Raw genomic sequence first — 72,089 nt, forward strand, 5'->3', positions numbered from 1 at the left:
TAACTTGATTGAGTCTGTGATTATGTTTCATTTATAATGTAAAAACAACCAAAACAAAGGCAGCTCTTATTTTTAATTCAAACCAAACGCAAACAGTGAGTGAAGTTAAATTGATTAAATTAAACTATTATTTGCAAAACAGGTTCTAACATTTTTGTCATTAAGATTTCTGACTCAGGAAAAGCAATTTAACTGAACTTGTTTTCTGTGTTCGGTTCGAATTAAAAATGGCTCATAGTCTCATTCAAGTTACGGGAGAAACAGTTCCACAATTAATTAAGAAACTGAGTCAGCTCAATATGACTTAAAATGGACATCACGTGACCAAAAATAAAAACTAAACAAAGAGCCATATGCTGTATTCACGCCATCATGCACATAAACACCGTCTTCCATTGAACACAAAATAAACAATTATTACTTCACCAGTACTGGCTCTCAAATCCTTCCTGTATATCTCCTTCCACACTGTTCTGTTTTTGAGTTAATGTATTTTTATGGCTTTCTGACACCACAATCCTCTGCTGCCTACTTTATCCCCTATTACTCAGTAGCAGCGTCTTTATGTATACCATTGTATATGTAGAGAACTCCTTGGTTACCAGGTAAAATCAGAGTGACAGATGCTCTGCCATACTCCAACACAATCACTATAAATACATTACTAGCTTTTAGCCACTTTAATGCTAACTAAAACCTTACTGTATGGGCCTTAGTTATTGCACTGTTAATCATATGACATGTCACATGGTTCAGTTTATTTGATTGCGTTTGTTTTAGGGGTGTCATTGATGGGATAGTGGAAATCCTTGTTGCATGATAAATCTGAGTGACAAACTGCACAATAGGTGGCATTTAAAATGCTCCTTTATTGGGTTGAACATCCCAGTTTATGAGACATGCGATATAGAAAAGAAATGTAATTTAAGAGTATTATGAAAATATGAAACAGGAGATATTATTTTAGCATCATTTTTTACTTGACTAAAATCATGCTTTAAGCATCAATACAACACAATTGGTGCCTGTAATAGTGTAAATGCACCCACACTTCATTTCTGTAATAGTGGTTATGTAACACATTTTTCCTTCAGTAGTTTCTCGTCTACCATTTAATAATTGAATCCAGAGCATGATATAGTGAAAACAGACCTGTTTGTAGAAACACACTCTGACAGCAGAACATGACATTAAAGTGTTAAAACTACCTCTGAATGTCCTTTTTATCCTTAAAGCACAGATGTTTTTTAATCTTATAGCAAAAAGGGGTCTGTATATGCAAATTGTATTGCACTAGGAGGTCTACAAAAGGTCATGAGACTGACTCCTACTTATATCACCACCCACTAAAGCTAAAAGGTCAACTTTAAAATTGGAAAAAGTATATGATTAAATAATATTTATATAAACAAATAATACATACATGTTTACTTAAACCAAATTCAGTGTCAACCATGGAAAATGTAGGCTTGTTTGTATATTATTTTGATTCAGACATGCTGAAGAGGGGATATACCTGTATCTACAATTTTCAGAATTGGTTTAGAGTTCTCTGATTTCGGAATTTATAGTCAGAGGGCTAGACTTTTTCCAGTTCTTATGCAAAAAAAAAATGTTTTTATGACAGTTTATCTACAACCACAATTAATGTATCAAGAGAAGGCAATAATGAATGCGCTGCTCTTAAGTTTGTAAGCAGCATAATAGGCTTGTTACAATTCATTATCTGCGACAATTTATCTTTGCAGATATATGAATATCTTTTTTTTTTTTTTTTTTTAACCAATATTTCCATTTTATCATATCAGGCACAAAAAAAAACTGACAATACAAGTTCAAGCAGTTTACTTTCATTTGACCTATCTGGTCTGTTTCTCTACTGAAACAAGGTATTTCTACATTTTTAGTTATCAGTTAAGGAAATATAAGGAACTATATCTAAAATGTTTTGGTAGTAAGGGGATCTAAGATTTTGCTTCTGTGGCTTTAAGTTCCCCTTTTACATTATCTTGGTTCCCTTATTTCACTTTGACTCAAGACTTTGTGATTTATTTATTTTTGACATGTAAACAATTTTCATTAATCAATTAGTAAAACAAGGAAACAGCTAAATAGTTAAATTACTCAAGATTTATACATTTACATAACATTGTAACAATTATTACTGTGTTTTATTGATTAGTCAATAACAGTCCCTGTTTTGCCCCGCCTCACAGGTTGTGTCAAAAGCGAAATGCGTCAGGAGACACATTTATAACCATTCTTATAATTGTTATGTATAATTGAGGCACACAAGCAATGGGGAAACGTAACACAAATCAAGTAGACAATAATGAAGATGTAAAGAATTAGGCCTTTGACTCTGAGGTTTTTTCTAATGCCAAAAGAATAAAAGTGTTCTGTATTGAGATGATCTAGAGCGACTCTAGGTTCTGTCCAATTTAAATATCAATCTGAAATGTTTCACAGTGCATTGTCCTCCTAGTTCAGTTTATTCACGGTGTGCCTGCAGGGCCAGCACAGGTACCTCTCAATAGTGTGAGTGTCAGAAATGACCAAATTGAGCACCGTACTTTTTTACTTTTCATTGATTGATTGATTTGTACTTTTCGTTATCATTTTGCTGTGATTATTTGGTTGTTTTATTTTATATTACTTACTATGTTCAGTTTTTGTTTCGTGTGTTTTACTATTTTGTTGTATTTATTATTAGTTCACTGGTGACCAAATGGTAGAACTGATTGACCTGAGGAACCTAATTGCATTACCTGTTACCCATTACCTCATTCAATTACTAACTGCCCTATAAAAGGTGTAATGTCAGTACAGTGCAGGCAGAGAGCAGGGCAGAATGTATTGTTGGAGGACCCAGATGAGGCAGTGGATAAATGAAATCGCTGGAGGCACAGACAGCAGGAAGAACCTGAAAAAGTCGGACAAAGAAATAAAGGGATGTTACAACCAAGTAGTAGTACTTTTGTTTGAGTGGTGAACCCTGTCTAGCTTGCAGATAAGTGAACAGGGCTAGAATAATGTTGTTCAGTGTGTGATTGGAAGCCATTTTATTTGACAGTACAAAACATATATTGACTTCACTACTATATAAGAGTTATGAAGTGTGTCAGATAGCATTATACTGATTGTCCATAATTATTGTGGTGGTCTGTATAAAAACCTGCTGGAGTATTGTTATAAACTTAAAATTGGGATACAATATGTTGCAATGGAACTGCACTGGTGGTGGCTTTGTTTTGTTCTTTTTGCTTGTTACAGCAGGTCCCCGGGCCCAGGGTTTTGGGATGATCCCCTGTTGGATGGTGACCAGCGGGACAGCATTTGGGATAAGGAGAAGCTGGCACTGGGTTGACGGGGCCTGACTGTAGGGCTAATTTTATAGCTAAGAGGACGAGGGCAATTTTTGAAATGGAGTGATAATACATGCTGGGATACAAGGTTGTATCTTTCTGTGCTACGGCCTCTGCTCACGTTCGAGAAGCACCGGGACCCTCCCTGCCTATTTACACAATTAACTTGTTTTTAGATAGTGTTAACCTTGTCCAATTGTTTTAGTAAGAATTGTTATTTTATATGTCATATTTATAGTTTTAATTGGGGTTGTATTTTATTGAGAATTATTATTTTCATGAAGATTGTGTCCATTCATTGCAATAAAAAAGTGCCTCTTGTGGTCCTTGGATGTTCATATGGTAGTGTCAGGGTTAGTGTCACAGAAACCTGTAGTGAGACCGTGGAAGACGGGAGGGTTAGCTTTTGTACACTGTTAAGTGTTTGGTTTATTGTCCCCTGGTCTGCTCTCTACCAGTTTTGTGTGTTAAAGCATGTGACATGAGCACTATACAAAGAGGCCTAAATAGTCCACATTCAATGAGGTATAATTGCAATACAACAGTCATTTCATAGTTACTTGCTATGCCTCAAGACTTTTTTTTTGTTGCAGCTTTCCTTCCCCTCTTTTAAAACATTACAAATTGTAGTATAGGGTTTTTTATTTTTTTTAAATTTTTTTATCAAAGTAGATTTACACATTGAACCATTTGATTGGGATAATCTTAATTTTTCCCCAAGGAATAAAATGTAACTTCTTGTAACATTACGGATGTATTGGTTAAATGCTTTATTTATCTTTTTCAAATACCTAATTATTTAATAAATAGTCTGATAGGAGATACTTCTATTTAATGAAAATGCTCAACAGAAACTGTCTCCACGTCTTTCAGGTTTGCACACGCTTCAAATCCAGTTACGTGGAAAGGGCAGCAACATTTTCTGAAGGAATCGGATTAAACAAATGAAATGTGTTTGTTTCATTAAGGTCAAATTAGCAAGTGTCTTATCAAGATGGTAAAGGCCATGTCACCCTAATGGGGTACATACTTAAGATAAGCTGGATCTGAATTTTGTATTATGTGAAACATTAAAGGTGTGCAAGGTGTTTCAATGGTACACAGGAAATCCTGTTCTGCAGACACCTCTCTTTGGAACTTTTAGGTTGCAGTCCAACAGGCAGAGGGTAATTATTGTAACTCATTCTGATTACAGTCATAAACTCCAATGTGGAGAAATACAAGCATTTTTTTTTTTTTACTGTGCATTTCTCTGTTTAAAGTATTATGTATTTTTTTGTTACTGCATCTTGTGAAGCACTTTGATGGTGGTCCACTATGAAAGGTGCTATATAAAACTGATTTATACAGGTATTGAACTGTAATATTTCATTTGGACTAGACCATTTTTTAAATGTGTAAAATGAATGGCAATTAAGACTACTACTTCTGTGTCAAGCACTGTATCTATCATAAAATACATTATTTCTGAGTCACTCTGGAATTGTACTTATTTTTAAAACCATGCCCTTGTGGTTGGCATTTATCTAACTTCACTACCAGCTCTGAAATCAAGGGACACATTTTAGTAAGTCTTTAAAAACATTGCATTGCAAGGAGGTTTGGCTAAATCCTGATATTGTAATTAACCAGGCATGGTAAACAGTATTTGTTCTTGCACATACAGCCCTTTTTAGCAACAAGTGCAAGGGCAAAGGGACATTTTCTGAAAGAGAATGGAATTTTAGTGGTAAAAAAAATAACAGGAAACAACTAAGTTGGAGCTAAGAGCAGGTATGTTGTTCAGAGATTGTATTGCTACTGTAGTTTTATTCCTTTCATGTAACATGTTATTCTTTTCAGAGATTTTGCTATTGCCCTTGCACTTGTTGCTAAGGCCCATAACTTGTTTTAAATGTTATTGAAGGGAGTACAGTTAATTGCTTATTTAAATATGATGTATGCTAGTTAAGGTAGACTAATTAAATGTACCACTAGATTATTCTGATTATCTATTAGTTACATGTTTGGTATTATAGAGTTGCTTGATCAACTGTCATTTTTTTTTTTTTCATTGTAATTTCTAGGTAAATATTCTAATAGGTATCTAGTCCCATTCTGTAATTTAGCAAAGCCAGGCTCTTTTCTATGGCATTACTGTATAATTACATAAATGCTTGTATTTTTGGAATATGTTAAATAAAACTGAATTGAATAGGTTGGCTGGATATTCAAGAATAAAAAAGAAACATTTACTGTCAGAACAGAAGCATTGTAAACCAGCAAAAGAAACAGTAACTTGTGGAAAAACCAAAAAATTTAGTTCCAGCTCTTCAGGTAGATGTTCCATTGTGGTCTACCCTTTAATGCTATCTTCAGTGAGCAATGGCAACTCGGTATGCAGCAGTGGTTTCAAAAATATTTAACATTTCAATGATCCCTATATTACATACTGAAAAAGATTAGCGTTAGCTGTTATATATAAATATACAAATCATAATACACAAAATAAAATGTTAAAATGTTAAAATGAAACCCCTCAAAACTCTGAAAACATTGAACTTCCTTTACGATTAGTTACAGTCTGTGGTTAATTTAATACCTATGAAGTGGAAACTTTTTGAGGCTGCGAGTTTTGCAAATCCTAACAGTGTGCATTGTGATGGTGCATCAGGGGCTTCATTACTTCAAAGAAACAGAGAAGGGGGGGTGTTGTTTCTGACACCATTTCTAGCTTCTATTTTTCTTCTATTTTGAAGGTACATTTGTTTTAAACGTAAAACCTTACTACACTGATTGGCGTGCATTATATATATTATATATATATATATATAGATATATATATATATATATATATATATATATATATATATATATATATATATATAAATTACAACTTTGTATGAAGTTACAATACCTCCCTGTTATTGGACTGTATTTTGTGTACAAACGTGTTTTGTGAAAAGTCCCGTCATTAACACATGTTTGCACTTAAAACATTTTCAGCAGTTTTAGAGAGGGTTGGAAACATTCGCATTCTTCAAAACACTTTCACAGAAAGTAATGTATATTACAGAGATTTGGCCACATTGAGGTGTGGTGTCTGGTATAGAAGATTTGTGGTGATCTCTACTGTTATATGCAGATGCACGGCAGTTCTTTCTCTCATGTTTAAAAAAGTCCAATATTATAAAACAAAAATACAAAAAAAGGATAATAAATAGCATTATGTAATATTCACCTACAAAAAAACTGAAACATATAATAGAAAAACATTTTTTTTTTGGTTATTTAACTGTTTAAATTAAAATAGCTTTACCCAGAACACACTATACTTAAGTCATTAGCCCTAGGTCACTGCTGAGTATAAATGCTACTGTCCTAGCAAGGAAAATGTTAACTCTTTCAATAAGTAGTTGTATTGCGATACCTTTTGAAAATACCTCATTATTTTGATAAATGTAACAGGAGTCAATTACTTTCTCTAAAAACACTGTATGGAACAGCAGCAGTTGGTTAATAAGTTCTTCTTTATTTGACACAGAAAAGAAAACAGCGGCATAACAGGGAGTCAATCCCACGGGACCTAGTGACTACTGCAAGCCTACAAGTATACATAGTTCCACTCCCTCTCTACAAGCTGGTTAAGAACGTCCTTGCCAATATTAGGAGTTGCTTTGTTCGGCTGCACCCCCATCTGCACCCCATTATTTATAGTTATTAAATGGGTATTTTAAATACTCTATCCTGATTGGTCAAAACAGGTCACATGGGGGGGGGGGGGTCAATTCAACATCTGAAATTATTTTTTAATTAATGCATTTTTGGTTTTATTTTTTCTTTTTTTATAAGTTCAGGCAGAGGTGGAAGGATATTTAATCAAAATTACTTTTTTTGTTAATTAAAACATGTTTTTACTTTTTTTTTGTTGTTTTTTTGAGATTTTTTTCGTAATGTTGGTTGATCCATTTTATAATAGCAATTGCTTACATTTTAAATACACTCAGATAACTTTTTTGACAGTGTGATTTTGATGCTGCCGTTAGTTTAGACTCCACCACACCCAGCGTTCAATAACTCCAAGTTGTGGACAGCATTTTGCTGTCGTTCACTCTTACGAATAGCAGCTTGACGCTCAGGACTGATGAAAACTTTATGCTAATAGGGTAATCGTTAAGATTTATCTCAATTCGTTGGGGCTTAATGATGCATCTCAATTATCTCTTATGAATAGCAACTGCCGTTAAATAAGTGCCTATGGACGAAATCCGATCAGCTGCTCCTGTTTTCTCATTTTGACAGGCGTTAACCCTTTATGAATAGACCCCGTCATGTCTAGCTGCTTGACTACATGTACTCACTCAGTAGTTTCCCACAAAGCAGACAATGCAATTAGACAATGTAATTATTAACTCTTTCAATACTAGGGGCTAAATAAGAAATGCATAAGGAGCTGTGTGGTCCAGTGGTTAAGGAAAAGGGCTCCTAACCAATAGGTCTCTGGTTCAAATCCCAGCTCACTAATTGTGTGACCTGGAGCAAGTCTTGAGCTTGTGCTCCATCTTTTGGGTGAGATGTTGTAAGTGACTCTACAGGTGATGCATAGATTACACAACCTAGTCTCCATAAGTCACCTTGGATAAAGGTGTCTGCTAAATAAATAAATAATAATTCAGAAACGGATATCCATATAAATGATTAAACAATGTTTTACAGATTTTTTAATTTTTTTTTTACTGTTTTTGCCATTTTTTTTTTGCCCTACTTCCATCTGCCACTTGAAAACCACATCTCATACAACAGTATGTACAGTGCATACACCCCTCCACCATTTCCCTCAGCAGGTTTAATAATATATGCTTTTTCACAAGAGGTGGAGTTTCTCATACCAAATGAGCAATGTGTATAACGTTGTGCAGGAAATTGAATCAGAGAGAAAAATTGGGTGTCTGTAACAGTAGAAATCATGTTTTAAATTATAATAATAGAGAGTGTGGATATGTAAAAGTATGTTTTTTTGTATTTTTTCCCTTTGGTATCAGAAGGAAACATGTCTGATACAGTATAAATAGTTTTTCAGGTTAGTGAAGTGGAGGAGAATATAACTCAGACTCTTACGGTCTTCAACCAGTAAAACGACAAGACAATGGGAGACAGATACATTCTGGATAGAACCTTATCAGTTGCCGTAGCCACCCTAAGGAAGGAAATCAATCTGAAATCAGAGTAGAACTTTATTATTTGCATGACAAATGTTGTGAGCTTCAAAAAAGCAAGCAGATTGATATATCATTTGTTGTTATGTGACATATAAGGCTAACCTTTGATTTTTTTTTCCCAAAAAACATCTCTAGAAGGGGGGTAGATATGTTGTTAAGATTAATTTTCGAAAGGCATTGTTTAGTTTAGAATGTAGGCCAATAAGTATTTAACTCAACATAACCTCTTTTGGCTGCCTAGCATTTCCTGTTTTTCTCCCACATTAAACAGTTCAAATTTGTTCAACTCAAAGGTCAACATGCACTTCCAAATACAAAAATAAACATTACCCCCCCCTTTAATATAGACACAGACCAGTAAGGTTGCATAATAAATAATGATAATAACAAAGACAAAATAATAAATAAACAAATAAATAAATACATAAATAATATGAATAAAATGCAAATAATCAAAAAATTGTAACAGTACATACCAATATATATATTGCCAGAAATGTTAACACAAATGACCATACTGAGAAGACATCACAATTTGTGGGTTAAATTACTGATGAGACAAATGCGTTACATTTCAAAGAGATATGAAATTACTAGCACTTCCACTAAAGTGATCAAATTAATCAGAAAACACATGTAATGTTGTTTAATTGTGTGGTGCTACAGCACTTGTGTGAGAGAGTCTAAGAAAGAATATTCTCATATCATGTTATGGAATATTTTCTGTACACTGTAAAAAAAAAATAGAGACATTCTTCTCCATTTTGTGGTGTTTCCTGTATGTTTTTAGACAAAGAGAAGGAGATGTGATACCTTTGATTGGATTAACTAAACAATAATTAAATCACAATCTTTCAAGACCTCAAAGGTCTCTTCTTCAGTAGGAAAGTAGGAAAGTTTAGTTTATGATGTCACAGAAACCCTAGATGGAATATATCTATATCTATATATATATAGTGCCTTGCAAAAGTATTCAGACCCCTGACCAATTTTCTCATATTACTGAATTACAAATGGTTCATTGAAATTTCGTTCTGTTCGATATTTTATTTTAAAACACTTAAACTCAAAATCAATTATTGTAAGGTGACATTGGTTTTATGTTGGGAAATATTTTTAAGAAAAATAAAAAACTGAAATATCTTGCTTGCATAAGTATTCAACCCCCACACATTAATATTTGGTGGAGGCACCTTTCTCTGCACTAACAGCTTTAAGTCTTTTGGGGTATGTACCAGCTTTGCACACAGTGTTGGAATGATTTTGACCCATTCTTCTTGGCAGATTTGCTCCAGGTTGTTCAGGTTGGTTGGACAACACTTGTGGACCGCAATTTTCAAATAGTGCCACAGATTCTCAATGGGATTGAGATCAAGACTTTGACTGGGCCACTGTAGGACATTCACCTTTTTGTTCTTGAGCCACTCCAATGTTGCTTTGGCCTTGTGCTTGGGATCATTATCCTGCTGAAAGGTGAATTTCCTCCCAAGCTTCAGTTTTTTAGCAGACTGAAGCAGATTCTCTTGCAGTATTTTCCTGTATTTTGCTCCATCCATTCTTCCTTCAATTGTAACAAGATGCCCAGTCTTTGCTGATGAGAAGCATCCCCACAGCATGATGCTGTCACCACCATACTTCACTGTATGGATGGTGTGTCCTGAGGCATGGGCAGTGTTAGGTTTGAGCCACACATAGCGCTTTGAGTTTTGGCCAAAAAACTCTATCTTGGTCTCACCTGACCACAAAAACTTTTCCCCCATCGCAGCTGGGTCACTCTCATGCTTTCTGGCAAATTCCAGACGTGCTTTCAGATGGTACTTTTTGAGTAACGGCTTCTTTCTTGCCACCCTCCCATACAGGCCAATGTTATGCAGAGCTCTTGATATGGTTGACTGGTGCACCATTACTCCACTCCCAGCCACTGAACTCTGTAGCTCCTTCAGAGTGATTGTTGGCCTCTCTGTGGCTTCTCTTACAAGTTTCCTTTTTGTTTTAGCGCTGAGTTTTGAGGGACTGCCTTTTCTTGGCAGTGCCTGGGTGGTGTGATGCAGCTTCCACTTCCTGATTATTGATCCAACTGTGCTCACTGGGATATCCAAACACTTGGATATTATTTTGTACCCTTTCCCTAATCTATGCATTTGTATTACTTTATCTCTAACTTCTGTAGAATGCTATTTGGTCTTCATTTTCCTTCAGATTCACAGCATTACCAGTGATCCTTCAACAGTGGGGTTTCTATCCAGAAAATGTGACAGCAACTTTAATGGTTCACAGGTGGAGGCCAATGGTAAGGTAATTGTGTCCTCGTTAGGGCAATTTCTTTCATTGGTGCAAACTGGGAGCTTCCACAGCACAAGGGTTGAATACTAATGCAAGCAAGATATTTCAGTTTTTTATTTTTCTTAAAAATATTTCCCAACATAAAACTAATGTCACCTTACAATAATTGATTCTGAGTTTCAGTGTTTAAAAATAAAATATCAAACAAAATGAAATTTCATTGTAATTCGGTCATATGAGAGGATTGGTCAGGGGTCTGAATACTTTTGCAAGGCACTGTATACACACACACACACACACACACACACACACACTGATTGTACAAAACATTAGGAACACCTGTTCTTTCCATGCAATAATACTGATGCTCTGCAACACTTGACTGAAATGATGGGGCAAATTGGTTGGCAAATTGGTGACTCAATTGCTTCCAGAATACTTTCCAACAGAAACGTTGAGACTGGACTGGTTGACCAGATAGATAGCCCATGTTAAATAGTAAGTCTTCACAAACTACTGGGAATGACCTGCAACAAGTAAATGTACATGGTAAATCTAACAGAGATCCACCCATTTTCAGAGGTGACAGTACTGGTAAATGCAATGTACAGGAGTGGGTAGAATTGACGAAAGCTTACATGAGAAAGCAGAAATGCTGCCTTTTTGAACAATCAGAGGAAATAATGAGTAGGCTAATGAGGAAAGCTTGGGGTGATAGGCCTGAGAAGTGACCCTTCATTAGATACGACACAAAACTGACGTAATACATAATATGCTTTTACAGTATTTTAGTGACACATCTACCTGCTTGCCACTTGCAGATTTATATTCCACATTGCCAAAACATAAGGAAAATCCTGTTGAATACTGGATTAGAGCTAATAAAGCTGCTGATTTAAGGTAGGGTAAAAGGATGGACAATATTGGAGAGATGGTGGCTAAAATGTTTCTTAAATACTGCCCAGATTCTGAACTTGGACCACAAAAGAAATTCTGGAAAGGGTTTATGAATACCAAAGAGAGCAAAGGTCTTCTGGAAAGGTTGCAATGTTACCACAGCATAAGAGCCACAATTCTCTGTTGCTTCATGATGACTTACACCTGGCCGTGAACTGCCAATTTACAGCTGAAACGCGCAATATCCAGCCCTTTTCCACAGTGCCCGTCCTGGCTCATACACCTCAGCTGTCAAATGAGATAATCATAGATTGCAATGTGGGCAAGTTTGAGCAAGTTTTAGACAGAGCCCAGAGTAGGAATAATTTCCCCCGAGCGCCTTATAGCAGTAGACCACGCCGAGGACTCATGGCTAAGCAAACTTTTAGGGTCTGTAAAGATAAAAGCCATACTACAAAATCTCACTGTATGACTGAGAAAAGGTATTTTGGATGTTTCGCCCCTGGACATTTAAAGCACAACTGCCAAAGTAAAATGCCCTTGTTCCCTGAGCCCAACCAGGAAAACTAGCTGGCCTGTGCTTTGAGGGAGGCTGTACAGGTGAAATAAAAAAAAAATCCCACATTGAGTCTTTTACTGCTGAACTTTTATTTCACAAAGCCAAAGTCACATCTACAGAACCTGAGAATATTGTGTTTCAAAATACACATGTGATAAGAGGGAGCGATAATCTGTTTTATACCCCAGTTTTAGTGGGAAATTTAGTATTTAATACACTTTGGATCCATGGCTTGTACACTGAATGAATTAGCTGAAGAAAAGCTTCTTGAAGGTGGGGTCATTAATGAGACAGACCGCTTGGACACAGATGTATACTGGTAAGCTGTGGTGGAAACCGTGTACGACCTAAGGGAACTTTCATTGTTGCAATGGTAGTTTATGGTTACAAGCTGATTGTACCAACTCTAGTTGTACAGAGACAACAAGATGAGTTAATACTGGGCACAAATGTCATCAATTCAAACATCACAAGAACTATTGGACAGCAATGTCTACACCAAACCTTGGCAATTGCTCAGAATCAGATCAGTTTTTATCCATATTGGCAGGAATAAATCACTGGAAAGGTGAAAGACTTCCTGACACTTTTGGGCACAGTCAGATGTACCAAAACTGTTACTCTACAGCCAGGGAGTGAGTATCTAGCATAGGGAAAATTGCCACAAGGATCTGCTGTGTCTGATGGTAGCACTGTAATTACTGAACCCACTACAACACGATCAGCCCCTAGAAATATATTAGTGCCCAGGGTAGCTACACCATTGTGGGGTGACAGATGGGTACCATTGAAACTTCTTAACATCTCAAACAATGCTGTTATTCTAAAACGCAATGCCAAGATTGTTGACATTTTCACTTGTCTAGCTCTTGAAGACATGAAGCTTTTGAAACTGTGGACCTCCATGACCCAAGGTTAGAAAAGAACATTGCCAGCTGTCACCAGGAAGCAAAAGTTGATCCATCAGTAGAAGCGGGTTTGACATCTAGTACCACCAAAATTGAAACTGGAGATAATTGGCTTGAGTGATCTGGACATTGATTCATGTCCAGTGTCAGAGTATTGGAAACAACGGATGGCTAATCTCATTGTGAAGTACAAAGATATTTTCTCAAGACACCAACTTGATTGCAGGGAGCCAAAGGGATTTGTACATCAGATTCACATTACTGATGAGAAGCCTTTCTGGTTGCCCTACCGCCGGGTGCAACCCATCTGCTCATCAGCTGAAACTTTGTCAAGTACTCAACGAGATGTAGGAAAAGGAGATTATTAGGAAATCAACCAGTGATTACGTATCACCACTCATTCTTATCTGGAAAAAGAATGGGGATCTCCGTATTTGTAAAGATTTCAGGTGGCTGAATGCCAGAACATTGAAGGATGCTTACCCTTTGCCACACCAGGCTGATTGCTTAGCTGCATTAGGTGGTGACACATTTTGTTAATACAATGGACCTCACGTCAGGATTTTATAATATGCCTTTGCATGAAGATGACAAAAGAAACTCAGCCTTTACTGCATCAATGGGGCTGGATGAGTACAATCACCTACCTCAGGGGCTTTGCAACAGTCCAGCCAGCTTTATGAGAATGATGACTAGCATCTTTGGGGATCAAAATTTTCTTAACCTGTTGTGCTCTCTGGATGATCTGCTAGTTTTTGCTCATACTGAAGAAGTAGCCTTAGACCATTTAGAGATTGTTTTCAGCAGATTAAGACTACACAATTTGAAACTGGCCCCCAGTGCTGGTTCATGATGAGGTCTGAAATTTCTTGGCCACATAGACAACCAGAATGGAATTGCTACTGACCCAGGCAAAGTCAGCAGCATCTCTCAGAGCAGAAATAGTGGTTTGCTGTGGCTGGAGTTTCTCACAGAGAGTATGCGCGGTAGAAGTTAATGATAATATAAGTTGATGATAGTATTTTGACAGACGTGCGAAATAAAGAACAGAAGTGAACGTCAACTGTGTGCGGTGCATCATGGGGTACTGACCAGAGCGCATATATATATATATATATATATATATATATATATATATATATATATATATATATATATATATATATATGTGTGTGTGTGTGTGTGTGTATATATATATATATATATATATATATATATATATATATATATATATAAAATTAATTTTGAAAATACTGCTATAAAGCTTATTTGCATTTTATTCATATCATTTTTTAAATTTATTTTGTCTTTGTTGTTGTTATTGTTTATTATATGGCCACACATTTTTTTCTCAACAGCTTTTATTCTTACATTCGAATTGCAGTGATTCAAAATGGGTTCTTTTTGTTAAAGTTCTGATGCCACCTTTGAATGTAAACATCAATCTCTCTTTTCTACTTTCACCTGAAGGAGAGACCTTTGAGGTCTTGAAAGATTGTGATTTAATTATTGTTTAGTTAGTCCAAGCAAAGGTATCACATCTCTTTCTCTTTGTCTAAAAACATACAGGAAACACCACAAAATGGAGAAGAATGTCTTTATTTTTTTTTTTACAGCGTACAGAAAATATTCCATAACATGATATGAGAATATTCTTTCTTAGACTCTCTCACACAAGTGCTGTAGCACCACACAATTAAACAACATTACATGTGTTTTCTATTTAATTTGATCACTTTAGTGGAAGTGCTAGTAATTTCATATTTCTTTAACAATATAAGCTCTTCTGTAATGAATATTATTAGTTTTCATCACTATTTACCATTACATATTCCCTTGTCTGCCCTATTAGCTTGTTAAATGCAATTTCAATCTTTTAAGAGCAGTCAGTCGTTCCAGGAACTCCCAATGCAGTTCTCTGAAGACTAGAAAATAATTTATTATTTTAGGCTCCTCTTTCAAATATAAAAACCATTTGTGTGTGATAATGTGAAAAAAAAGTTATCTTATTTCCAACTTTTCATCTTTGATTTGCGAGACCTGTTTTTTTAATTATGTTTATAGGAGCCAATGCACTATTTGAATTGTAACAGAACACAGAGGGAAAATATGTTATTGCTTCTGTCATGCAATATTACAGTCCAAAAAACATAGTTCCCACAAAGTGGTGGGAAAGTTGACATATTCTTATTGTCAATTATTGACTATTATTAACTGTTTAGTGTCCTTTTAGAGGACATGTGAGGCAATATAATCATTTCCCCAAAAATACACATAATATTTCATTTGTAAATGTTTATTATTACATGTATTATTGTTTCAGCCCACAAGCACATATTAAATTTTCTATTGAGACCCATCCATGCACCAAACAGTGAGTTTTTAAAAACTTAAAATGAATAAATGAAAAACATGTACTGTTTTAGGGCAGAATAAACTGTCAGTGCACACCCGTTGATGTCATTTTTGTTTGTTTGTTTGTTTGTTGCCAGTCTCATTTATTAGATGTGTCTTGAAACTGAACGATATACAGAATACAGCATATAAATCTTTTAAATCAGTTGCCAGTGATTGAAGGGCCAAGGCCACTGACAAGAGTAATTAAATAGTTATTTTGTGGTCTCCATCCAGACAGCTGTAAAGACTGTTATAATTATGGTTAGACGAGTTTCGTTTCTTGATTTTTTACAGCTTCTGTTTGGATTGGGAAACAATATATGGAAAAGAATGTGGGATTTTTAAAACACTGTTTTTCATGGATGTGGTCACTCAACCCATATCCACATGTTTATCACAGACTAGATTAACTGCTTCATGTTTTTTATGATGGTGGGAGTTGTTCAAACTATGATGCCAGCAATACATTTTTGTTAATATTTCCTGTACATTTTTAGTGTATGACTACAGCATGCTGTATTTCATGATTAATTACATTGTAAGAATATCTGATAAGTGTACAGAATAATTCTCTACAGATGTTTGGTTGAGGTGCACTGGAGGGCAAAGGGAATATTCTATTTATATTCCAAAGAACTCTTTAGTATAAACTTTTTTTTTTTATTATTATTATTATTTTTTACTAATTTTGACTTTTAACATTATGAACATATGAATAATACAAATATCTAATTATTCCATTTGAATCTGTTTAAATTAAAAGGAACTTATTCTTAAGCTGTTTTTTTTTTTTTGTTTTTTGCTTTATTTAATTAAGTTCAATGTTGTTGTGCAAAACAATACACAGCCAACACTGTTCCTTGTCAGAACAAACAGTGGATCATTTATAAATTGCTCCCTATGCCTAAAAATACCTTTCTTGGAAATTTTCTGAGCTGCCTGGAAGAGAATGAATTGGTAAAAACTTACTTGTATCAAAACCATTGCCAGTAAAAATTCAATATCGCTTTGCAAACATTTAATTATAATGATATATTCAGAAAGCCAGAATTCCCAGTTTCTTTTGATCTGATTCTTAAAATAAATCCAGATTTGTTTGAGAGATGTGCAGGTTATGTGTGATGGAATTCTTTCATAGGCATCTCAGTGTAATATCAATTGTAGTTCTCTAAAGCAGGTCCAGATTATTTCCAGAAAGGATTTGAATCTAATATGTCTGTATTGAGCAGTGCAGGTTTAGATTCCAGTCTATTATATTCAAGGATTTTGGCCTGATAATTTCATTGTCCTTATGTTCTGGTTCCCACATTTGGTCTTACATTTTTTATTTCTTGAGCACACTTCCTTCAGTTGCAAAGCCACTGGTTGTATCATTCAAATAAGGCCAAGGATATAACAATCAAACATCTAATCTGTCTATGAAAATGTGTAAAATGCCAGGAAGGGCCTTTTTTAATGATTTGAACAACAGCCCCCGGGGGTGTGTGTGTGTGTGTGTGTGTGTGTGTGTGTGTGTGTGTGTGTGTGTGTGTGTGTGTGACTTCGGGTGAAGGATACCATAACTGTGACTGCTGTTTGAAACTTGGGTCTTGATTTGTTTTCTTTCATATTGGGAAACGCTGAGGAAACCAAAAACATTTTTCTGTGTTTAATTATTATTATTTTTTTTGTTTTAAGTTAAACTTCTGTGGAACTCTACCCTTTACTGCCTCCAAACCATTGTTTGTTTGTTTTGACTTGCACTGTAAATAACAACAAGCACATTCCATCAAAAAAGCTTTTGTCTTGGACAGTCTTTGATTTGTTCCATGACTGTGCCTAGACTGTCACTGGACACATCCACAAAGTTGAGAGTGTTACATTGATTTTAAAATCTAAATCATTTTGATCAGATCTGGAGACAGCAACAGAACAAACCCAATGACCCCAATCAGTAATTTTAAGCCATTCTGGGAGCCATTCTTAATTTTGTATTTAATTCTTTTGGAGCTATTATTCTGTTGGTTTAGCCTCCAAATGGATTGTTCCATCCAGTTTTTGAATGCAGAACCCATCCTTTTCACACTTACAAATTAACATGCTTGGTACTGTGTTAGTAGTTTTAACATGAGAGGCATTGCCCACAATCACCACAGCCTTATTTGTAATAAGTCGCATCACTATATACATAACGTGCTGTTTGCGTTCCTCCAACTCTGTTATAACTAAGCTTGTTACTATTTAATTTTTATTTTTTTGCCAAATTGACGATTAATATCAACATTTATTTTAGAAAGAATTTACCAAGTTTTTTTTAATCTTTATTTTTCAATTCAAGCAGAGAATAGGTGAAATCAACCTTTATGCTTTAAAAATAAAAACAGGCTTTTTATGCCATGGAAAAATGTCTAATTTAGTGAAACCCCTTTATCATATTCCATGTGGTTACCAATATTCTAATTGAAATAATGTTTGGTCACAACAGACTATACTTTATAAAGATAAAGATCCTACACAAATTAAAAAAAATGTCTCCAATAAACCAAAGAAATATAAAAGTTTACTGCACAGACTTTTATACCATAAATTTATGAGTAAAAATAATATGCACAGAACAAAACATTAGATAGTTGAACAGAACTAAATTGTACTTAATATTCAGAGTCTGAGCTCCACCCCTCCCCTGCTTCAGCACAGCTAGATTCAAGAGTCACTGGAAGGCAAGGCAGATGGGCCCGCTTTGTCCTACCATGTAGACTTCAGCTGTCAGCCAGTGTATTGTGTACAATATTCATTAAGTGTTTTTCTCTTGCGCCCCATTTTCAAATCAAACTAGTAACTGTCACCGTATACCTAAAGCAAAAGCTTATGTACACTTTAACCCGCTAATTTCAAAGTTTGAATGACAGGCATTGCAGATGGCAAATGAAAGTGTAGTCAGTGCAAGTCTTGATGATTGATAGTCATTTAAACAAATGAGAGCATTCTAGCACTGCTTCAGTCAACAAGATCCGTCAGAATAGGGTGAAACTACAATATTAACAGACAGATGAGATGACTGACAGCAACCCCCAGCCATTCAGAGCGGAACGGAGACAGGACAGACAGCAAAAATAAAAACTACAGAAACTAGAGAGGATTTTGAAATGATTATTTTTGGTATGAAAATAAAAAATAGTGAGTGGTTTTACCAACGTTTATAGCACATATATTTATTTCAGTTGCATTTTTGGGGAATTCGACGTTTAACGAGCTTTATTGATTAATATCGAAAAGTAGCAAGCCTAGTTATAACCAAAGTAAACCCCTTGAAATTATGTCCCGTTGTCATTTTCTCAAGAAAAAAGCAGTTTCATTCAGGAATTAGATTTAAAGGTATTTTAATTAATAATTAATAATGGTATTGATAATAATACATCCCTAATATGTAGTTTTAATTTTACAAAAGCTGAAATTGCATCCACCCTTACTCTTTCTGAACTTGCTAAATATTTATTGTTTAGGGCCATTATTTTATTTTAACGGATCTGTTTTTTCAAGTATAGTCTTACTATACTATGCTATAAAAACTGCCTGATAATCTGGATACATATTAGTTTGACCAAGTTCACATTCATAAACCTGTTGGTAATGATCGACCTTCTCTGATACAACAGTATTCCAGTTTCTTTTGCACTTCTTCATTCTTGTCAGTGATTTTCCATGACTAAGACATTTCCATTTACGGGATTGTAAATACTCACCATCATAAAATTCTTAGCTGAGAATAATATTTTGTTTTTCTGTTTGTTTAATTTGATACTCTGGGCTAACACACAAGTTTTCTGTGAAAACCAAGCGCTGTCCATGAACATGATATGTACAACACTACATTCAAATTGATGTGCCAAGCTTCTGTTACCTACCTGTGAACTTCCATTTTCCAGTAAAACTTTACTGCTACCCGTACATAAAATTGGCTCAGGATAAAATAAATAAATAAATAAATAAATAATGGCCTGTGTGTGTGCTTTATGTAGTTAAAACCAAACCTAATTAAGAAACCTTTTAGATGCAAGTCCAATGTCCTAAGTTCCTGTGGTGTAAGTTAAAAAATAAAAATAAAAAATCAGAGAAATAAGCCACTAAAGGGAAGCTGTCAAAACCTGTATTACGTGAACATTCCCACTGGAAACAATACGAGAACCGAAACTTGTAGAACAGATCTGATTGAGGCTGCAAAGAAACAGCAAAAAGGTTATTGTAAATCCCAATTGGTGGCCTTCAATTACATTATATATATGAGATACTTTATGTCCTGTCAACTGGCTCTTCCATCCTTTGAAATGTCTAACAGCATACTGTGTGGGGGAGGATCAAGTTTGTCCAAACAGTTTTTTAAATTTTTTTATTGAAATTACAGCTTTGTACAGCTGGCCTTTTTACAGTTGGCTTTTATACAGTTTGCCTTTTTATAGAATCATGTTTCAATAGGGTTCTGATCCCCTTTTCCGACTTGGCTGTTTTTGTACATGTAAAATGTTTTGTTCAGAATGCATGTAGTATAGTGTAGTTAGCTTTAGTGTTTTGGTCACATGTACTGTTTTTTTTTTTTTAAGTAAGCCTATTGAAAGCGTATAGACTTTTTTTATGCATGGGAACAGAGTTGAGAATGGGTTTTATAAAAATGAAGGGAAAAAAAAAAAAAAAGATTCTTGGGCCAAAATCCTGATTGATGACCCATAAACTGGATTCATATATTTCAGATATTTGATTTATTATTATTCTAAATTCTGTTATATCGTCTCACTAAGATTCATCAGTTTGTTCTTTGGGGGGAGTGGACACCTACTGTTAAGTTGCACATAAGAAGTTTGGAAAGTAATGCCCTTGTATTTTAGTTTAAATATTATCTTACCAGTTGTTGGTATTGTCTTTGTTTCCATGGTCTAGTTCAGGCTGGTGTTTGCAAACATTGTAACGAAATCAAGTCAGCAGTGTCTGCCAGCAGCTTGTTGATCTACCAAAGATAACAGATATGATACAACTGTCTGATTTTCCATGGATACTGTACTTGCACACTCATAATTCTTCATAAAAACCACCAATGGCTTGTGATTTTTCTCTCTGAATTACATTTCAAGTTCCTGTCTATTCTGTCTCTTACTTTGGTTTTCCACTATCTTTGAATTATTATTTTTTTGTCTATACAATATTTTTTTGATATATTTTACATAGTTTTAATTTACAGTACTCATACCAGAGGTTCTTTTATTAATAATAGAGAAGACACAAAATGTCAAATATTGTAGGCGTATACTGTGCAAAACCAGACAGACAAAGACAAAATTCATTTGATTTTTTCCTTGGGAAAATAAAATCATCAATGTTAATCTCAGATTACTTTGCTATTCCTTTTGGAAAATGGACTGAGTTGGGCTCTTAGAAAAAAAAAAAAAAAAGGTTTTAATGCTTAGTTTTAGGGGCAGCAATTAAACTTGAGGCGCTGTGTAAATACATAGTTACTACTGTCCTACTAACAAGCACGTCCTTTGTACTATTATGTACTGTTTTTAAGAACAACATCTGTAAAATGTGTAGGTTTTAAAAAGTATTACAAAAAATAGAAATAGCACATTTATGAATACACAGCAGTGTAGGTGTTACAGGGCAGTACAGGGCTACAATGCAAGATTAATATTTAAATACAGTATAGTTTACCTTAAGTGCAAATAATACTACTAAAATACAATATGAACTAGGATGCAACAAGTTATCATTGTACAAGTTTTCTCTCCAGTTACATATTAGTAGTGCAATAGTGCAAGTCCAGTGCAAAGAGGAGGGGTAGATCAAGAGATCTACAAGTGGTCTAAGCAAGTGAGTCTTGAGATTTAATATATAAAATACTCTGGTAATGTAATTATTTCAGTTAAAACACAAATTTCAAATGTCTGTGTTTATTAACTGAACAAGACAACAAACCTCAAAAAATGAAAAAAAAAAAAAAAAAAACTTGACCTACTAACTTCAGATATAATATACTATTTACCGTATTGCTGTAAAAGATAATTATACATTATTTAACTTGTTTGTTTTCTTGCATAATGTTGATAACATGTTACCATGGGTTTATTACAATGGATTCCAAGAACCCGTGAATAAAAGACAAACACCAAGCCAGAAGAACTAAGATTGCGTAAGATCCCTTGTTGGGACTCCCAGTACTGTTATTGAGAAACTAAAGAAACCTTCCTTAATGTTACTTTTGTGAAAGATCTAGAATATATACTTGTGGTCTTAGAACAATCAGTAACTGGAACTGGAAATGTATGCAGCGAACATATGAATTACCAGTAGTTTAGAAAGGTTAACCTTAAACTGGTTGGGGCAGTTCCAAAATGCTTGAATGTTATACTTTTTGATACTGCAATTTCTAACCCTAAAATCACACACTGAATGAACTGAATATGACCAACTGTAATTATCTGGAAATATGTGACATATGGGTGACATCATTTTTTCATTCTATACAGTGTGCCAGCAGTAGTGTATTTCCTACTGGAGCTGTCTTGAGTAATCATCCATCAGTCTGCAAAAAAAACAAAAACATTTGAATTGAATTAATCACTGTAACAACACCTTCTCTTTTCCTTCTCTAGAATGTTACTGTTATGCTGGTTAAAAATAATATCAGCATCTGACAACATTGAGCTAATGTAACAACATGACATTCAATCCGTGGCATAAAACTATTTTATACTATGCGGAAATACAATAAATAACGACTGATACATACCATAGAAAAAAATGAAATGCTATCAAAAAACTTTTATTTTTATTTTGAACACGGAACAAATCAGCAGCACAGTCTGAAAATAATTCCCATTGGACAACACATGGCTTAGGTATACCACAGAGTAGCATGCAACAGCAATAGTAGTACATCATAATCCATTAAAAAAACAGAATTAAATGTGGTAGAAATAGGTTACTGCCTGGAATATTATACTGTACATGATGCGGAATGACCTAATATAAGTTACAGTATTTGGTGAGCTTCATCATTCCTGGCAAACACAATATTCCAGGCAGTAGCCTCTATGTCAGGGGTGGCCACAATCCAGCAGGTTTTATAGGTCACACTTAATCATCCATTTCTAAAGACTTTACAATTTAATTTTGATTGGTTAAGCAGTATTTTTTAAATCTAAGTAGTCATTTGTTCAATTAAGTAATTTAGAGATAGCTTGGAACAAATACCTGAATGCCCCCCAGCTCTCATGGAGCAGAGCTGACCACTCCTGATTTAAGTGAACACTTTAACTTGCTAAATAGATCAACATCTTGCATTCTTCATAAATTGATGATTTAAGTGTTATCTATAAAAACTGCTGGATTGTGGCTCTCCAGCACCAGGGTTGGCCACCCCTGCACTATGTATTATATAAGGAAGTATAAAAAGCGAATTCTACAGCACAAAACCTCTCAGAATAGACAGCAATTTTACTGTTGAAATAAACATCAACACATTGGATTGATATGGTAGCAACAAGAACAACACAAGCCATAAATAGTAAACAAGTCTGATACAAACAGTTTGTATTAATGGAAACCACCTCCACTTGAACCAGTTGCGAAATGACAGTGTGTCTATGAGACTAACTCCGGTCTTTATATGTGTTTATACCAATTGTAACTAAGTGGGACAGTACTTAGATCACTGACATAATGTGGACCTCAATAGGTCCAAAAGCTTAGCGGCAATACCGAGAATATTATAGCTAAAAAAAAAAAAATCCTGAATAAATTGTACTTTTTTTAACTGGGTAATTTTGTTATTGATTTGTGTAAGAATGTGAAAATACTGAATGTAAAATGTTGATATCCAAGATCCGCAAGTGCAGTGAGTAATCTAATTGGCTTGATGTGTACAGTATCAAAATAACAAGATTAATAGTAGATTCATTGGCTTTTTAGGGTCATCAGTATGCATCATTATATGATACAATCAAAAATAGGGAAGTCTGACAGAGATATTCTGGCAACAATAATCTCCAAAATAAGGCTTTACCTCTTTGAACAATTACCAGTAATTCTATGAGAAATACTGTCACTGCTTTTCTTGGCATGTTGTCTGTCAGACTAGTTCTTGCCTGAAAATTCCTCTGTCAGCCTTTTTTCGTAATTTAATTCTCTGGTTGAAATACAAAACACACTGGTTAACTAGCAGACTAACTATAAAAACATTAAACCTTAAGCAATAAGTGTCTGCCACTACAGTGTTAAGAAATACCGGCTGTATATACAGTATATTAATGTTTAGAGATTCGCAATATGATCCCTTTACTCATATTAAATCAAAGCATTTCTAATGGCGTTTTTATTACCTTATTTCAATAGGTAGAATACTTTCTAGTTGAAATGCCCAGATTTATTGCAGATGTAGCCTGATTGTATTGTGGTATTTGCTGTGTGTATAGTGGAAGTGCTTTAATTTTACTGTAAGTTCATCCCAGACCCAATATAGAGACTGTAAGTAATGAAGAAGAGCATGCTGCAGTGAAGTTCAAGAATGCAGCTGGTTTATAAGTCTTCTCACACACATGTGCCGCTCCTAAACTAAAAGTGTTTTCGACTAAATATAATGATAACCATATGTCTTCTTGAATAAAATAACATTGCATTGAGCAGAAATATATTATACATTTTCACACAGCAATATACTTTACTGACTGCTATAAAAACATGAAAACAAACTTACTGATTAACTATGATATCCTATACCGCACTCTACTGGGGAAACACCACTGGTCTTTCCTTGCAAGGTTTTTATTTTATTTCTCTTTGGGAAAAATCACCCTTGTGCTAATTTCTCTTTAAATGTAGATAATAATGTGCAGGACAGGCCAGTTTATCTGGGCAAAGATGATTTATTGGCAAAGTCACAATCCCATGGCTACTAATCAACTGTGATGTAGTCATGGGAAACTGAATTTACTTTCAGCTGGGATTGTGCAGTGGAGTCATTATTTATAAATCTGGCATTTAACATTACATGCTTTTAGAAAATGGCTGTGTTATATTTAAAATGTTTCTTTTTTTTATTATATTTTATGCAGCACTAGTTTTAGGTGCTACTGTAATAAATACAAACATTTCCTCAATACTCTACAGGACATAAAGTATCTCATATATATGAGATATTATATATTATATATATATAATGCGGTTTAATTACAATTCCATATGTGGTCTTGTAGCCTTCAGGTTATCCAATTTGGAAATTATTCATTAATATTAAAATTAAGTTCCTCTGCATTTTTTCTACTTTTTTTTTCACCAGGAAAAAAAAAAATCTTGGATCTGTGTATTGCATCTGCCTTTGTATTAAGAGTAATATTCTGTTCTGAAGAATTTTTGTGGGGCAAGAAATTCATGTGCCTGTCACTTCTATTGAGAAGCTGCAAAAGGAAATGGTTACTCCCAACATTTCCTGTTAGCCCTTTTGAACCTTGAGTACATATTTCCATATCTTCACGGTGCCATACCAGTTAGAAACTACAAACACACACAAAAAAAAAGAATAATAAAAAAAAATTGGCGAACTGTTGGAAGAACATTTTGATACAGCTTTACAATACACTTAATCCTAGAAAACAAACAGTCCAGGTTTTTTTGGTTCTTAATTCGAGACAAGCAGACAAGCACCAGTCTAAAGATAAATTAATTAAATTTCATTGTTACTGTCACTTTATGTTTTTAATCATGTTGACTGCTTCTTATTACAATTATGCAAATATGGTATTTCCTAGAAAGCGAGCTGTTACTCAAGAAAAAATAAACACAAGAAATAATCACATCGACAGCACTGTTTCCATGGCTGCTCTGTAGTACAGCCCTGCCTAACAAATATACCCCATTATTATCCACAATTGCAAAGACACAACTAATTGTGCTTTAAAAAATCTTTTAACTGCAAAGAGAAAAAAATAAATATTCCAAGGTGATGTTTCAAAAATTCAAAAATTGCATATCAATAAAATAATAGCCTGACCTTAACGCTGACAATAGGAAGTATGTATGAACTTCAGGTGGTTTCTCAAAAGGTGTGTTCAGATGTATTCAACAATATTCTGATACTCGCTCCAGTACAATACTGTTGTACAAAGCACATGTTTTTTTTGTTTTTTTTAATCACTACCCAAATGTAAAAATACATTATAAATAGGACATCCTGGTTATCAAATATCAAGTATCCAATATTTTTTCTTACTGTATTGGAATGAGGTATTTTGTGAGATTGTAGTGTTACATACACATTATATTGGACCAATGCCACCTACATTTTCCCAGGGATTTTTTTCTGTCATTCCAGGTCAGCAAATAAATGTGCAACAGATGTCCCCCAACATTATCGTGCTTTGAAGCTGCTAACTATATGACCAATAGCAACATTAAGGTCACATTAAACTAAACAAACTTCTGACAGCCTTAATCAATTATGTTACAAAAATGTGTTTTCGATGAAAGTGTTGTGTAGAGAGAAAATGTTTTGGCCAGGAACACATTGTATCTTGTTAGTTTACATCTGTGATGGTTTTAACAAAAATGGTTGCAGCCTAATACACAGTATTAAGCAAATGTTGGTGTGCCCTAACAAACCTTAAACATATGTCTCCTATAAGTGAATCACTATTATTATTTCAGCCGTGCATGCGTGTTTCATTCAATTATTATTATTATTATTATTTATTATTATTATTATTATTATTATTAGTTTAACAATAACTACATTGCTTGTACAGTTTGCTTGTAATGCTCGTTATCTCTACTCAGATTCTGTGCTTTGAGCCCAGAAGCTGCTCTTCAGTTCTACTGTATAGTTACAATACCAGCCAGGTAACACAGTATATTTATGTTAGTAAACAGCATTTTATTTGGCCTCATCCTCATTTCCCCTCTTCAGAGACAGACAACTCCAAAGTAACAAGTCATTTATTTACAATAGGAGGAGGGTACTACTCTTCTTCCTGATTCTGGTAGTTTTTGCTACTGTGTTCTGTTATCCAGGGAATTAGATTCCCTTTTCCTGGTGAGATGGAAGTCGGTACTTTAGTGCTGAGCTGTTTCCCATAAGGTGTTCCTCACAGTGTAGTTATTTTTAACTATACTTATATTCCAATTCTATGCAATGACTTGTGTTGTGCTATATTTGAGTAGTTAAAAAAAAAAGGTGGCCAGTGCTTATCATTTGTTTGTCTTTTGTATCTGGAGTTATTTCTCACCCCTTCTTCTCTGCCACCTCAGCGGCAGCTGTATCTCCATTCAGGTCTGGGAGTGACTTTAAAACAGAGATGTTGGTTTGTTCTTGGATTAACAAGGCAGAGGTTGGGTGCAATCTGGCCACCACACACTACTCAAGAAAACATCTTAACCACTGCAGAAAGCTGTTTAACTTGCTCTCACCAGCAAGGATCAGAATGTGTCATTACAGTGCTTTACACAACACTGGCAAAGACATTGCTTAGTGCATAAGGAAGAAGATGGACCAGGTTGGAAGGTGGTTACCAATAATGGAAAAAAAACATTAGTAACATCAGTAATATTTTTGCTTGTAAATTAACTAATCAGGGTTTCCTACTAATATCTTGACTTTAAATTATACTAAAGTTAGAATCAAGAAAGTAGAGGTCTAAATGCAATACCTTTTGATCCTCAGTCTGTTCATGATTTTAGGCTATTATACACAGCTATAGCCAAAAGTTTTGCATAAATCTACAGAATGAACTAATTTTGCTTCATAAAGTCAAATGAAGCCTGCTGAATAATGTTACATTAACATATTGAATGACATATCACTTTGTAATTTTCCATATACTTAACCTAAAACTGACAAAAATGGTCAAATGTGACATTTTGAAATCTAACATTAAATACTGTACTGGTATATATATATATATATATATATATATATATATATATATATATATATATATATATATATATAATATATATATATATATATTATAATATTGTCTCAATCCTAAAATTATAGGTGATGCAAAACTTTTGGCCAGAGCTGTATACAGTACATGGACCATATAATTGCTTCACACAAATCTAAATGTAATAACACTGAGAAAAAAATGCAACATACAAAAAACACCTAAGTAAACATTGTAGTATGGATATTTTCTCTATTACATTCATTAATAAGCCATGAAAAACAAAGAAAACGTCAGCCCTGTTGTATGTAAAATGTGTTGTGCGACCATCAAACAATATTTAGTCTCTCAATTTGTGATGAGGTCACTGAACAGGGGAAATAGGCTTAGTTGTGCAGATATGTGGCACATTTTACAATCCAATATGGTATTATTCTGTTTCATAGTAGTAGTATTAGGTGACACTAAAAAAAGAAAATGTAGCTGTATGGTATGTTATAATTCAAACTGAAGCCAATTGCCTTTTCTCAGACATTGTGCTTTACCCTGAGTCCAGAAGGTGCTGTTCAGTTCTGCTGTAGTTACAGTATCAGTCCCATACTGTAACACTGATCACACACAGTGTCTTTCTGTTAGTAAACACCATTTTATTATAAATCAGTTTAAAGTTATGATTATTTAGTATTATCAGAAGTTAAAATGGGACTTACCACCAGTCCTTATGTACCAGACATCTCCACAATCATACACATAAACAGAAGACTAGTAATGCTGTGCAAACCATGAGGATATTCCTGCCACTTGCTCCTGTAACCAAAACAAAAGCATGTTTTTTCTGACACTGCTCTTTCTGAAAGTACACTTATTATACAGTAGTCTTTTCAGTAATAGTTTTTATTTGAATATACATTTAGTAAATGTCTGGAATTATCAAGAAATACATTGCTTTTCGGACATCTACCGAATGGTAAAAGCACTTGGTTATTCCTGAGATTAACTGGTAAATGTCCAAAGTAAACCGTTTATGTTTAATACCAGTAAATCTTAAGAGACAATATTTAAACTTTTACACACACACACACACACACACACACACACACACACACACACACACACACACACACACACACACACACAATGTATGCATAAGGTTTAAATGATTAAAACAGCTGAGTAGAAAGCAGTTACACCTCCTTTCAACCCTATATATACTGTACATGTTTTGTTTACATGTGTGCTGAACACTATATGTGGTTTACTATAGTTTCCCAGAGGAACATATTATTAAGGGACTAAAATAACTTTGGCCAACAGTCATAAAAACACCAGGCACTAGTATTCTTAGATACAGTCAAGCACTGAAAAAACATACTTGGCTCATTACAGAGTAGTGGTGGCTTTGCATGGTTACAAAATACGAGACAGAATAGCAAAATGTATTTGGTGGTTCATCTGCAGGCCATTTGGAGATTTATATAATTGTAAGAAAACATGGCCTACAGATGGTTTCCTTAATATTTCTTGAGACATTGAATCCTATGAATTCCTTCATAATCAATCTGCAAAAGTGGTAAAGATTTAAAGAGTGGTGTTTAAATGCATTCACCACTGTACATTTCAATTTTTTTTTTTTTTTTTGTGGTGTCTGTTTTCTACATTCATTTACATTATCAGACTTTAAATTATAAAGAAACGGGCTCTGATTGATTGAGCTATACGGGGAGTTCGGCTTAGTGCTGAGATTTCAGAAGTCTGGAGGTCTGTACTGTATATCTAAACTATATCATGTAGTTGTCATTTGTATTTCTAAATACATGTATAAACAGATTTAATTTTGACAAACTTGGGTAAGCAATGATGTAGCTCTGTGCCCTTTCCCTGGTGTGTGTGTGTTTTTTTTTTTTTCCCAATTGTTGGTAAAGTAAGCAATGGAATGACACGGTTTCCATATGTGCATTACAATACCTCTAACATCTATTCATTCAACACCCTCCTGGAATGTTGCCTCTTACTTTTATATAATGCATTTTAAGCAGATACAGATGGAACATAAAGTACAAGTAAGATAATGCTATGAATTGGTGAGTAGAGGTTATTCCAGTTATCTCTCTGTAGGAGAAATCACTGTGTTTAATTGCAGTCTGTGTTTCTCATAAATTATACAGATTAACTTGTTGCAAATACACATGATACAGGTGGAAATCTAGTTTGTGTAAAGAGGGCAGTTTACAAAAAGGGAGAGTGTTGGAAACATGGATCGAGAATTGATTAGCAGTTTGCTACGCATGTCAGGGCTATACTGGTGTTCTTTTCTGAAAGGAGACTAATATTGCAGATAGCAGACTGTTTGGTTCAAATTGCGTGTACTGCTAACCATTGATAGAGACGTTGTGTCTACAAGCTTCTTGCCCAACATTGACTGCAAGCTAACAAGATAACAATGCTGTGGACTACAATTAGCACAGGCTCTAAAGACTTCAGAGCGATTAAAAGAAATAATGCCACTGGGATCAAAGGGGTCTCAAGAAGATAACAATAGGCAGATTTATGGACCTTTTGTCTCCAGGAGTGTGAAGAATGCACTGAGTTCAGAGGTTGTCACACTAGACTACACACACACACACACACACACACACACACACACAAAATAAATTAAAGTACCTTTGATATTGGTTAAGTGTCACAGAAATAGAAGGTGGACCATCTACACAGAAGGGTATTTAATGTCATGCAAACATTGTAATGATGAGTATTCTGTTTGTCCTGTACCTGGGACCAGACTCCCTGCGTATTTCAATAAACCTAACAACTGATTGAAGAAAAGGACTCTGTGCATTTTCTTGAATCTACTTAATCACCATCATTTTTTTAAGTTACTTCAGAGAGTATAAAGGATGTTCTATTCTCAGCTATTGTAACATACAGAAAGCAAACATCCAGTTCACATACCGTTCAAATGGGTGCTCGCTGCATGCTTAACAGTGTTTCTCAACAGCAATTATATCTGAGGTGTGTCTTACAGGAATTACAGAAACGTGACTTTGTTTTGTGAAACTAAAATCTGGGAGTTTTATTAAAACTGTTCTTTGATTGGTGACTTAAACCATGAACTTTTATGATCATAAATGCATGCCTGAATCTGGTTTTAAGTACAAAAAACAGTACTTCAGCGCACTGACCCTCATACACACAGCTGGATATTGAGTATCAGCTTAAGGGTTTGATCGCTTTCAAGTGTCTAGTTTTAAACCTAAAATTATAAATCAAACCCAGTACTAATTTCTAGTACTGGAATCCACAGACTGTGAACGTGACACATTGAAATATATAACAGCGCTCACCTTGATCACTCATAGATACTGTGATTGGACTCTCCAGACCAGGATGCTGGACCACGCAAATGATATCATCTTCAGAAACACTGGTCTGTAGAAACAAGCTGCTAACCACCAATGTGATCCCAGCTGGATGCATTTCACTAGTAGTGGTGACGTTTTCAGTGTTATTTCCTCCTGCAATATTCCATGTAATCTCTGGTGCTGGTTTAGCAGAGGCTGTGCAGTTGGCTTGGATTCCATCTTGTAAACGTTTAAGGTGTAGTTCAGGTTTAGGCAAAACTAAAAAATGAAATAAGAACATTTAACAACATGAATGAAAGTTGAATAATAAAATAAAAGCTTGGTAAACACTGGTACTAAAACAAACAGTTAAATAGTTACATTATAACTGTATAATGTAAATTATAGTAATACTTAAATACTAAATACTGTACTTTATACATAGTACCCTCAAGAGGAGCATTTTTAAAAATAGGTTTGTTTTTATTTGGTCTTTTAGGCTATAACGTAGTACAGTTGTTTTTAGTTATTATTCTAAGCACAGCAGATGTGGATCATATGTTTACAATAACTGTTCTTCGGGGCATGGGGCCTGTGATAAGGGTTGTGTAAATCCTGTAACATTATCACAGGCTATGTTTATAATGAATTTTGACACCCAGAATGGAACTTTCTTTTCTATAATTAATGTCATCATACTGTCATTATTCTGTGCTTTTCTAGATTTTGGAAATACACTATATGTTCCAAGCATGAAATGCCTGGTGGTGCTAGGCCAGTGTCAGCTTTGTACCATTAATACCATTCCATGGGTCAGAATTCATCAAATTCCAGGAACGTATTGAATCTTACTAAGACATAAATACACTTCCTTATCTCCTGTAATCCTGTTTAAAATCTTGAGTTAAGAAATACTGATTGCACAACTTCAGAGCAAATAATGCAAGGGCTAATGAAACTCCATATAAAAAAAAAAATATGTGCTGGCCAGGGAAAGGGCACTGATTATTCGTCAAAAGTACAGTCTCAGGTTGATCTGTTTATACTGTACATATATCAATTACAGATACAACAAAGTATATAGTGGGATATATTCAAGTGGTTTATAGATATACACTTGATGCAAATACTTTGTATACAAAACATCCTAGTACAGTACCTTCATACTATCGCTGATAAACCATTGGTCTCAGCAGCAAGCAAAACTCTGTGTTCCGCTCAATCAGTAAAGCCATAGATTCTGATCCTTAAGATTGTAACATTGAATCCTGCTGTTGAAAATTATTGCAATACAAAGGCACGTCTCTGACTATCATTCACAGGTACTTGTCTTATTATAAGTATAGCAATTAAAACCTCTCTTTGAAAATTTAAGATTTGGAGTTAAATTTGCTCCCTCAATTTTTGTTGTAAATATAGTTATTTCTTCCCCTTTAAAATCATTAAATAGTAGTCTTTCATAGCAATTGTCCTATGATCTAAAAGTGAATGTTGTCTATCGGTATGGTTTAATTTAATTTTGGGAGTGGAAGAAGCTTTTGTAAATTTGCATGATACAAAAAAAATATTAAACACTCAACTTACCATATACAATCAAGCACGTACTCCCATTCTTTGCTCCATGAGGAAAGATATCAAATTCACAGAGGTAACATGCTTCATCACTTATTGTTACTGTTTTTATAGAAATAGCAGTGTTGCTTAGTCCAGGATAAATACTGAATCGATCTTTAAATTTATGTTTGACATTATCTCCAAATCTTATATTGTATGAAGCCAGGTCCTCAAGTTTGTTGTTTTGCAACATTTTCCACCTGACCTGGTGAACACTCTTGGGTATCCCATAATAACACTTCAAGGTAACAGGCTGGCCCACATCTGCTGTCACAATTCCTTCAGTCTTAACCCGATCTGCAAAATAAACAATGAAGTTAATTTGTGTTGGAAAAAGCTACCAAGACAGTGGGGTCTATTCAAGTGATCTCAATAATACTGCCACTCAAATCAGTAAAAAACTCATCATACAACCAGAAGTTTCATGTGTTGTTACTGAAAGAAATGAGTTGAAGAAACTGGCTTGCACTGTAAGAGATGTTAGTGCTTTTTTAAAATAACTTTACTATCGTCAGGAATTACCCTTAATAAAGTTGCCCACAGCAAAATGTAATACAGCACAGTGAAAGCATGGTATAGCAATGTAAGCATTGTGAAGCTGTATGGGAAAGCACATTTAAAAGCATGGCAAACCAGGGTAAACTGTGGTAAAGGCATAGTACAACCATGGGAAAAGCATAGTAAAAGTGCAAAAAAACCTGTGCAAAAATACAGTGGTAAACTTTTCAACGGTAGGTTCTAAAACTGTGTAATTCATGTTGTCTCATGTTGTTTTGTAAACTATTTACCAATCAAGAGTTTTTTTTCACCAGCTATGCCTAAGCAACAGATATTACCAAGCTACTGAAACTCGAAGACAAGCGGTATTTCAAACCATGCTCAAACTGCACTCTAAGCAGCAGTGGTTTCACTAGATAATTATAAACGTTCTGCAAAGGATGTAGAACAGTCAGTGTGCACTTGATAATTCTGAGTTTGAATCTGATAGACATGAAATGAAAACAAACACAATGCACGAATAGCTGAGGAGTTGCTTGGAAGAGAAGAACACTATGGAAGTTTATTGTAGTGAATGTTCTCATTTTGAGAACATGCCCTCCCACTGACTTAGCAAATGCTGTTCAGTACCATATCTGCTTCTTTGACGAGAACGAGTGAAACAAAGTTTTGCAAAGCCAAAATTAAAAAAAAAAAAAAAAAAATAATACTAAACACATACAGAGATTGTTTAAAAAGTGCACACAAATCATTTAGTTTGGCTAAGATCCCTATCCACCCTGCCAATCTGTGTCCTGTCAATTCCCACATTGCTAACATTGTGCCACATTGGAGGGTTCCAGATAGGTGAGGGTAAGGGCAGGATGGATTAACATTTTTACTGTGTGATCAGGAAATAATATTTGATGTTGTCTGCTAATATTTGAAGTTGTCTTTGAAGTTCACTGCAAATATAAAAAATCATAAGATGGAACAATCGTGCTCCTTGCCGTGTCCTCTAACTCGGTCTGGAAATAGTTCAATTGTGAGTAAGCAGCCATCCATAAAAGCAAATTCATCTTGAAATCATGAAAAACACAAAAAAGTGCAATTCTCCCCGCTGAAGCTGCATATCCCCACGGAGACATATTGCAAAGAGGGGTCGTACTGTACGCATGTTTTGTATACAAACTATTTGCATCAATTGTATATCAATAAACCACTTGTCTAATTGCCATGGCATTTGCAGTGGCCCATTTTTTATCACAATTTATATACTGCATCATAATCTTGTACATCATTTTAGAGTTTAGCATATATATAGCAAACCTCTTGTCCAGATTTGATTAAATGCTAAGGATATTTTTAGCTAATGAATATTAATGAAAGGTAATGAATACATCAATACCTCAGGATTTTTCACAATCAGGCATTATATGACACAAAAAATAAATAAATAGATAAGGACAACCAGTAGAGCAATTAACGCCACAAGACTTGGCCTTGATTCAGTACTTCAGCTGTAGCAGAGCTTGTAGCTGAGACAATGTACAGTATCCAATCTCCTGTCATAACCCACTCCAACTCTAGTTATACAATCCCTTCAGGGCTAATGAACCAAAAATGTAGTTTCAACACAGGAAATGTACAGGAGGACAGATTGTGGAGACAGTGGTCTTTACCCCACTCACAAGTTTTCTCTGATGGGGATTTACCAAAAGCATCCTTTACCTTTACAGTAGGAGACAGGGCTCCCATTTCCAGGTTGCTGGAATCATGTGACTCATGGGACACAAGAATTGCTTGTTGCTTGTAAAAGATGCTAAGTTTAGGACTCCCTTCCTTCCTTCCACTTGTCACCATTAGTAATCAACTGTGCATAATTTGTCACTGTTGTTGAATAACACTTTAATTGTCTCACTACAACCTTAAATAATTCCTTCATTACAGAAGCTATTTATCTGGCAATGCTGTAATGTGTTTTGTACTGTGGAATAGAACCCTAATGCACTGGCCTATAGAATTCTCGAATGATCGAAATGAAACCGAAACTGTAGTGTACCTGATTTGTGTATTAAAGGGAAGACTCTCAAAAACACAATTAATCATCAAAACAAAACTTACCAGTTATACTGATGCATGTCTTCTCATGATGCTCCCCTTCAGGGTAGGTATCAAATAAGCACGTGTAGCATCCCTCATCGGTAACTGTGATAAGGCTGAAAGTAATGGAACTCGTCTGTGGTTTGTAGAGGGATATATTTACTCGGCCACGATATTCTTCACTGACCACTGCATTGTCATTCTGGTTGTTTGAAGCAATGCTCTTGTCTGGGTTCTTCTGCCACCTGACCTGTTTTACTATCGTTCCAGCCTCTATGGTCACATTACATCTGATGGTAAGAGGTTGGTCCAGGGTTGCAGTTATGTTGCCCTGTGTTATCACTTTAGCTGAAACAGAATTTGTAAAAACATTTCGAAAATAACCACCAATCATGACGATTGTTAAGCAATTTCAATCACAACAAAGCTTGATAAAAATGTGTAAACAACCATATCTATATATATATATATATATATATATATATATATATATATATATATATATATATATATATATATATATATATATATAGAGAGAGAGAGAGAGAGAGAGAGAGAGAGAGAGAGAGAGAGAGAGAGAGAGAGAGAGAGAGAGCAGTATTAACCACTTCAGGCCGTGCAGTTCTAATGATATATACCACTTCTGGGGTGGTTAAAGACCCTGGGCTGATGCCTCGGGCCTTATCACCACCCCAGGCGTAGTATATATCATGGGAACCGCATGGCCAGTCGTGGTTTATACCTTATATATTCCTTAGGTTTGTTCTTTTTCTGCAGCCTTCCAAGAATTATACTGCACTGTACTCCAGGGCCTATAAAAATTAATATAGTTGACATCGTGGGTTACAGTTTGGTAAGCAAATTGGGGAACTGTGGGGAGGAGAAGTTGTAGGTACAAGTAGGGTTATATAGATGTCTGTTTGTTTTAGAAAATAGCAACTTAAAAGAAAATATTGTTTGGTTTTGCAACGGAATGTTGTTAAAATCTTTGTGTTGCAAAACAATAAATACATTGTGATTTACCTGATTAAAAGCGGTCATATTCAAAGCTATGTTATTTGTAAAGGAATAGTGATTTGCCACATTTGAAATACCTAAAAGTCAGGACTAGACAAGAAACTTACTTGTAGGATGGAGCACTTTAATTTTTGTATACTGTAGTACTTTTTTGTAACTCAGTTACCTTCCCTCAGGACTAAGATGCACTATTCTGTATATGAATAAATTGCATGACAATTCTAGGAGAGTCTATACACCTAAAGAGTAACAAATATTAAGCATTACATTTCAATACCATAACTATGGTTATAGTAGAACAAATGGTTCTAATATATATATATATATATATATATATATATATATATAATATATATATATAATATATACAGCACTCCTCTCCTGTTCGTTATCCAGTATAAGAACGGTTCTAGATTGAACCTTAGCAAAATACAAGCTTCCTAGAAAGATCAGAAAAATATGAGGGTTTAGCTATTCATGTTTTGCTCTGCAATGCAGTCTGCTAGAACATATGCACTGGCATTGCATATACTCATCACAGCTTGTTATAACAAACAGCAACTGTGCGTGTTCTCCCAGACATACTGTATGAAGGTGTCTAGATATTTTCAAACTGTAAAAAAGTCCAAACATCCATGTATACAAGAAAATGGTTTCATATGGGATGTGCTCTGTAAGCTTGCACTTTAACTTACCTTGTAACTGCGTTGCCAGAATCAGTGACACAATCAAGCACTGATACAGTGAAACTCCAAGCTCTCCTTTATGCTAGAAAGAAAAGAGTGGCAATCAAGTAACATTAACTCATAACAGAAAAGGCACAATTTTTAAAAACATATTTTATGGTGACTCTTAGCTGACTGTGGTTAAATTACTTTTTTGACAGTGTTTTTCAAGTATTTATAGATTGTATAATATGTTGCTCATAATAACCACATGCTCAATATTCTGAGGACCAATGTAACAATTTCAAAACTTATAGAATTTACAAAATAAGTACCGGTAAACATATTTATATAGAAGCTGTGATTTTCTGAAAGTAAGGACTTGCTGAGATGTTTTCTTTTTTTGTCTCCCACAAACATGGTAGAACTAAAATAGGAACCATGTGTCAACCTGCATAACTAATGTAAAATACAGGAATTATGAGCATTTTCCTAGGATCACACCTGCATATAGTTAACATAGATACACAATTTTTTCAAGGTTGCAATGAACTAGTATCTCAGTCTATTGAGATGAATGGGAACAGCAAACCATACGACTTAAAGACAAACTGCTTTCAACTAAAGAGCAAGCTGCGAAGTCAAGAGGTAAGTAAATGTCTTATTTTGATGTTGTTATTATTAACTCAACAGCCACCAGGAGGTGAGTCATTGCAAGCTGCTGCTGTGCTGGGGTAACACCAGGCAGTTGTTTGTTTCCCACAATTTTTCATTGATTAACAAGGATTTCCATATTGATTGGTTTATTATGCCAATGGTATCCCTGACATGTATTTTGTATAATATAAAAACAGGATCTCCCTGTTGTAAGTCGTCTTTAGTAACAATGTGCAAGACAGTGAATCATTGTCAAAAGACTGACTGTAGGTGCTCAGCTGGCAGATGTTTCACAAGGAACAGTCTGAAAACTCTAAGAATGTTCGAGAGCAGTTCATGATGCATGTTTCTACATCAACGTCTCCAACTATCCTGAAGCATTTTGTTTCCCCAATTAGCAAATAATGTTATTTTGTTCAATGTTTTTAAACCAAGCCAAAAGTATTTAAAACTCTAATACACCAATAATTTACACCCATGAACACCAATTACCAGGAATGAGCTACCTTCCACTGGAACACCAACAAGTACAGGCAGCAGTTATGGTTTGTTTATCTGCACACCTGTCTAGACAGAGTGGTTTATAGGTTTAAACATCTGCTGATGTTTTTAAAATAACACTATTCATGACTTGTGGTATGATTATTATTTTAGAATTGAATCCAAATAACAACATTGTCAATAATAAATTGTACCCTTCCACAAAAGAATGTGTAAACTCATATTTTACTCTTTTTAATACAAGAAATAACATGTTTAATATGTATGATACACGGCAATTAGAAGATAAAAGAGTAAGAAACTGCCTAATAAATGACTCAGTTAACATACCAATAGCTGAAGGGCTTTTATTATCCCTGTGATATACTTTTTGTTGGTCCTTTACAGGACAAAGCAGCTGGGTCTTGCCAGTGATCTTACCCAGTAGAATAATTTTACAAGAGAACAATGGCAATTCCTTTTTTTGTGCCTTTCTGTAATAAAACATTTATTTATAATACAATTTGCCTGTTTATGTACTGAAGCGGTTCTGAAGCTGTCACATATTAATACCAAAGTTTGGCAGTCCCATTCTTGGTCTTTACTGTTCTAAAGTAAAATGCATGTCGTCTACACTCCTAAATTAATCTATATTCTGTACATCTTGTATGTGATTTTACATACATGCTTTGAGCCCAATAAGAAGTCAGTAAATATTTGTTACAATTAAGTCCATTCCCACACTTCACTTATCACCAGCTCACCAGCAGTAGCTGGAGTTTTCAGCAGGGGTGTCAGCTGCAAAAGTGAATCTTACTCGCAGCTGGTGAAATGATCAGGGGGTGCTGCTGTGGAAGGAGGATCTAACGACTGCAGCTACCAGGACAGTGTCCGATATCCAACACTTTCTTTACTCTCTACTTGCAAGTATAAAGGCTTTCATGCTTCTGCAGTTTGGGTCATGCTAGAAAATTAAACTTTATACATACAAACATATCAATAATATAGACCAGTAATTCTGAATGTGTAGAACATACAGTACAGTATGAACTTGGACAAGTATATGTCCCAGTATTAAAAAAAAAAAAAAAAAAAAAAAAAAAAAAAAAAAAAAAAAACTTTTAGCATGGGAAATGACACATCACTGTAGGATTGTTTATAATCGATCCCCAGCAGGTAGGATGATCTGATCCCTCACAATACAGCAACAACAACACAATGAGAAATCAGTGGACTGATAAGAAAGTTAACCACAACAGTCCAAAGTTTAACTATAATATACAACATTGTATATGTTCTCTTTTGAGAATATTACTTGAGTTTGCATTGTGAAATAATACAAAACAATACTTTAAATATATTTGTATTTTTGGGCACTATGAACCAGCCTTCTTAAAGGCAGCTAACAACACAACAAGTAAATGTGGCATTTACGCCCTGCAATAGATACCATGATCCTTCTTGATCCCTGCACATAGACCAAAGTTTCCTGAGTTATTCCTGAGTTTCCTGATTTAGGTCAGTTAATGGTATTAAAAGTATGTGTTCAGTCCTAACACCGGCTTAATTCTAGTGATGCTGTACATTTTGTTAGTTGTTCACGGGCATTATGTTTCAAATACAGCTGCATTCCTGTCTTTTCTCAGAATGTGAAACACCAGTTTTGTTTCAGATGGCACTGGACTGAAAAACAACAGAACAACAATGCTGACGTGTCAAAGCAAAGGGCCAGTATTGCACCGCTGACATTAGGTTGAATCGACAATCTGAGAGGAGTGATTACTGACTGCCAGTCATTGGATCACTACAGCTGTATCTTTCAGTAAGCCTTTGTTCTCTTGATACCATTGCGGAGGTAGATACCTGAGATACTACTCGGTTCAGAACTCTGAACCTGGGTTACAAAAGAGAAAAGACATGAAACTAACTGAAACTCTCTCTTCTAATTTGACTATCAGGAAAGCTGGGCAGATTCTTCACTGGCTATGCAATCTTTTCTTAAGGGAACCACACTCTACAGAGATGAAAGAGACAGGATTAGTAGGTTCAGCTAAGGTAACAGTAAAATACATTATGTGGATCAAAAAAACAACTACACATATTTAAAAAGGGTAACATGCATTGTTTCTATTTACATAACAGGCTATTTGTATTCACTTTCCTTGACCCTCTGTCCCCTGTGGAGAGTAAGGCAATGTGTCTCTTTGTTATGAAAGTCAACGTGTCAAAAACATCAAGTTCTGCTTCCTCTTAATGTTCTAGTTTCCAGTTGGAGGAAAATGGGAGTTAACTGATTTATTTTTTTCCTTAGCAGTATTAAATTACACTATGTGGCTCTAAGTTACAAATACAAGTAAATGTACAGTACAGAGTGCTTCTAGACATGATTCTCTGAAAAATAGAAAAACTGCATTTGAATATGTTAGATTACGACACCACACAGTACATTGTTCTCATTCTTCTCCAGACAAGTCAGCATGTAGAAATAAAACAGGCATTTAAAACATTTACACGTGGCATTCTGGTGAGAGTGGATTAGAATACCACTTCTTGCTTTTTATGACTGATTGTATACCTGACCACTATATAAAAGCATCGGTCAATGGGATATATGCTTTGCCATTGCTGCCAAGTTATAAAGAGGCAGACTTGTAACGAAGCACCATCTGATTGCATCCAACTCAACCGAGGCAATCACCCACTGTCCGCATTGGTTGAAACCTGACATCTCAAATTGTCATAAATTAAAACTTTGTGTGGGGAGAGCTGTCCTGCATTACACATCAACTAATAACAGCATCGAGTGGCTAAATATTCAATGGTCTTTGGATTAAAAGAAAAATCTGTCCAATGGCGCCACTGACCATTATCACATTTCAGCACTGGATGTGCCATAGTCCAAATCTGGTATATATTCAGTCATTGCAAGCATAACGGTACCATGTTATACTTTGTATCTATGTTATTCTTTATAATGCATTAGGTATACATTATTTGCAGGGTAACCGCTATTACCCCAATGGAGTTTTAAAAAATGTCTATTAAAAATGTGACAGAAAGGTATGTATTTCCAACCGTATTCCGGGAAATTAGCATTGCCCTAGCCGACACTACCACTCAGCAGCAGTACTGCGGCTGGGATATATATTTTCTTTTCTTTGAAGAGCATAAAGTGACTCTGATGCGGGCTAAAGATGAAAGCAAAGCTACACAGAGACATTGATTTTCCGAGAAGGTGCATTACTAAATCATGAATATATATATATAAATATCAAACAGTAAGCTATAGTGAAGACATAAGCAACATAGTAATCAAAACGCTCATTTGGAGCCTAATGCTGAATCCACTGCCTAAGACATCAGCCTCCGAAAGGTCTTACGCTGTAAACTGGACTTTCAATCAATGTCATTGTTTTTTAAAGCAACATTTTATTTTTGAAAACATTAATCTCCTGAGGAACATATGCATGTGTATAGTATGTAAAACCCAACTGTTAAATGAACGTTTCCGCACTGTCTCAAATATTAAATAGTCGCAGTAACCGCAAACATTCTCCAGCCTCTCTAATCGAGCAGGTCTCGTTGTTATCCTCAACTAAACATTACATAATAATAAAAAGAGCTTACCTTTGTGAACATGATCAACTTTCTGTAAACGTGATGATTGCTAAGAAAGCAAGCCCCTTACAGCAGGACAGAGCCATGGTTTGGAATTGATGTATAAATGTCCCGCCCCTAGACTGCAGTGAGTAGGTAAAAAAGTGCGCAAAGGCATCGTGATGAGTGTGTCATTTCAGTGTATTATTATTATTATTATTATTATTATTATTATTATTATTATTATTATTGCACTAATCAATGTTTCAAATATATCTGCAGACAACTAACGCTATATGTTTTTCTTATTAAATTCAAAACAAGTAACTCGCCTTTTTTGTTGAATTTTTTAATACTATTAAGTGGTATTATTATTATTATTGTTATTATTATTAGTGATTTACTGTATGTCAACTCAGCACTGGAGTGCATTAATTACAATTAGCGTATACAAAAAGTGTAGCAGTTAAGCCCCAATCTTTTTACCTTGCTGCTGTAGAAGGCCACCACGAGCAGGCAGAAAGGTGTTTACATGTCTGCAGGATCTTTAAATGTTCTGGAGGAGACCTTACCCTTCTTAAATGATTAACACTATATATAATTCATCCGTTTTGTGGCTATTTATCGTGAAATATAATTGTATTCCTTATAATGGGCTATCACATCTACAGACTTGACCGTTGTGATTGCAACTAGCCAGTAACAGGGAGAAGCTGCTTTTAGGTATTACTGATTTTAGTGAAATAGGTAGAAGAAGGTTAAGATAAAACTTAAACCATCTTAAACATAATTATTTCAAATATTTTAAACATAGTTTATGTAATATTTTTCCCCCCCAGTTTAAAAGCTAAACCTGACATCTAGTGGTGCATCAGTTTATGATTTATTTCTGTCAGTCAATAAACATCCCTAGAAAAAAAAAAACACATGTGTGTGCTATCTCTGATCAATTTTTTTGCAAACATGAAGTAAAATGGATGTAAAAAAGGTATGCATTATTGACATGGCCAGTGGTTAAAACAACCAGCAAAGGAACGTGCCTGAACGAATCATAGAAAATAGCTGTCTACTTGTAACAGATTTGACTTTAGGACTCAGGGGCTTATTTTTATATTTTTTTTTTATAGATATTTTAAGTTTTTATCTTCTTTGCTCTCTGTAATTGTGTAAAATTACTGCACCTTTATACCCTACCATAGTAGTTTAATACCTTGCTACTTAACTTTGCCTCATAAAGTCGAATAAAAAATGTTGAATTTTGTTATATTAACATATTGAATTACACACAGCTTTGTAGTTTGTCTCAATCTAAAATTCTAGGTTGATGCTAAACTTTTGGCCATAGCTGTATATCTATGTTTTTTTTTTTTTGAAGGGAATCTGTGCTGTGGGTTAAAGTTTAATGACTGTGACATAGTCAGTTACCGGTACATTATATTAAACTCACTGAGCTGTACAGGAGTGTCACATACTGCAAAGACAGTGGACTCTGTTTTAAAGATATTAATAGCAAGTATCTAATACTATCCTAAAATGTATAAACATGATATTTTGTGGACCTCTTGGCGTTGTGTATAATTCGATGGCTAATAAAGAACTGTGCAGAATTAAAAGGCAGTGTTAGGATATGCCTGATGATTATAGTATCATTTTGAACTTACTGTCATTACAGCACAGCGGATAATGGAACCACTGTCCCACAGTAAGAAAAACATCAGAACTGCTAAATTACACTGCATTTGGGTTCCAGACATTGCTTTTCCCAAACATAGTTTTTAGCTGCAGGGATATAATTTTCCTTTACTTACCGTCTACGTCATTCTTTGATGCAAATAGCCATGGCTCTAGCTGCTGATCTCATAAGTATACAGTTTAGAATTACAGCATCAAGATCTGTTAAAACTCAGGATTTTTGTGATTTGTGGACATTTTTTAGTGCCAGGTGTTACAACTTACTGTATAAAAACAGGGTTCTGCTCTACGTTTCAGGAAGCAATTAGTTTAGGAACCCTTGCTGGGCTCACCACCATGATTGATTCTTAAAAAGTGGAAAAATGCAGATTTTCAAAATGCATAAAGGAGAAAAAAAATCAAAACAGGGAGACAGACAAACGTTTTACAGAAATTCAATTATACAAAATGACAAACAATACATAAGAAATATGTACAACATTCTGAATATTTGAAAGTGAAAATATAGCATATTTCAGTGCTCACATGTGTACAGTACAGTAGGTGTTGGAAACAGGAGATCAGATGCAACAATAAAGATATTCAATGGAGTATTGTATGAAGTATGAACAATTGAAATCTATAGCAACTCATGATATATAGTAGATATTGTTTACTTGGCCATAAATCTTCATCTTTTACAGTCCCCCGTTGTGTATCTTGGAAAATGTAGATTTTAATCAATAGTCCAATACGTCTTGATTTTATTATTATAGTTAATAGCGTATTGCCCTGAAAAATGTAAAAACGATTTTATTAAAGAGAAAACAACATTTGGCATAGTATTTGTATGGTACAGTAAGATACATTATGCAAAGAATTCCATGTATATGTGTGTGTGTGTGTGTGTGTGTGTGTGTGTGTTACTGCAGAATGGCCAATAGGGGGCGCTGGTTTCTGTATTTTAGAGGTTTCAATGTCACATGCTGTTTAATGTAATTTCCAGTGGCTTCCATAGCATCATCTTCTAGCAGGATGTTCTAAGTAGGTGATTGAAACATCATTACTGCACGAGCCTAATGGAATTATTGATTCCCAGTGATAACCTCTTCTTGGCATAATAGACACATTTACAGTACCTATGGTTTCACAGACCCCAATTAGCACTACTCTTGGACTACGTTAGCTCAGGTAACATTAGGCAGTCCAAGATTAGTGATGATTGGGGTCTGTGAAACCAGCCAATAAGGCTTATTTAGAATTCAAAGGTCAGCTTGTTGTCTGTTATGGGCACGAAAAGCTGACTATACACCACAAGTGCAGGTGAATGTAACTTTTACATGAGGGGAGCACTGTTGGAAACTTGGAACAAATAATTATACATCTGTCCAACAACACATAATACATTGTATAATAAAATGCTCACTTATAAGTTTGGCTACAGTACATTGTACATGTCTGTTATACACATTATTAACAAAGCAAATATGTGCATAATTGCTTAATTAGTTAAATTAAATACAATAACTAATTCGGACTCCAGCAATCTATACTGACCTTCTAAATGAACCACGCTATTGTGGCAAAATGCATGGTGATAGCAGCTGTACAAACAAAACCTCAATATCCAAATTCTATGAGAATTGTATAAAACATTTACAGCTCTTTCTGTATTATATTCAAACTGTTTGACTTTTAATTTAATATGAGTTAAAAGAGTTCACAGAGCCTCAGATAAAGATTAGACAAGGAATTTGAAGTACAGTACAGATTGTGATCAATACTCCAAACAAAACAATATTTTGAACAGAATGCTGTCATAGCAAGTTAAGATTAGCTTACTGTACAGAACAATATGTAGGGCATGTCTGGAACAAATACCAGCACTGGAATCACCTTTGCTGGTGTTTGTATTTATTAGTAATTCATGGCATTTCTGTCCATTTCAAATACATCTAAACTTACCTTTTACTTTTGGCTTCCTTTTTTTCCGGAGTAGTGTTCTTCAAAGCAGGGGATTGGTCACTTAGCAAACTTTTAGAAAGGCTAAGATGGAAATCACTGGATTAGTAATGAAAGCTGATTCATTGCACATTTGTTTTTAAAGCCAAAAAAATAAGGTTTATCTTTAGCATGAATAAAAAAAAAAATTACTTTTTATTTTTGGATGGAGTCATGTGCCTGAAAGGAGCATGGTTTGTATTTTGTGATCCTTCCAATGGCGAAAATCCATTACAACTAAAATGGGAATGATTGTATTAGGGACTTTGTAATAATTACATGAAAACAGGCACATTATTAAAATGTATCTATGTAGAGGTAGTCACCGAACACAAACATATCATAAGTCAATAAACCTAAATAAAGTCTTAATTTTAGCACAAATCTTAGATCAGTTTCACAGGTTGAGGAAAGATAATTGTTTTGATGAGGTCATAGATGGAAGGTCTGTTATGGTAGCATCATTTTGTCTAAACATTACAATTAAGTGACCAATGACTTTGACCTTGAACCTTATATGGCTGCTATTTGGAGGTAGCTTTGACATATTGGCTTTGGATCTGGCACACAACTCAAGGATTATCTCTGTCAACTTAAAAAAAATAATAATTGTTTGAATTGACAATCTAGATAGAAAGACTACAATGTGAATCAAAAGATTTGTATAAAATATGAATTCAGGCATGATGCAAAGTTTCAATATTCTTACAATTACACAAGTTATGTTTTTCAATATGTTATTGCAATGGAATTTCTAAACTGCATGTAAATCAAGCCACTGTATATTTTGTTCTTAACCCCTCATCCCCTGCTCCCTGCTCTCATGTATTTGAGAACTTACTTTTTATTTTTTAATGGTGTCCTGTTCCTCAATGGGCTTGCAAGAGGTTGATCTGTATTCAAACTAAAAATAGAAGAAGTTCTTTATAGTCTGTTCAATATTTGCACAACCAAAAAAAGTGTAATGTTAAAATATACCATCAACAGAAAAAATAACATGAAAAGGTGTAATATTTGAAAAGGGGCACAGAGATGTCAGAAACATGCATGTTCCTTTTTATGTTTGCTGTGATGTAAAACATTTATTTAACAGAGTCCTCAAAGGATCATGGTTTTCACTAACTGATCTTGATTCATTGTCCTTTAGAAACCTTTTCTGAGCACTAAAATAATAATCACACTGTTATTCTGAATTTGACCTGTGTGAACTATTCTTCGCAGACATACATACAAGATTCAAGCTAATACAATATTTTACAAGGACACAATTAAAAGCATTATTATATTAAAGAAAAATCTGAATGTATTTAAAATATGTTAATGTATCTTAGAGAGAAATAAACCGTGCAGGATGTAGGTGAATGTGTGCAGATGGACCAGAAAATTGAAGGCACATGAATGGATGATAAAAAGCAAATGCTTACTAATACTCAATTGTATACTGGAATTATAACAAATTCCTCAATAGATGCTTAATCCACCCTGGGCATTTTAGTAACTTTCTGGAACTTCATTTTTTAAGAGTTGCAGCAAACTGATATTAAGCACCACATTTGTCTCTTTGAAGAAATTTATGGAACCAACATTTTTTTTTTTTTAATTTTCAGATTTTTTTTTTTTTTACTTGACAAGTGACAGCTCTTGCCCTATGAATCAGATTTAAAAGATTTAACTTCTACTTTATACAGGGTCGATTATCTAGCCTGGTCTGAGGTTGGCATCCTGCAGAAATAGACCACTGGCACAAATTCCTCGCTAAGCTAATTTAATACATTCATGTTGGGCCCTGTTTTTGTTCTTGGTGCAGATGATAGGTGTGTAAGGCTAGTGTAACATGCTTTACATCTTTTCTTAATGTTAGGGCACTGAAAAATCTAGAGCTTAAAGCAATCAGCTATCCAATCACCAAACTGGAAAATAACTTTGTAGTAGCAGCAGTAGTTTTTGAAAAACATCTTTATAAAAACAAGGCATCATTATTTTAGGAGTCACCTGCAGACGGCAATAATTTGAAACATTATATATATGCTATCACATGAATATTAAAAATGAAGAGCTCTCTAAACCTCAAGTCTTGTTTATTCTTGTTTGTATGCTTATTTATTCTTGTTTGTCCGAATGTGCTTCCCAGAGCTACTTTCTACAGAACTCAGTTGTTAATAAAGAATTTCTTGGTACGGCATTTTAGTGCAAAGTTGTGTGAGGTCACGTTACAAACGAGATCTTCACTGTTGAAATCTTCTGCATTTCCGTTAGTGTGAGAAATGTGTGTGGAGATATAGTCTGTTCAATATGTGTACATCCAAAACATTTTCAATGTAAAAAAAAAAAAAAAAAAAAAAAAAAAAAAAAAACATCAATAGAATAACGGGATAAGCTGAAAAGGTGTAAGATCTGAAAAAAGGGCACATTTACAAGAGATGGCAGACAGTCATTTTTAAGTTTGCTGTGATGTAAAACATGGAGGAGGGGGGATGGGTAAAAAAAACAAAAGAAGCAAAGTGCATTGATTATATTTCATACCCTTTATAATTGTTTAACAACTGGATAGCTAGAGTTGGTGTTGATCAATACATCCTAAATACAGTTGTTGCTGTAAGACATGTTACTGTAGATTTTACTTTGAATATAAAACCTTACCTTATATTTTTTAACGGAGTCCTCAAGGGATCATTGATTTCAATGACTGATCCTGATTCATTGTCCTTTGGAAACCTTTTCTGAGGGCTAAAATAAGAATCACACTGTTATTTTGAATTTAACCTGTGGGAATTATTTTTCACAGGCATACATACAAGATTCAAACTAATACAGTATTTTATGGTAGTGGTTTTATTTAAGGATACAATTAAAAATCTGAATGGAATTAAAATATTTCTTAGTTAGAAATAATCAGTGGAGGATGTATGTGAATGTGTGCAGAAGGATCACAAAATTAAAAGGCCTCTGAAAGTAAAAGAAAATGCTTATCAATACTAACAACCAAACTAGCAAGATGGGCTGAATGGCCTCCTCTCGTTTGTAAACTTTTTTATGTTATTATGTTCAATCGTACCTTTCAGCGTTTTTTCCATTTTTTTTCCTGCCGAACTTAAATATTTCCACAACTCCAAGTACACTTAATAATAATAATAATAATAATAATAATAATAATCCAATGGGAAGTCCAATTGTTACTGCATCTGTAAATAAAATCAGATTTAGATGTATTCTTCAATTTACAGTTTCTTCGGTAGTGCCTCCTGTTCTTTAAAGTATGCCAATGCAATGCTGTTTTAAGAATCAATTTACAGAATCACAACAGTAGTGATAGGCAATAATTCTAAATGTCATGCCCTGTGATATAATAGAGGCAGTCATATTTTTCCATATACCACTATCTGGAAAACTGTTTTTCCAGTTATCATGAAACTTGCTATTAACATTATTTCGCTTAAGTTGGATATATGCTACTAACAGCATTATTTTATTACTAATATCTTACTTACATAGTTATTGTGTATAAATCTAATGATTTACATTAGCTGCAATGACTTTCAGTTTCTGACTGCTCAATTGAAATATATTTAATTCACCTTTGTTCATGCTTTTAGAGAGTTTGTGTTGCCTTTTACAATGTTATAATAATACTCAGAATTAGATCAAATTTAATAGAGGTACCATAGCTGTGCTTTGTAATAGTAACTTTATGTAGAGCAGTTTCACATCAGTGTTTGTCAATCAATTATTTTTTAAACCATTAAGTTGATTGACAGAATGCTATGATACCCTGGGGTCAAGTGATCTAAACAGAGGTAGATCTAAATAACTGTCATTTAAATAACATTTTTCACATTTCAATTTACATAAATAACGATTTTCATAATCTTGGGCTACAGAGGTGGTACTATGAAAATCAAACCTCTCGTTTCTGGGAGTGTCAGATTCAAATGTGTCTGGTTCTACTGGAGTAGACATGGACTGCAATCTCTGAAACACACTACCTGTATACATCCTATAATAGTTAATGAACTGGAAGTCCATGACTTACCTAATACAATAGATGATTTCAGAAACAAACATAAATCAATAACAGTAAATCAAAGGTTCGTTGATACTTAACTATTTCAATTTCATAAGATACCTACTTTTTAGTGGTTTAGATTTTTTTTTTTCCAAGTAAGACTCAATGGTTGGTGCTTCTGGGGAAAAAAGAAAAAGTAACCATTTTATTCTTTTACAAAAGTGAGTTGTCTTGAACATATATATATATAATATATATATATATATATAGATAATATAGTCTATATATCTATATATATATATATATCTATATATATGTATGTATGTCTAGAAAAAAAAATTATCAGTTTCTCTGGTTTTACTATTTATAGGTATGTGTTTGGGTAAAATGAACATTTTTGTTTTATTCTATAAACTACTGACAACATTTCTCCCAAATTCCAAATAAAAATATTGTCATTTAGAGCATTTATTTGCAGAAAATGACAACTGGTCAAAATAACAAAAAAGATGCAGTGTTGTCAGACCTCGAATAATGCAAAGAAAATAAGTTCAGATTCATTTTTAAACAACACAATACTAATGTTTTAACTTAGGAAGAGTTCAGAAATCAATATTTGGTGGAATAACCCTGATTTTCAAGCACAGCTTTCATGCGTCTTGGCATGCTCTCCACCAGTCTTTCACATTGATGTTGGGTGACTTTATGCCACTCCTGGCGCAAAAATTCAAGCAGCTCGGCTTTGTTTGATGGCTTGTGACCATCCATCTTCCTCTTGATCACATTCCAGAGGTTTTCAATGGGGTTCAGGTCTGGAGATTGGGCTGGCCATGACAGGGTCTTGATCTGGTGGTCCTCCATCCACACCTTGATTGACCTGGCTGTGTGGCATGGAGCATTGTCCTGCTGGAAAAAACAATCCTCAGAGTTGGGGAACATTGTCAGAGCAGAAGGAAGCAAGTTTTCTTCCAGGACAACCTTGTACTTGGCTTGATTCATGCGTCATTCACAAAGACAAATCTGCCCGATTCCAGCCTTGCTGAAGCACCCTCAGATGAGTCCAATTTTCAGCTTTGCCCAACACCTGGTCGTCTAATGGTTAGACGGAGACCTGGAGAGGCCTACAAGCCACAGTGTCTCGCACCCACTGTGAAATGTAGTGGAGGATCGGTGATGATCTGGGGGTGCTTCAGCAAGGCTGGAATCAGGCAGCTTTGGTATGAATCAAGCCATGTACAAGGTTGTCCTTGAAGAAAACGTGCTTCCTTCTGCTCTGACAATGTTCCCCAACTCTGAGGATTGTTTTTTCCAGCAGGACAATGCTCCATGCCACACAGCCAGGTCAATCAAGGTGTGGATGGAGGACCACCAGATCAAGACCCTGTCATGGCCAGCCCAATCTCCAGACCTGAACCCCATTGAAAACCTCTGGAATGCGATCAAGAGGAAGATGGATGGTCACAAGCCATCAAACAAAGCCAAGCTGCTTGAATTTTTGCACCAGGAGTGGCATAAAGTAATCCAAAATCTACGTGAAAGACTGGTGGAGAGCATGCCAAGACGCATGAAAGCTGTGCTTGAAAATCAGGGTTATTCCACCAAATATTGATTTTTGAACTCTTCCTAAGTTAAAACATTAGTATTGTGTTGTTTAAAAATGAATCTGAACTTATTTTCCTTGCATTATTCGAGGTCTGACAACACTGCATCTTTTTTGTTATTTTGACCAGTTGTAATTTTCTGCAAATAAATGCTCTAAATGACAATATTTTTATTTGGAATTTGGGAAAAATGTTGTCAGTAGTTTATAGAATAAAACAAAAATGTTCATTTAACCCAAACACATACCTATAAATAGTAAAACCAGAGAAACTGATAATTTTGCAGTGGTCTCTTAATTTTTTCCAGAGCTGTATATATTATACAATACAAATAAGATAAGTACAAAAAAGCAACAGGAAAATATACAAATAACACATTGTGTGTAAATTACCGAACTTCTAAGGCCTGTACTCCCCAGTCCCTGTTAGAACACACTTTATTTACCTTGTTAATTTAATACAATAAACATTGTTTGATATACAGTAAAATGCAAAATCAGAATTCAATGAATCAAAATAAATGAGTTGTAATGCTATGATTTACAACTGTTAGCACGAGTACATAGAATTAGTACTTACCACTAATAACTCTGGATATTTTTTTTTCACTTGTTATTGCCGGGTGGGTAACTATACAGTTTACCACTACCTCTTTGTTAGAAATCCTCGATGGCAGTACAGTGGCCTTGCATATCAGAGTAGTTGTTCCATTAGGATTCACAACAGAGTATTGTTCTTGATTTACAAACACATCTTCAGTGGCATTCCATGAAATGCTTGGCGCTGGTTTTCCAGTAACTGAACAGGTTATTGATTTGACTTCTTCATGACCACTCTCTGGCTTCGAAATACTCTCTACTTCGAAATGTGGCTCATGTATTTCTAAAATAGAAAAGTATGGTTTAGCTGCAAAAAGGAATTCAGAAAAATAATGTCTGAACTATCAACAGGCATCTCCAAACTACGTGTTAAAAGCCTGATGCCACCTCAGCTGCAGTTTATAAATGCAACATTTTAACTAAAGCATTCTAGATAGAAGTCTTCATTTAATTAAATAAATGAAACTGCACACAGATTCTTGCTGGGGCTAATGAAATAGTTCTATAATTCTTGCCCTTGTACTTGTTATGTAGGGCTCATGTGCAATGTTTCAAAGAGGCACATGTTTTTCAATTAGGGAAATACTAGTATAGTACCACATATTAATTTATAGTACATATCAAGGTTTAAAAAGCTCTGTTTGCATGCCTAATTTACAGGTTCTGCAAAGCATGACTTTCTTTCAGTTAAACACCTTGTTTCGTTTGATTAATCAAAAATGTATAAAAGATTACCTACCTGAATTCAAGGCATGCAGACTTTTACTACCCACATATTAAAATAAAATTATGTTTCTTAAAACACATTTTTTATTTTATAACTTTTTTTTTTTTTTGAGTCTTACACAGAGAATCAAAGTGCATGATGGGTAGGTTTATGGAATTATTTAATGAGCTATAATTCTAAAAGCACACATAACATTGTTTTACTTCAATTAACCACAAAAAACATGCAGTATGTGGGCTTTGCATCCAAAACAACAGTGCTTAAAATACTACTCTTTGTTACAATTTTTGGGAAGAATTGAGGAATGTATATATACAGTAGTCTATGGCTAGAGAACTCCCTCTGGAAAGCAAGCGAAGCGTTCTCTGAGGTGTTCCTATACGCAGAGACTACTGTATATATATATATATATATATATATATACACACACACACACACACACACACACACACACACACACACACATATATATATATATATATATATATATATATATATATATATATATATATATATATATATATATATATATATATATATATATAAATACTGTAATATACTTACATTGTGTTACAAGTGCGGTGAACGTCACTTTTTGTCACCAATAGACGACAGTGGACATGTCATTAGTTTTATACATGACCTTATTTTCTCCCGTAAAATTTTTAAGTATGTCATTTAAAAATGATATGTTTTACCATAGACAGATAGACAGGTCGTTCCAATGATTGCTCCGTCAGGATATGCATTGAATAAACAGTTATAACAGGTTTCATCTGCCTCCTTAACTCCTTGAATGGTTATACAAGAAACATCTTTTCTCACTTGGATGACAGTCATGCGGTCTCTGAAAGCATCTGTAATTGTTGCTCCAAAGCGCTTGTTGTATGTGGCAATATTTTCAAACGATTGTCCTTTTGTCTTCTGCCAAGTAACTTGTAACACATCTTTGGATTTTGATAGCTCACACCTGAGGGTGACATTTTCTCCCAGTGTGGCTGTAACAACACGTTGTGTTCTTACAAGTTCTGCTGAAACTGCAAGATGTTTTTTGTTATTATTGTTATTATGTAACTATCAATAATGCACATACACTGCAGCATTTTGCAAAGCCCCCCGCCTCTACCTTCAAGTGACATCATTCATGTTTAAAATTATGATTTTATGCATTATGAGCAGAAAGCAGAAACTTTATATTTTATAAAATGAAAAACTATTTAACAGCTACATTCTGTAGTACAAAATGCAATAAAGAATATATATATATATATATATATATATATATATATATATATATATATATATATATATATATATATATATATATATATATATATATATATATATATATACACTTATACACTTACCAGTACCATACACTGTGCCCATAACTAACATTCCAAGTATATGCAGGCACATCTTCCGGAGCTGCATCATGTCTGGGTGAAGTAAAGTTACACAACGGTTTGAATCTCCCACTGTTTTTTTGTACGGTAGTACCTCTCAGTATTTTTTCAAATTTGACCCCACCCACCTCCCTCCCTAAACTCCAATAAGAACTGTCTGTGTAAAACTGAAAGTGAAACTCAGTTTGGCTAAAACTATTTTTTTTTGACTCCCTTCAGTGCAATTATTATGTGTTTTGACATTTTTATTCAACATTGTCAAGCCTTGAAAACTCTTAACATGTTTAAATTATGTTGTTCTTGCCATGGAAGAAATTCTGTTCTCTTGCTGAGGAACAGAGGCCTCTCCAAGTATATGACTTGTATTACTGAACAAATCAATAATTTGCAACTGGCTATTGTAGTGAAAAAAAGCTATTCCCAATGCAATGCACTCAAGTCTCTTACATACAATAGTTATTAATTTTGATGTTTGTGTTTCTCACTGCCAGTATGCACTTAAATGTGCTTTCCATTTCTGTGCACTATATTAATATTTAATTGCACAACAGCTTTTCATGTGGTTTTTAGCCTAAATCCCAGGGAGCCGGTACATTGCATGTCATTTGGTAGTAAACAGTATGATTTTTCATTGACAAGAATATTTTGTTGCTGTAAGGTAAATGTTTTGTAACACAGGGGTGCACATGTACACTGTATAGTAATACTGTGCAATCTATTTGCTTTACTATGCAGTGTGTACAAGGAGCAAACTGTCTAACAAATGCAAAGTATCCCAAATAACTGTGTATGATTGGATAATTCTCTTCCTTGCTCTGTAGCATTGTTCAAAATTGAACTGGACCAAATCAGCAGGCAGCACGCTTTTTAAAACTGTCCCTCAATCCAGAAAGGGGGCAGGGCCATCTTTGAAAAAGCAAGATTTAAAAGTAAACAGGAAGAAGCATTGCACTGTATTTAAACGGTTTGCTGATATTGAAACTAAACATTAACCTCTTGTGCGTCGCTTTGCACTCTATTAGCTCAAGTAAACTTTGTTGTAGTGTTTCAATCCAAGTTTTGTTGTTTTTCAACATGTTCTGACTGTTTTGCAGAATTACATTCACCATCAGAAGATTATGCTGTGTTCCTACCTTGCTCATATTATTGTATTAAAAATGACACTACAGAGGTTCCTTGGTAGATTCATTCATATGACATGTGCTGCATATTGTTTTGTGAAGGTTGTTTTTTTTTTTTTAAGGAGAAATGTATGTTTGTTAGAACTTCCCATTTAAATCTGTACCCTTACGAACAAACTAGAAATTACACAAACTTGATTGCTAACCCATATTTATATTTATTTTATTTAATTTTGGTTCTTTGCTTAGAACTTAAAGTCAATTAAGGAATTAATTCCTAAGATATATATATATATATATATATATATATATATATATATATATATTTATATATAATATATCTATATATATATATATCATACATATCACACGGTTGAATAACTGTGTGATTTGAACCAGAAGCTTTTCCGTTCCGGTTCGGCTCCAAACCTAACCAGAAATTTCGAAAGTTCTGAATGGCTGATTCCGGTTCGAACTACATTAAATACTGGTTAATACCAGTGTGGTGTTAGAAAGTGGCACATCCTCCAAATGTGGTATGTATACCAAAATGTGATCCATGTAATGTCAGAAAGTGGTATACTGTTGCATTAAAAGTGGTACACTGTCAGACTGGTACAGGTGCAATCATTTGCAATCTGATTTATTTTTTTTGCAAACTTAAACTGGAATCAGACAATCAATTTCTCTAAATAGAAAAAAAAACATTCATGTCGAACAAGACAAGTCCACAAAGTTACACAAGTAAAAAAGAAGAGCCAATGTATTGCATATGATGAATATTCACATACCATTTTCTTAATGGTGGAAAATGATGATGAACTGCATTAAAAACGGTGTAAAAGACTTACCCCAGCATAACATACCAAATTTGAATGTCTGCTTCCCTGCTTTCTTAACAGAAGGTACCACTTTTTAAGGCATACCTGAAAATAACACGACACCGGTAGCACAAGCCTCTCATTCTGGAACTGATTTTATCGTATTCTAGCATGGTCAGCAGTCATGGTTCTACCAGCAATCAAGTTAGTTTTAATGCATTGGCTAGAATTACCTTTTATGAGTGAAAATAGAATATAATATCATATGTTATTGGTGTTGAAATATTTATTACATTTAAAAACTGCTCAATGGTGAAAAATTGCCACTGTTGTTTTTAATCATTGCATATCGTATTTTAAGTAATTTGTGTTTTGTTTTTGTTTTTTCTACAATGATGTAGGATACATGAATTACATTTAAAAGAAACTAAACTTGTTTATTTTGTCCCTGTTTTTAAATTTAGGTTGGAATGAATTACATTTAACAGTGCTAAGTTTTTTTGTGAATATTATATAAATATAATGAAGTTTAATAAAACAAGTTCGGGAGGAGGGACAGCCCCTACGTCATCTAACTGTACCCTATCAAAACACAAAAATACCCATGTAATCCCCTCTCTCGTTTTGTGATTCATTCACATTCGTCATGGAAGGAATTCTAGATTACTCTTTGGACGATGATCTGTTTGCTCTTTTACCAGAATAGTGGCAACCTTCTGCTCCTCAGACTCTGGCTTCTCTTAAGATTCTAACTTCTCCTCAGACTCTGGATTCTCTTCAGATTCTAACTTCTCCTCAGACTCTGGCTTCTCTTCAGATTCTAACTTCTCCTCAGACTCTGGCTTCTCTTCAGACATCAGTCATCCTCCCAACTTCGTCTTTTTTGGCATTTCACCATGCAGCTACAATTAGAAATAAAAACCGGAATCCTGGCTCTACACAAATCCATTCTTCAGCCCAGCCGTCTACTTCATTTCAACACAGCTCTTGTCTCCCCCTTCGCAAAACAGCAGTTCTTCACATTAAGAAATGGAATAAAACTTAAAAACTGCCTCAATGAAAAGGACATTCCATTCACTTCATCTGCCTGCAAAGAAAAGTTATTTTCTCACTACCTGTCTTTAATCAACATACATCTTGATTCCAGTCGCTCTTGCAATGACATCATCACAAATCGGCGCTCTTCAGTAATTAGATGCAGTACAGCTACCTCAGCTGACGAAGGCCACTGTCATGGCCATTTTGGAGTACGTAATCCAGCAGTTCATTTTCCAGCCGCAATAAGACACATGAGTGACTCTAGTATCATTATATCCAATGCTACTGCTGCTGCTCCTGTACCCGGTCCTCTTCATCAGACAATTGGTTCCAGTTCCATTAACATCCCAACAGCCTGTCCAGTATAAAAAAGCTACTATTATCAATACAACAAGCCAGAATAATTCAACCAGTGACTCTGGTAAGTCCAACAGGCCCCTGCAGATCTCCTCCCGGCCCCTGGGAATCCCAGTGTCTCAGGCGTCTATTCATCCAATATGGGCATCCAAATGGCCCCCCACTGTCAACAGTCCAACCTCGTTAATGGCCCCGGGCTTGGTCGAAATCCCGCTTCACAAGTCATGGGTCTCAACAGCCATTTCTCTCAACTCTGCAGTGGGCATCCAGCAGACCCCTGCTGTTGACTTTCCTGTAAACACGCTCTCCTCTACCAATATCTTCCTGTGGGCGTCCAGCAGGCCCCCTACAGGTGTTCCTGCTTCTATTTCAAACTTCCCTTCTTGCATGTCTTCTGTGGGTGTCCATCTCACCCCCATAGTTTGTCAGTCTCTCTATAGCCACCCTGTTCTTCCTCCCACAGTTCTACTGCCTCCCCCTGATAATCTTCAATCCAGTGTCTGTCCCTCTCTCTTTGCCAGCAAATACTTTCAGGTACAGATATAAATTTAGTCTCTTTGCTCATCAATTCATTAGAAACAGAACAGCTGATTGCGGAGAACTCTCCATCACTCTCAAATCCTCAGATCCACACACCTTCAAAATGCTTACTATTTCCAAGTTCATCACCACATTTAGTCATTACAGAGACATCATTCATGAGTTAGAGAATTACATCTCAATTATCCTTGACCTGTCTGTTCGTTTGGTGGGACTACTATTTACAATTATCACAAAGATTTTTCAGAAAAAGCCACAGTCCGTCTTCAACAGTGGAATTAGAGTTTGTATTGGGGTGCTGCAGATCACGATTTATTTTTCTGTTTCTTCACAGGTTTACATGCTCTTTCCTGTTCCATATGTGGCTCATCTGCTCACTCTACCATAACATGCACCCAGACCGCTTCTTCTTCATCTACCCTTCCAGTTATGTCCATACTTAACCGTAAAATGAATACTTCATCAATTCTCTTTGCTCCCTCCTCTTCCAAAGATAGCTATGGCCACCCCGTCATTTTTTCAGGGGGTTAGCAAGTCTGTAATAATAACCCTAATCTTGTATCTTGTAAAGCGCTTTGTTGTCCACTATGAAATGTGCTAAAAAAAAATTAACACTTTTTTTCAGTAAGTTTAACGTTCGAATGCAGAAGTAGTCCCAACATATTCAACACCAATTTAATTTTCTTTTCTTTTCTCTCCAGAGAAACATGCTCTAAATGCAATCTTCTGTCTCTTCTAGACAACCTTAGTTATGCAATGAGAATTATTCCACAGGGTCATGCATTTATTTCATATCTTCTTCAACTTGCCTCATCCATCAATTCTCTCTTTCATTCTATTACCATTGATTCTTTTTGTTGTGAAGAATTACACCTATGGAAACTCCTCCTAACTCAGTGGACTGGAATAACCTTTTTCTATAGCAAATGACTTTACTGACGTTTCGCCTTCTTATGGTTTCGAGGATACTTTAATGAAAATTGTTTGCTGCTTCTTGGCCCGAAGAGTTTAAATCTATTTCTAATTCCGATCAGTCATCTGTGTTGTACGAAATGTAGCCAGTTACAGTATCTGTATTTCTTTGGGGGTCTTCCTGGGCTAAAAAATCTATCATCATCCACTCAGACAATTAAGTTATTGTTCAAATTAAGAACAAAGTCCGTTTGTCCTCTCAGTCTATCATGAACATTTTCAGAAGAATCACTTGGTTAGCAGTTTGCCTTCAATTCATATTAAGAGCAAGTCACATTCCAGGCTATATGAACCAGATTGCTGACACACTTTCTCGTATTCAATTTCAGAAATTCAGACGTTTGGCTCCAGAAGTGGACCTATTTCCATCCCCGATTCCTCCTTTTTTAGACCGAACATTTCTGTAATTCATGCTATCTATACCCTTATCTTGCAGAATTCCAGATCACCTTGGAATTCCAAACAACTCGGTCGGTGGTCATCAGAAGCATATCAATTGTATATAAGAACTGACATCAACGTCCTTAAAAAGGCTTTCACTCAACTCAATACTTAAATCTATCCTGTGGTATTGCGACCTGCTCATAGTTTTTGGGGTCTCCTGCCTCATTCAAATGGCCAGTCAATGCTGCCTCAAACCAAGCAGGTTTGATGCCAAATTGTTTTTCCAGTCAACCTTCACATACCTTGCATTCTTTGTATTTGCATGATCATAAACGCAATCTTTAAACTCATATTCTGTGTCTGGGGGTTTGTGCTGAACTACTGAATAATATCTGGTTAGCATTTTTTTTCAATGGGCTCACCAGTTGAAACATGTGCTCATTTATACCAGCAACATTTATACCTGTCAAACCGCAACAAATCGCTATTCTCCAGTGTGCACCTGATAAAGAAAACCCTCCAGAGCCTGCCACGTCCAACGGTAATCAGGTAAATCCAAGAGAAACGCTTGTTTCCAACATCGGAACTACCTCGGCAACAGGCTCTGCATCAAATCTTCGGGCCAATGCCAAACTGCATTTTCCACGAGGGAGTCACCATAAACATTTATAAGTCGGCCACCTGACAAATTTCCCATCCACAGACAAAGATGCTTTGTAATGCACTCTGATTCTGACTAAAGATAAACCACTTCTCACAAAAAGGTACACTGAAATGTTTGCAAACACAAACACCCTTGTAACAAACTAGTGAAAATAAAAATGGCAAAATAGTTGTTTATTTTTTTTTTTAAAGCACAAAATTTTGACACACTCCACAACACCTTGAAAACCACAGGAAACTTGCTGTTTTAAAGTTACAAGTTTAAACTGTTCACTTTGGTTACAGTTGTGTTACAACTCCTTTGTACAGACCGAACTTTTGAACTTTTCGAAGGAAAAAAATTGCTCACCAGAGATTATAAAAAATACAGCATGGGGTATTGTGTGAGAATAAAATGCCCACCCTCGGGATATGTAGTATACTACAGAATCCGGGAGGGGACATGAAAGAAAATATATGTATCTAGTGCACATGTCTTACTATCTTGAGGCCACAAGATAGTAAGATGTGTGCACAAGACATATACAGTGCCATGCAAAAGTATTTAGACCCCTGAGCAATTTTCTCATATTACTGAATTATAAGTGGTACATTGAAATTTCGTACTGTTTGATATTTTATTTTAAAACACTTAAACTCAAAATCAATTATTGTAAGGTGACATTAGTTTTATGTTGGGAGATATTTTTAAGAAAAATAAAAAACTGAAATATCTTGCTTGCATAAGTATTCAACCCCCACACATTAATATTTGGTAGAGCTACCTTTCGCTGCAATAACAGCTTTAAGTCTTTTGGGGTAAGTATGTCCCAGCTTTGCACACAGTGTTGGAGTGATTTTGGCCCATTCTTCTTGGCAGATTTGCTCCAGGTTGTTCAGGTTGGTTGGTCGACGCTTGTGGACCGCAATTTTCAAATAGTGCCACAGATTCTCAATGGGATTGAGATCAGGACTTTGACTGGGCCACTGTAGGACATTCACCTTTTTGTTCTTGAGCCACTCCAGTGTTGCTTTGGCCTTGTGCTTGGGATCGTTGTCCTGCTAAAAGGTGAATTTCCTCCCAAGCTTCAGTTTTTTAGCGGACTGAAGCAGATTCTCTTGCATTATTTTCTTGTATTTTGCTCCATCCATTCTTCCTTCAATTGTAACAAGATGCCCAGTCCCTGCTGATGAGAAGCATCCCCACAGCATGATGCTGCCACCACCATACTTCACTGTAGGGATGGTGTGTCTTGAGGCATGGGCAGTGTTAGGTTTGCCCCACACATAGCGCTTTGAGTTTTGGCCAAAAAGCTCTATCTTAGTCTCATCTGACCACAAAATATTTTCCCACATCGCAGCTGGGTCACTCTCATGCTTTCTGGCAAACTCCAGACGTGCTTTCAGATGGTACTTTTTGAGTAACGGCTTCTTTCTTGCCACCCTCCCATACAGGCCAATGTTATGCAGAGCTCTTGATATGGTTGACTGGTGCACCATTACTCCACTCCCAGCCATTGAACTCTGTAACTCCTTCAAAGTGATTGTTGGCCTCTCTGTGGCTTCTTTCACAAGTCTCCTTCTTGTTTGAGCGCTGAGTTTTTAGGGATGGCCTTTTCTTGGCAGTGCCTGGGTGGTGTGATGCAGCATCCACTTCTTGATTATTGATCCAACTGTGCTCACTGGGATATCCAAACACTTGGATATTATTTTGTACCCTTTCCCTAATCTATGCATTTGTATTACTTTATCTCTAACTTCTGTAGAATGCTCTTTGGTCTTCATTTTTCTTCAGATTCACAGCCTTACCAATGATCCTTCAACAATGGGGTTTTTATCCAGAAAATGTGACAGCAACTTTAATGGTTCACAGATGGAGGCCAATGGTAAGGTAATTGTGTCCTCGTTAGGGCAATTTCTTTCATCGGTGCAAACTGGGAGCTTCCACAGCACAGGGGTTGAATACTTATGCAAGCAAGATATTTCAGTTTTTTATTTTTCTTAAAAATATTTCCCAACATAAAACCAATGTCATCTTACAATAATTGAGTCTGAGTTTCAGTGTTTAAAAATAAAATATCAAACAGAACGAAATTTCAATACCATTTGTAATTCAGTAATATGAGAGAATTGGTCATGGGTCTGAATACTTTGCAAGCCACTGTATATATTTTTCTCTCATGTCCCCTTCCAGGTCTCCACAGTATCCCAACCCTTGGGTGTGTATTAAATTCTCATATCACACACTACCGCATGCATTATTTTCTCTCTCTAAATCTATTAAAAAAATTACCACAAATAACATATGCCTAACTAAATTTAAAAGCATGAAAACAATGAGCAATTTTAGTTTCTTTCTACAAGACACTGCTGTTATAGGTAATGTACTGTACCAAAACACAATTTTGTGATGTGACATTTGTATACTCTTAAACTCTTCTTCATATAGATAATTGTCCACTCTTCAGAGTTATGCAAAATATTTTGTTAATCAAGAATCCCACAAGTCCAGTGATGTTCCAGGGGCCAGTTTTTCAAAATGTTATCTGGATCAAGTGATCAGGATTTTGTAATCCTAGATTTTGTGATCAAGATTCCTTTAACAAAAAATTGAATTTCATAATCATAATCATAATTATTTGCAATGTGGATAGAAGTAATCCAGCAGTGACATTTTCTGAAAAAAACTAATCAAAATAAATGTGGAACACAAAATATCAGAAAACAAAATCCAGATCACTGTTTTCCAGATTTAAAGTTTTGAAAAAACAGCCTCAGATGTTATCTATCTATCTATCTATCTATCTATCTATCTATCTATCTATCTATCTATCTATCTATCTATCTATCTATCTATCTATCTATCTATCTATCTATCTATCTATAAATATAGTAAAACATAACATCAAAGGTCCACACTTTAGGGGTAAAGATTTATTAATAATTAATACAAACAAACAACATTAACAAAAATATATAAATAATTGTATTTACAAGGATTTTCAAAATACTATGCTTTTAAGAATACCTAGCTTAATATGGTGTAGTGCAAGCATTATCACAGAACAATATCTTATTGATATGTTTCACAGTATAGTACAAAACATAATTACAGTATTTGCAAAATGAACACATACAAAATATAATATTTTATAGTTGAAAAAAATCATTTAGTGGTGGCTGAAGAGGTAGATCACTTTTATAATTTTGGAATCTCGTCGTAAATTGTTTTCTTCACTGTTGCAGTCCTTAAACTGGGCATAAGCCGTAGTACTCCATGGGTGTTAATGAATGAATGCTTTCTCTGCCAGGTTGATAAACACTGCCAAATCTCTTCAGTTGTGCCGAAAATACAAGACATCATTCTCCAATGCTGACCATTTGACACCTTCCATACGTACACATGTCTTTGAAAACAAAACAAGCAACCACAGGCTTAAACAGGAGAACACTCTCCCGCATTGAGCTTTTCTTCCAAAGGGCCTGCTGGGAGAAACAAAATCCGAATAATCATTTCAACATTCCACTTATAAGATGGTGACAAATAATATAAACTACAATCCACTACAAGCCAACCTCTCTAACTATAAAGTGTGATGATTTCTTGATTAAAAAAAGGAAATAAAAAAAATGTCCTGCAGTGTTTTCAAAAAATGCATGCCTTTGCTGTATCACAGCAATATTTTTCAGAAAATGTTGGCTTGTTTTGTTGTTTTTAAATCAACTGGGAAATACAGTTTTCAACATCAACTCTGTAGTGTTTGCTAGGAGAAAGAGAATATCTCTTATAAGCATCGTCGTGTATCCAAAACACGTTCCCTTCTGCAACATCGCTGCTGCTATGACTGAAACTGGTGGTGTGTTATGGGAACACAAAACAATTCATGTTGCAGGAGGAGCATGATCTGGATACACTGCAAAGTTTATAAGAGAAATTCTGTTTCTCTTGGGCACGTTAAAGAGTAAAAGTTGAGCGATGTATACCCAGTAGTTTTTGCAAATGTTTTTTTGTGCAATACTGCAGGTTGTTGTAAACAAGCATTGGAATTCAAGGCAGTTATTTTCTTTTACCATAGGAACCCAATTATTCAAAGTGATATTTCTAGAAGAATTAGAGCTGGAAACAATGTGTGAAACACTGTTATTATGCTGTTAAGTTGGACAAAATGGTCGTACATCTAGAATAACACAACTTAAAAGATTTACATTCTGTTCTGTTTCTAAAGCCATTTTCCTTTCACCAGTTTTAGTATTGTTTCCACTCGCCAAGCATTTTTCAATTTAAGTTTTTATTTAATTTGTTAGTTCAGTGTCAGATTTATGTTATATGAACTCTCAATGCAGTTATTTCAGTGTATTGTAGGATATACCTTTCTACTGTTTGTTAGCTATCAAGGAGAGAGTCAGGAAAAGCTGGCAGGGCCTTCTGCATCTGAACCCTTGATATCAGTAATATAAGACTGAACTTATGATCAGATGATGTCAGTTGTATATTAAGTAGCACACAATGATTTTAAGTCATAATTGCATCCACTGTGCTCTGCATAAAGGCAACGGTACTACAATGAAAGGATCGTGTAAAAATGGCTTCTAAAATGCTACGAAATGTTATGTGTAAACTGCAACATATCTATCTCTCATCTATCATTGTTTGAGTTATAAAAAAAAAAACCCTGTGACTAGTTTGGATATGTTACTGTACATGTCCTCTAGTAATAAAAAAAAATAATACACTGGGCAGTTCCAGATCAGCCATAACAAATGTATAGCAAAATCTGTATGTCCGTGGATATTAATAAACACTGAGATATAAAAAATATCTTCCACACACATTGTACTTCACACCTTCACATATAAACTAACTGTGTATCAACTGGGTCATAGTAAGTTAACCTACCTTTGGTTTTCTTTTTTTTTATGATTACAAAACAAGCAGCTGTCCCGATAATCAACAGAGCTGCGATACAGGGGATCACCAAAGCGACGGCACCAGGACTATGCACATTTGTTACTGCAAATAAAAAAAAATAGTCATGTTAGAATTTTTGTTAAAATATCAATTTCAAATCATCTAAATGAAATGCCTCCTCTTCAAGGTACTAAGAAAAAATACTAACATTGATAATATTGTACTGCATTGACTTCAATTGTAGCAATCTGGGTAAAAATGGCACAAGGTTTTGTTTTATTATGTTGCTCTGCAAAAGACAATAGTTAAAGTTGAAAACCTCATATCAGGAAATCGCCAACTTAATCCTGTGGTAAGAACTGTCCTAATTTTAACACCGGCAATTAGATATGTGAAAAAATAAAATAAATAAATACTAGGAAAATACCAAAATCTTCTCATAGTTGTTTACATTTGAAAATGAAAAAAAGACACTGGCATGACAACATTGTCTGGAAAGCACCATTATTTCCAAACTGCTATGGCAACAACAGAATGTAATCATCTCCCTGTTGGAGCTTATCTACTTGTGCATGGGGAGTCCTCTTGCCAAGAGATATACATTCCCATGAGTCACTATTTAAAGAGCTGCTGCAAAAAACAACAAAACCACTGACCATATGGTGCAAAACAACACACACCACAGAGCAAAAACACCACATACAGTGGTAAGGATTTCTATTTTAATTGGTGATTTGATTTTTTAACCTAGGATAGAGTGCCACCTGGAGGTCACTAAATATGACCAGCAGAACGTCTAATTCAAATGTTTAACACCTCCACATAAAGTATACAGTACAAACATAATTACTTACATGTTATCTTGCCTTCTCTAATAGTGATGTTTTTCTCAATATCCTGTTCCAGTGTTGGGTGGCTTACAAAGCAGCTGACTTCTTCAGCAGGGAAGCTTGACAGATGCAGTGTAAGGTTGCTGGTGACTGTCACGATTCCATTGCCATTACGATCTACGCTGCTTTGCACTACATTCGAAGAGACACTTTCTGATGCGTTCCATCTGATCTTAGGGGCTGGTTTCCCGGTGGCCGAGCAGCTGACCGCTACTTTATTTTCAGACTCAGTGGAGAATTTTTCAATATTTATCTCAGAAATACCTGTTAAAAAAAAAAAAAAAAAAAAAAAAAAAAAATATGATTCATTGGGTATTCATTGGAATTTCCTCACTCTGCCAGGGGTGCTTTTTGAATACAGGCACCCAGACTTCCAATTGCTGCTGCCGCGCTGTACTGTATTATTTCAGTTTCACTTTTGTGTTCATTGAAATAAACACAATAAAAACAAACTCACGTGTTTTTTAAAATAAATAATAATAAATAAATAAAACTTGCCCCAGTTTTTTCACGGGGAACATTGTTCACGTCATATACTTATTACAATACAATACACAATGATTTGCCTACACTGAAAATGCTGTAAGATCCTGAGTTATAAGGGAACGTTAACAGGTGGTTCCAAACTACGAAGAATAACACATTCAGGCACTGATGTTAATATACAGTTATATACATACTTAAATACAAAATATATGTTCACTTACATTTTTCATAGAAACTAAGATAAAGCAGAACCACATTTTACATTATAATTACTGTTTATATACTGTACACATTTTGGAACTTCCACATTTTTTTTACCTGATTTCGTAATCTCCCTTGGTAGTAATTACCATTTTACAGTAATGTGCGGATTCTCGTTACTAGAATGTTAGCATCAAATGGAATTGCTTCTGTAGTGCAATCACATGTCAACAAACAACAAACTTTTTAATTAAAAAAAAAAAAAAAAAAAAATCCTAAAAATAAAAGCCAATGATCATAACAGTTATGCTTTCTTTCTGGTGTATTTTTTAAAATGATATATTTATTACACTGATCGTGTAACGTATTTCTTGTTATTATACCACCATAAATAAACAGAATGTAGCCAAGAAAGGCAAAGTGCACGTGGTTTCCTGACAATGAAAGCCCCTCTGGGTTAAAACCAGTTCAATAGTAATTATATTCTTACCAAGAACAGTAAAACAGAATCTTTCAGTAATTGATCCTTGTGGGTATGTGTTGAACAAACACTTATAACACCCTTCATCCTCCGGTTGAACGTTATGAATAGTTATCGATGATTCATTTAATCCTATCAACGAGAAATTCACTCGCTGGTCGTAAGGTTCCAGGACTTTTGCTCCAAATGTAACGCTGTAGGTAGCCATGTTCTCCAAAGTTTTGTCCTTCTGCTTCTGCCAAGTAACTTGTTTCACTTTTGGATCTGACAGACTGCATCCGAAGGTGAAGTCTTTATTTAAAACAGCCGTGAATCCATCTGATTGAACTGTCACTGCAGTACCTGAGCCAAAACAAACGCGACAGTAAGAAACAATTTCATTCAATATAGCAATACTACTAGTAAAACAGATGTAAAATAGTAAAATAAAAGTCAGACAATAATTTAACATAGCAAGACTAATATTACAACTTTAATAAGTCACTTACCAGTACATTCAGCCAACACAACGAGCATAAGCAGGGTGAAATACCCCACCGAAACATCCATCATTCCAGAGCAGTAAATATTCACTGATGGTTAAAGCTAGCCTGAGATGTTCGACCGTCAGAAGCTCAATAACAGTGATACTGAAAGTTTACACCGCTCAGGATTCTTATAAGCATACAAGGGACTTATCTGTGGAGTTTCCGCACAGCTTTACAGTAACAGAAATGTGTGTATTCCGTGAGTAGGCACGGTGCGTGTGTAGGGTATTTGACAAACGTTTCGATCATCTGTCTTTCTATTGGAGACAGTGAGAAAGACTTATACTGGAAACCTTTGTCAAATAATTTTACTTTATTTTATTATGTCAGAAGTATTGTTGTTATGTCGACTTACACAAAAAAATAAAAAGACTCAATAATCAAACAAACAGCAAGTTTACAAATGTTTCTTTTTCCTTTTGACCTTTTGCTAAGACGTTGGAAAACCATATATATATATATATTATATTATATATATATGATATATATATATATATATATATATATAGTGTATATATATACACCACACACAACGCTGTGGAAACGTCCTGATAATTGATTTGTAATCAATTATTCTACCTTTTTAAGTACCTAAAATTTTCGTTTTTCTTATATTTAAATACAGGAATGATCTATTTGCTAATTTTTGCGATAACATATTAAACATAATTATTAATATGTTGAGGTATTTATATTAAACAAATGCTACTATATTGAGATATTTAATCATTAAAAAATATATGTTGCTCAATATATATTCTTACGTTACTGTAACTTGTTTATATTATATCTCTGGAACAGGACATTTCAAATAGCTAAACTGTTTTTAAGTTCTGAAACCGCTTTAAGTGAATGTGAGATATGGCTTGCCTGCCAACCAGCGGGAGACACGCAATAAGGATCACGTGACTTGAAACGTCATTCGAAAGCTCTATACTGGAAAATAGATGTGATAATAAATCAAGTCTTAACAAATAACTCTTTTTTATCCTGTCAACTGCGGTGGTTTTCAGTACCGAGGTATCCTTATTGTCATCTGGGACATCCTTATTATATCCTCTATAACATGTATTTGGTCATTTTGTTATTATGTATATCTGTCATGAAACTAAATATCACACAGATTTCCAGGAAGAGACCTGATAAAAAAAAAAAAAAAAATACATATAAATAATAATAATAAAAGCTGTGTTTCCCCTTAGCGTTTCACATGTTGTTAGTGTTATGTTTCAAGTTCCCATTTTTCTACTGCAATTAGCCTTGGGGGGATGCCGCCTTTTTGTAAACTTACGATAAAGGAACCAACAGCTACCAATAAATTCTTCATTGATTACCACGTAAGTCCACGAAATTGGAGATGGGAATTTGGATATTTACCACCTTCAGAACACTGTATTAGTAAAGGTCAATCTGTAATGTTTAAAATCACATATCAATTATATATTATATTCAGAATAAGAGGTGGTCCTTAAGCTTGATCCCTGATCCTTAGTCATGTAGAATGTAGTAGTTATGTCAGTAACATCCTGTACATCCCCACCATGGTTTTAAATTCACAATTAAAACAATCAGTATGAAACAGTTGATGACCATGACAGAGGGATGGATGAAAGGACAGACAGACACCTTTGTATAGCCGCTGAATCTGATCATTGTACTAAACCAGTATTACGTACCTAGTCATGTAACAGAACTTAAGCTACATAAGAACTGGATAAGTGGTGTGACGTACATACGTACAACAGCCCCCACTGTTTTCTTGCCTTATATTCCCCAAATTGGGATTTTGGTTAACATTTTACAGGAAACACTTGATAAAATGGGAAACAGAGTAACTCAGTTATTGCCAGTACAAGAACAGTGCCAGTCAGTTCTCCCTGGAAAGCCCATGTATGGTAACACCTGTCAAGATGATTACACCTGCGTTTCCAATATTACCCCCTTAAGTGGTACAGGTACTTCAAATTCAAGCAATACTGTTGATAAAGGGTTTTGAGAAACAGATATTACAGTTGCAATTTACTCCTGTACTCCTCGTGGACTACATAACTTCAGACTGCCAGACTGAAGTGAAAACAAGGGACATTTTTGCTGTGAGAGTATGATAAACAATCATCTAAGCAGAAACAACTACACAGATCAGGCGAGGTTTCAGGTGATGATACTATTAAAGTATCTGAGATTAATTCCCTCAATTTGTAGAGGTCTATATTGAAAGCAAGATACAGTATAACATATACCCTTAAGTCACAGTTTTTAAAATTACATTTTTAGACATTCTGTTTGTTTATGTGAATTATATGGGTTACTAGAAGTTGCCCTGCAAAGTCTTACATATGGATTACAAAGTTTAACATACCATACAGTACATACATGGCACACTTACAGTATAAAAGATGTGTGTATGTATTCTTTGCACATTTGATTTGAAAGAATGCTGTGTCATTTTTCTAGGTCAAAGATGCCTGTAGGGGAGTAATTGCATAGAACCATTCCTGTACCTGTTTGTTGCTACTCTGTACTACAATTATTCACTGAGTTATATGCTTTAAAGCATTTTGAGTTTATGAGCTATTAAGTTTATAGAAATAAAGTAAATGTATTAAACTGCAGGTACATGTAGCTGAAAACCAAACTGTGGGTGGTGTGACAAAAGGGACATGGCTCCAGCTTACCGGTTGATCATGGCGAACCCACCTTTCCACCTAACCTTTATTGTACTACCTTGTAAATACCTGTCCCCCTTTCTTAATTACACCAGCTGAGCTGGCTCCAGCTTATCGGTTGATCAGGGCGAACCCACCTTTCCACCTAACCTTTATTGTACTACCTTGTAAATACTTGACTTTCTTTGTTACACCAACTGAGTTGACTCTAGCTTATTGATTGAAAGGGAAACCACCCTGTCTCTCTGTAAAGGTATAATAACTGTGTGCTAACTCTGTATGAGAGAACACTGCTCGGGCTTCCTAACACTGATGTGTTGAGCTTTATATCTCTGAATACCTGATGCAGTTGACTCTTTTAGTTGCGGACCTGAAAAGTTCCACGACATGCCTTCTACTGGCCATCCATTCACATTGTTTACATTACTTTTACACTGACTAGAAAAGCCTTTCTCACCATTAAACAGATCATTACTGTGTATTTTCATTGAAAAGAGTTAACAGGAACACATCATTATCATGTATTTAATTATTAAGTGTTTCTAGTGCAATATATTCATCGCTATACTTCATAAGAAATTTGGTTAGAAATGAACTGACCTAATCGCCACAATACTTTTTGCTTATCTTTCTTCAATACAGACAGTCTAAAGTACAAGTCTCAGCAGATTTCTCTGTGTGGCTGTGAACTTTCAATGAGCCAAGATAGCCAATCCCTAAATAAATAAGCACAGAAGGACAAATATCTGAAAAGGTGAACTGTCAGCTGTCTGTTTTTTTTTACTTCTGTATTCCTATATATTTTCATATGTGTTTTCATCCAGATTTGTACAAGCTGTTCATCTGATTCCAGTCACATTAGTGTAAACATGATTTTTCTAGGGTGTGTATGTGTTTGTCTGTGTGTAGTCACCATAGTGTATGTATGTAATATAACATATACATTAGTTTTGCCCCTGCACTGCTCACCCATCTTTCTTTTGCAGAGTTCCAGTCAAACCTAGTGGTCCCATTACCGGTGAATCATCCCCAGGACACTGCCAAGGGGGGTGCAAGGGATGCAAGAACACCCGGGCCCAGCCTTTGGTGGGGTGGTGGTGGTGCCCCGAGTCCATTTCATCTGATTTTCTGAGCCCACTCTAATATCTAGACATATATATATATATATATATATATATATATATATATATATATATATATATATATATATATATATATGTGTGTGTGTGTGTGTGTGTGTGTGTGTGTGTGCCATCTACTCCACTAGGATTAGAAGGAAGAAAAATATAGAAAACCCACAAATTCCCAAATCACAGCTGACAGCTGTCTATCTGGAGGTGGGATGCAGGACAAGCGCTCTGGCAGTAGGTCAGTGTTACGGTAATGTGATTGCTCTGCTGGGAGATTCAATACTAAGGTATAATTTTGAGAGCCCGAAAAGACCGAATAGAACTGGACAATGTGATTTGGCGAAACCGTTCCACCTTCCTGCCGTGGAGTGTGTTCTGCTTGTTCGGTCGAACAGCACGGTCTGCTCAAGGAGTTCCAGGTACAACTAATGTCAAGTTTTGCATCATTTTTAATTTTTTGGATTGAGACATCAAAAATAGATTAACATTATGTAGATGTTTTATTTAACATCATGTAATCAAAGAAACTACGGAACGATATCGCGAAAGCCATAATAATATTAATAATATAATAATACATTGATTTGTTAGGTGTGTTCATTGAATTATTAACATTCTTTGGATTAACATTTCGTTGGATGATGATCTGTTTGCTGTTTCCCCAGAGCTGAGATCCACTTAACCAGTTCAACCAGTCCTTCCTGGGCAAACTCTAAAACAACTTCGGTCAACGGTATTTACCACTCCAAACATCTCTGCTCCAGCAACATCACCAGATCCCTTGTCTTTTCCCTGTCGCCCAGCACAACAACTGGCTCACTCTCCTGTCCACCGCAGCTCCTGCCTGGCCACTCGTTCCTCCACAACTCATGATATCAGTGACTGGACAATCCCCAGGCTCCAGCATTATCTTCATAGCAACACCATCACATTCAAATCTACAGCACATAAGGAGAATTTGTTTAATTTATTTCTCTTCAATTTGCAGCACCCTTCCTGTTGCAGGTGGTATAATGACAGCACAGATCATCACTTTCCAGCTCACCCCCAGTGTTGCCAAGTCTCACGACAAAACAAGCCCAACCCATGTAAGTATGGGTCTTTATACAAATTCCAATCCATGACTCTCAAAAAACAAGCTTATTATAAACACACTTGACAACACCTCACCCCTCACCCACTGCATCTCCACAAAGCGCGTTTACATCTGTAAAATACCGAAGACGGAACCTCCACAGCACCTGTCAATCAAAGGCTCATTCAGCAGTTCCTGAGCATTCGGATTCAGACTGTTTCACAGTCAGGAGCGGCTGCTCCTGCAATCCATCCCAGACTTTCAGCGTCCACCACTGTCATCCAACAAGCCCCCCCCCCCCCCCCCCCCGTACCTCCAACCGTAACCTTTCATGTTACCTCCCCTCTCACTGCAGGCCCCCACAGTGACTTCCCTGGCCA

The 72,089-nt window shown here is 35.2% G+C and overlaps 3 protein-coding genes across 4 annotated transcripts; all 3 read right to left on the bottom strand.

The window, feature by feature from the left end:
- Positions 1-21,581: 21,581 nt before the first annotated feature.
- LOC121327742 (OX-2 membrane glycoprotein-like) lies at positions 21,582-41,579 on the bottom strand. The gene is made up of 7 exons (XM_041271925.1): positions 41,492-41,579; positions 36,758-36,830; positions 35,067-35,393; positions 32,436-32,762; positions 30,855-31,130; positions 28,224-28,320; positions 21,582-22,157 (listed from the first exon to the last, which is right to left on the bottom strand). Exons 1-6 carry the CDS (start codon positions 41,501-41,503, stop codon positions 28,256-28,258), a joined length of 1,080 nt encoding a protein of 359 aa, XP_041127859.1. The 5' UTR covers positions 41,504-41,579; the 3' UTR covers positions 21,582-22,157; positions 28,224-28,255.
- Positions 41,580-43,605: 2,026 nt separating this feature from the next.
- LOC121327714 (OX-2 membrane glycoprotein-like) lies at positions 43,606-53,522 on the bottom strand. 2 transcript variants are annotated; one of them, XM_041271862.1, is made up of 10 exons: positions 53,431-53,522; positions 52,762-53,100; positions 51,317-51,619; positions 49,261-49,314; positions 48,189-48,315; positions 47,774-47,860; positions 45,975-46,037; positions 45,287-45,370; positions 45,098-45,178; positions 43,607-43,924 (listed from the first exon to the last, which is right to left on the bottom strand). In XM_041271862.1, the coding sequence occupies exons 1-10, from the start codon at positions 53,498-53,500 to the stop codon at positions 43,909-43,911; spliced, it is 1,224 nt and encodes a 407-aa protein (XP_041127796.1). In that variant the 5' UTR covers positions 53,501-53,522; the 3' UTR covers positions 43,607-43,908. The 2 variants fall into 2 exon arrangements, with proteins under 2 accessions (XP_041127798.1, XP_041127796.1); XM_041271864.1 differs by lacking the exon at positions 45,287-45,370 and having other exon boundaries at positions 43,606-43,924.
- Positions 53,523-62,307: 8,785 nt separating this feature from the next.
- On the bottom strand, positions 62,308-66,914 carry LOC121328105 (OX-2 membrane glycoprotein-like). Its single transcript, XM_041272597.1, has 5 exons — positions 66,800-66,914; positions 66,321-66,653; positions 65,108-65,407; positions 64,242-64,355; positions 62,308-62,830 (listed from the first exon to the last, which is right to left on the bottom strand). Exons 1-5 carry the CDS (start codon positions 66,861-66,863, stop codon positions 62,781-62,783), a joined length of 861 nt encoding a protein of 286 aa, XP_041128531.1. The 5' UTR covers positions 66,864-66,914; the 3' UTR covers positions 62,308-62,780.
- Positions 66,915-72,089: the final 5,175 nt, after the last annotated feature.

The sequence above is a fragment of the Polyodon spathula genome, chromosome 15, assembly GCF_017654505.1.
Source record: "Polyodon spathula isolate WHYD16114869_AA chromosome 15, ASM1765450v1, whole genome shotgun sequence".
Lineage (NCBI taxonomy): Eukaryota > Metazoa > Chordata > Actinopteri > Acipenseriformes > Polyodontidae > Polyodon > Polyodon spathula.

Bases quoted from the DNA above. Each gene is read 5' to 3' on its own strand.
- LOC121327742 (XM_041271925.1), bottom strand. The intron at 35,394-36,757 runs GTAAGTTAAAGT...ATTCTGTTTCAG, and splicing joins TCTGGCAACGCAGTTACAAG to CTAAAGTGATAACACAGGGC. The intron at 32,763-35,066 runs GTAAGTTTTGTT...TTTATTTTGCAG, and splicing joins GACATGCATCAGTATAACTG to ATCGGGTTAAGACTGAAGGA.
- LOC121327714 (XM_041271862.1), bottom strand. From the start codon at position 53,500: ATGATGCAGCTCCGGAAGATGTGCCTGCATATACTTGGAATGTTAGTT. The intron at 53,101-53,430 runs GTAAGTGTATAA...AACATCTTGCAG, and splicing joins GGGCACAGTGTATGGTACTG to TTTCAGCAGAACTTGTAAGA. The intron at 46,038-47,773 runs GTAAGGTTTTAT...TTCTATTTTTAG, and splicing joins ACTCCGTTAAAAAATATAAG to TTTGAATACAGATCAACCTC.
- LOC121328105 (XM_041272597.1), bottom strand. From the start codon at position 66,863: ATGATGGATGTTTCGGTGGGGTATTTCACCCTGCTTATGCTCGTTGTG. The intron at 65,408-66,320 runs GTAAGAATATAA...TTTTTTTAACAG, and splicing joins ATTCTGTTTTACTGTTCTTG to GTATTTCTGAGATAAATATT. The intron at 64,356-65,107 runs GTAAGTAATTAT...TTTTATTTGCAG, and splicing joins TAGAGAAGGCAAGATAACAT to TAACAAATGTGCATAGTCCT.